The following is a 72,089-nucleotide window of genomic DNA, read 5'->3' on the forward strand; positions in this document are numbered from 1 at the left end:
ACATCGAAAACATCATAGAAGATGCATATGCACTCCGTTTTCGATGAACGCGAGCTTGTCATGAAGATGACCATAAGCTCTAAAATTCACAAAGAGAAACAACAAACAAGAACCAAGAAATATGATGCAAGGATGCAAATGGTTTGAGCTCTCAACGAATGATACGATCAAGCTAGTCACTTGAGACCCCCCCTTGCCAGTACGGCTATCTATCCTAAAATAGAAAAACCTATCAACATCAAACCTATACCTTGCACCTAGTCCTCTTGAGCTAGATGGCGATGATCTTGGCTTCCTCAAGATGGACCACCTTTGTTGATTGTGTTGTTTTGATGAAGACTAGTTTATTGCTCCCCCGTACTCACTATGGGTTAGCCACTCTTCAGCACATCTTCACAAGTCAATTGCCACCACAATGGACGGCAAGCTTCAAGCACGATATCTTCGTGATGCTCCACTTGAACTTGCACACCACAATCTTGATGACGATCACCATCCTTCATAGGTTGAATGAGATCTTCCTCTTGACGCCAACCCATGGAAACACACCTAACCCCAAATAGAACTCTCACGAAGACCATGGGTTAGTACACAAAAGCGTTATGGACAATGCTGTTGGAATTATGCCCTAGAGGCAATAATAAATATAGTTATTATTATAATTCCTGTATCAAGATAATCGTTTATTATCCATGCTATAATTGTATTGAATGAAGACTCATTTACATGTGTGGATACATAGACAAAACACCGTCCCTAGCAAGCCTCTAGTTGGCTAGCCAGTTGAACAAAGATAGTCAGTGTCTTCTGATTATGAACAAAGTGTTGTTGCTTGATAACTGGATCACGTCATTAGGAGAATCACGTGATGGACTAGACCCAAACTAATAGACGTAGCATGTTGATCGTGTCATTTTGGTGCTACTGTTTTCTGTGTGTCAAGTATTTATTCCTATGACCATGAGATCATATAACTCACTGACACCGGAGGAATGCTTTGTGTGTATCAAACGTCGCAACGTAACTGGGTGACTATAAAGATGCTCTACAGGTATCTCCGAAGGTGTTAGTTGAGTTAGTATGGATCAAGACTGGGATTTGTCACTCCGTGTGACGGAGAGGTATCTCGGGGCCCACTCGGTAATACAACATCACACACAAGCCTTGCAAGCAATGTAACTTAGTGTAAATTGCGGGATCTTGTATTACGGAACGAGTAGAGAGACTTGCCGGTAAACGAGATTGAAATAGGTATACGGATACTGACGATCGAATCTCAGGCAAGTAACATACCGAAGGACAAAGGGAATGACATACGGGATTATATGAATCCTTGGCACTGAGGTTCAAACGATAAGATCTTCGTAGAATATGTAGGATCCAATATGGGCATCCAAGTCCCGCTATTGGATATTGACCGAGGAGTCTCTCAGGTCATGTCTACATAGTTCTCGAACCCGCAGGGTCTGCACACTTAAGGTTCGACGTTGTTTTATGCGTATTTGAGTTATATGGTTGGTTACCGAATGTTGTTCGGAGTCCCGGATGAGATCACGGACGTCACAAGGGTTTCCGGAATGGTCCGGAAACGAAGATTGATATATAGGATGACCTCATTTGATTACCGGAAGGTTTTCGGAGTTACCGGGAATGTACCGGGAATGACGAATGGGTTCCGGAAGTTCACCGGGGGGGCAACCCACCCCGGGGAAGCCCATAGGCCATGAGGGTGGCGCACCAGCCCTTAGTGGGCTGGTGGGGCAGCCCAAAAGGGCCCTATGCGCCTAGGAAAGAAAATCAAAGAGAAAAAAAAAAGAGGAGGTGGGAAGGGAAGGAAGGACTCCCACCCACCAAACCAAGTCCAACTCGGTTTCGGGGGGGAGCCTTCCCCCTTGGACTCGGCCGACCCCCTTGGGGCTCCTTGAGCCCCAAGGCAAGGTCCCCTCCCTCCCACCTATATATACGGAGGTTTTAGGGCTGATTTGAGACGACTTTTCCACGGCAGCCCGACCACATACCTCCACGGTTTTTCCTCTAGATCGCGTTTCTGCGGAGCTCGGGCGGAGCCCTGCTGAGACAAGGTCATCACCAACCTCCGGAGCACCGTCACGCTGTCGGAGAACTCTTCTACCTCTCCGTCTCTCTTGCTGGATCAAGAAGGCCGAGATCATCGTCGAGCTGTACGTGTGCTGAACGCGGAGGTGCCGTCCGTTCGGTACTGGATCGTGGGACTGATCGCGGGATTGTTCGCGGGGCGGATCGAGGGACGTGAGGACGTTCCACTACATCAACCGCGTTCACTAACGCTTCTGCTGTACGATCTACAAGGGTACGTAGATCACTCATCCCCTCTCGTAGATGGACATCACCATGATAGGTCTTCGTGCGCGTAGGAAAAATTTTGTTTCCCATGCGACGTTCCACAACAAATGCTTACCATGCCATGGGATCACTTGATCCCTCTCGGTACATCTTGTACGCTTTTGTGCTGGTCGACCTGATTTACTCTTTGTCTTAGTCTTGATCAACCTTGTGTCTTTATGACCAATCTTTGGATAATACTTTGAATACCACCTTGGTCACCATATAAACTCCTTAAAACCAACAGATGGACTTCAAGAAGTGCCGATGGACAAATCCTTCGAATATAACTCAATGCAACCATTAGTCCATAGGGATTGTCATCAATTAACAAAACCACATACGGAGAAATATGCTCTAACAAAGTTAATAGTGGGTGAAGTGAAGACCCATTTTGCACCAAAACCGCCAAACGAGAAAATACCTGACGAAACAATAGACCACGTTCTAGATAATCTAGAGCACCGTCAACCTCCAAGGCTATATGAAAATTATGAACACTCTATTAGCAAGTCATTTCATGCAAAGAAACATCAGCAGTCGAGCCTTATAGGTAGTAATAAAAGCGGAAAAATTGTTCCCCGGCTCGAAGAACAGGCAATGCAATCGATCCCCCCGCTCAAGGTGAGTACCGGTAAGGCGACAACCGACGCTCTTGCTAAAGAATCAGGTCTCAGTGTTGATCACCTCCTAGGCATCGAGAAAATCCCCATGACTAAAAAAATTGCATGGAAATATGTCCCCGGGAAACCTCTGGTCCGGCCTGAGGAGGCCCCGCTTCTGCTAACACAAATGCACAAATTGCATGAGTGGTACCTGAGAGAAGTAAAGGCGGGGTGATAATGGCTCATGGTGAAAGTCCAGCAAGAGCATTACTTCCATGCGAAGGAGCTATGGATTGAGTTTTTAGAACTTTTTCAGTTATTCAATCAAGATGCACTCGATTGTACTATTGTGAGCTGTTATTGTCTATAAGTAATTTCTTTCTGTAATTTAAGTCTCTAGCTCAGCTCGTTCATTGCGTGTAATTATCCTCACTATTTTTTTTTGCTATTATGCAAAATGAAGATTTTTGAATGCAAAAGAGGTGGAGTCTATGACATTGGGTTCATTGACCCAAATACCGTTAATGAAATTAGGCTAAGAAACCACGCCAAAGACTCAGAGCTTAACTTGCTAAGGTTTTTGAAGGAACTAAATACCAAAACAAAATTACTATTTCCTTACAACTTCAAGTGAGTGTTACTATGTTGTACTACAAATTCTATTTTTGCTTACTCAATATTAAATGTAGTTGATGAGTTATGCATGTCCGCTTATATAAACGTGTGTGGAGTTTTCACTGGATCCTGGCAATCATTAGAGTTGACGATGGAAGTGCTAAAATACTGGACTCACTAGGTAAAGACCATAATGAATACAAGAGCCTAGTTTTGATACTTGACAGGTAATTTGAATAACTATCACTCTTTAGTTCATTTTCTGATATCAAGTAAATAATAACTCATTTATTCATTTTCTTTGCCACGCAGGGTTTGGACAAAGTTCATCAAAGAGGAAGTTGGTGCATGGCAACCAAAGCTGAAATGAAATGGCAACGATCCAAGCTGTTAATTAAGTAGTGCTAGCTACGTCCGTACATGTCTTTAATTCTAGTTTCAATACCATTATCATGTTTGATTATAATTTGATTGGATTTTATTCTCGTAAAGTGCATGAAGCAGGAACATTGACTAATTTATGTGCATACTAATTTTGTGAGAACATTCATTTTATGATCGAACAGCGTAAACAATATTCAACTTTTTTTACCATAATCAAATATATACACCCACGTAATATATTCATATTGGTCTCTTTGCTTAAAGGTGACGGAGAAGCGGGATAGGCTCCTACTAAAGGACCGCATACGAGGATTTCAAAAAGAAATTGCAGGATTTTTGGTTGAGCAGATCATATCTCTCGACGAAGAATACCATAACAAATTATATATATATATATATATATATATATATGTATATATATATATGTGTGTGTGTATATATATATATAGGGTCGCAATATTCGTCACCCTGGGTGAGGAATAGTTATTCTCCACCCCCTCTATTTTCACATTAATACACCATAATTTTACGTTTCTTAAATTTTAATCTTATCTCGTACGTAAAAAGAGACCGTAAAAAATACATATTCACCGTAAATAATATTTTCTGTCACGTAAAATTACAAACATAAAAACATAGTGTAAATTATACATAAAATGCGATTTTTCTGGTCTTATGATCTATATTTTGTTTTCTTATGTCAAATTTTTCGTAGTTAATCAATATAAATGTATATATTTGCATTTAAAATTTAATTTATTTATGAAATGGTCGTAAAATTACCTCGAATGAGGAATAATTTATTCTGCATCCTGGTTTATATATATATAGTCTATTCATCACCTAGGATGCAGAATAAGTTATTCTTCACCCGAGGTAATCTTACAAACGTTTCATAAATAAATTACATTTGAAATGCAAATAGTTACATTTATAAGGAGTCACTACGTAAAGTTTGACTCAAGAAAAAAAAAAGGTTATAAGACCGGAAAATCGTATTTTATGTATAATTTACACTATATTTTTATTTTTGTAATCTTACATGACTAATATATTTTTTATGGTGACTATATATATTTTTTACGGTCTCTTTTACGTATGAAATAAGACAAAATTTGTGGAACGTAAAATTATGATTCATTGATATAAAAATAGAGGGGTGAAAAATAAGTATTCCTCACCCAAGGTGACGAATAGTCAATCCCTATGTTTGGGGCACCTTGATTGTTTTAGGTATGTATCGCTGCACAATAAATGTTTGATTTTTTTCCTAACTATTCTTCATGCAAGACTTTCCATGCTTATATTTTATTTCTATTTTTAACAATTAGGCATGCAAGACTTGCCATATAATAAATTGTATTAATGTTTGATTATTTTTTTTGAATTATTGCGGGTATCAAATATGTGTATTTTTGTTTCCTAACTATATAATACAAGTATCTAATACTTACTAATGAAATTATGTACATACGCATGATTCTTTCCTACGTATATAAGCCCACACATGATTTTTTTTTGTACGTACATATATGCACCCATGATTCTTTTTAGTTTTATTAGGAATGTACATTGCATATCAATACCCACACACGATTCTTTCCGTACATACAAGGACCTAAGATAGCACGTCCGCATATAATTTTTTAATGCATGCATGCTTTGGAAATATATACAAAATTAATATACTTTGGATGGTTCATACCCAAAAAGTGATACACTCTTTTTAATACACCTATATTCTTTTGAGACATACCCACAAATGATACTGAAGGTATACCTAGAAATACATGTATACACACAATATTCTGTATTTATTGTCTCGGGTTATATACTCATAAATTTTATGCTGAGATATTTAAATACGATGAGTATGCACATATAAAAATAGTATTGTGTACTCTAGGTATATATAGACACAAGAAACAAAAATCTACACGTACTAAATAAGTGAATCCATGCATATTTAATCTAATGGGCATGTACTAAATATTCTGGGTATATAGATACACAAAAAATGTAATGCATACATCATAAATATTTTAGGTATATGTAGTCAAAGATGTAATGAGTGTGTATTAAATAAATGAATCTGCACATACATAATGTAATCGATTGATACGTTCTAAATATTTTGGGTATATACGTAGACTAAAATATAGTGCATACATAGTAAATATTCTAGGTATATACATATAAAAATCTAATGGGTACATACAGAAAAATAATAATTCATACATACCTAATTCGTACATGTATGAAATAAATGTCCATATACATAATTTGTAGTATTTTTCTCTTTTAAAATATGTTTCCATGCATGACGTGCTAGACCATGCTTAATAACATCCATTTATGATATGTCTCATAAATTGTTTTAAATTTAATTCTTTTGGAATTGAAAATTAGTAATGGATTGATTCATTATATTTTATACCTATCACAATAACACACATCTAAATGTAATCAAATGGTGGAAACGCAAGGAGCCTTGGCACCTAGGTGGCCCAATATATATATAAAGTTTATTCGTCACCCAGGCGCAAAAATAAGTTATTCTTCATTTAGGTAATCTTACGATCATTTCATAAATAAATTATACTTCCGATACCAATAGTTACATTAATATTGATTTATTACGTATATTTTGATGTAAAAAATAAAAGTACAAGTCATAAGACCAGAAAAATCGCATTTCATGTATATTTTACCCTATATTTTTATATTTATAATTTTATGTGACATAAAATATTTTTTATGATGACTATATATTTTCTTACGGTCTCTTTTTACGTATGAAATAGGAAAAAAATTGAAATATAAAATTATGGTGCATTAATGTGAAAACAGAGTGGGTGAATATATATATATATATATATATATATATATATATATGGGTCGTGCTATTCGTCATTCTGGGTGAGGAATAGTTATTCTTCACCCTTCTTTATTTTAACATCAATACATCGTAATTTTACGTTCCGTAAATTTTGTCTTATTTTATACGTAAAAATATACTGTAAAAAATATAATCAACGTAAAAATATTTTATGTCACATAAAATTATAAACATAAAGAATAGTGCAAAAAATATAAAATTTTAATTTTTTCTGGTCTTGTGACCTATATTTTTGTTTTTATTTTGCGAAATTTACATAGTGATTCAATATAAATGTAACTATTTATATTATATATATATATACTCTATTCATCCACCAGGATGCATAATAGTTTATTTTTCATCCGAGATAAACTTATGATCAATTTACAAATAAATTACATTTATATATATATGTGTGTGCGCGCGCGCGTGTGCGCGCGTGCGCCGTGCGTACGTGCATGCATGTGTGTGTGTTTGTGTGTGCGTGCGTGCGTGCATGCGTGCGTGTGTGAGAGAGGGAGAAATTCTATGATATATATATGATTCGTCGTACAAGAAATTCTATTATATATGCATAATGTGTATAGGATGTAGTAGCATAAAATATGTCCGAAATGAAAAAAAATTAAATGAAAAACACTAAAATAAAAAGAATAAAATAAACCATAAACTCAAAAAGCCTAAACCCCGAAAGCCCTAGTCATGGTTGGTCCCTAGCCCCCGGCACGCGCTAGCTGCCACGTGGTGGGATTTAATAGCGGTTCGTGGCCAATCGGGATTAGGGGGTCTTTAGACTGTAATTATTAGTCCCGATTAATGAACCGGGACTAAAGACCCTTTTCAATCGGGACTACGGTCCTGTTTTCTACTGGTGTATAAAACTTGTACAAACACAACGTAAATACATAGTAAAAGAATTGTGTAAACATAGCAGTAGCGTTGGTGGTATCAACGCTACTGTTAAGTAGGCATAGCAGTAGCGCTTGTCGAACCTACGCTACTGGTAAGTTGGCATAGCAGTAGCGCGGGCAAACCGACGCTACTGCTCGAAGTTAGTTGTAACGTCGTACTAGTAGTGATGATGCCCGCATTACTGCTAGCCCAATAATCAGCGCTATTAATAGACTTTCTCCTAGTAGTGTTAAACCAAAATTTGTCCAATCATATGGCATGCTTTGTTAATAAGCAACAGTCTCCTCCTAAATGTTAAATGGTTCTGCCATCCTATGCTTTTATGTTTACAAGATAAGCGTAGTCACATATAAAATGGAATTAAAATGTGCCATTATCCCCGGCCAGCAAAATGAAAACTGAAGCAAGAGTAATTGCCTAATGGTTACTATACTGGAGTTCCATTTTTTCAAAAAGCTTTGTGCTTACTCAACTAAACATTTGGTTCCATTTTACGTTTAGTATCTAACAAAATCAACATCAAAAATTTAGACGGTATTTTCATGGGCGCGGCGTGCGCCACGTTTTTTGGGCGCTAGTATATCTATGCGACGAGCAGGAGCCTGAATTTTGAACTAGTATCGTGTCAGGTTGGAGCATTGGCCTGAGTATTTTTATTCATGAGGGATAGTACTGAGGAGTACTCTTACGTGAAAGTGCGCATGCTAATGCATGTAATTAACAGAATATTTAATTACCATGTGCATATATAACATAGTTATTTCCCAATGCATCACTGTCTAAAGTAACCAAGCTCATACTTCTATATATTTTTTTGACGGTAAACTTGTAAGCTTGATCATCATATATAGCCAGCTAGGGGTTGTACAATATTTCATCATGCAATAATCATACATATAAAAATTCAGAAAAGACTTAATATATTTTCAAGAATAATCTGAACATAAACCCACGATTCATCGCATCCCAACAAACACATCGTAGAGGTGATTACATATGATAGATCATCGTTGGAATCATGGTGATCTTTGCACTGAAGAACATAAAGAGAGGTAGTCATCTAGGTACTAACTATGCACGTGTAGGTCTATGGTAAACTACTGACACATCATCACACGAACAACAAGGTTGATGTAGAGACTCTTCGTGATTGATCCTTCCTCCGGCAGGACACCAGAACAGGACTTCAGATGGGATCATGCAGAACAGAGACTTGCAGCGGTGGAAAGAGTATTTTAGGTGGCTCTCTCGTGTTTTTCCAAAATATTAGGATTTATTAGAGTGGAGATAGGTCAAGAGGCATCGGGAGGTGGCCCCAAGTCATCATGGCACGATCACCCCCACCCCCCCCCCCTACACACACCCTGTTGGCTTGGCGCCACCCCGTGTGGCCTCTAGTCTCTCTTCGAATCTTTCGGGTCTTATTTTGCCCAGAAAAAACATCAAAAAGTTTCGTTGCATTTTGATGAGGACATGACTACCTTTGATATTATCACAATCATTGCATATGTGTATTTATTTGAAGTGATTTCTGATAAAACTCATGCAATAATTTATTTATGTTATCCGGAACAAAAATACTTCACCTGTTTTTATTTTGTTTTCTAAATGCAGAATGGTCGAACACTTGTATGAATCACGTATGATGACAAGAGAAGAGGAAATGGTTGGATACTATTCAAAAGGTCCTCTCATGTCAAAGAAAATAATTAGTTATTGTTCAAAAAGTTCTCTCACGTCACTTTTAACCCAAGAGAAGATAGAGTCCAAGTCTTTCACGTTCTGGACTCAGATTCGGACTGCACAGACATACCTGTACCAAAACGCCTTCAGCTTTTTCATCCGGACTCCGAATTACGTGATTCTTTTTGGGCTGCAAAGTAGATTTTACTGGCTTTCAGGCCCAATTGGAATCACCTTCACATTCGTCCGGAGCGTGGAGATATAGACCAAACAAAATGACATTGCATCAAAATCCGAGTCAAACAACAAGTTCAAAGGTGTTGCACCACCTCCACTTGGGCCCATAGGCCTTGTACCACATCCAGTCTGAGCCTTTGCAATTTTCTTTTTAGTGCTTGCATAGTTTAATTATCGGTTGCATCGTCGTGTCAAGTTGCTGGTCTTAGCATCTAGTCTTTTTGAGTTTTGAGTTCTGTTCACAAGTTGTCACGCCGCCGCCTTACCATCTTCACCGTTGCTGCCATATACCACCACCACGCCACCATCATCCCTTCCGTTATCGTCCACCATCATCCATCAATATTCACCACGTGCTTCAATTGGTCATTATCATTATCATTATCATACTTGAGGTCATTCGCATTCGTGCTTGATCCAATCTGCATCTTAATTGGTTGTTCGAGAGAAGAGGAAAAAAAGTGAGAGAAAAAAAAGAGAAAAAAAGTGAAAGAAAAACAGAGAAAAAAAGGAAAAAGTGAGAGAGAAAAAAACAAGAGAAAAAAAATACAAATTTCGGATCTATCTAGAGTCAATCCCGTATGTGAATTCGCATTGAAAACTCTTTTGTGCACTTTTCAGTAAAACAGGTGTATCTTCCTCATATGATGTCCGTTTTGGCTCCGCGAGTACTCAAATTCAAGCTATCGACCAGCCACAACTGAATAGTTGATCAAGCTTGTTCATTATTGTCACCTCCAAATCGTCTTTTAAATAGGACTTTTTGTCCTCCGAACGTCAGGAACACGGTTTGTCAATATTTTTCAGGTCCGTTCCCGAATTTTTTGAGTCCTCATACGATCTCGGAATTGAGTGATTCTTTTTGCATTCGAAAGCTTGAGTCAGTAGCATTCTTGAGAAAAATATCAGAAATTTCATATTATATTTTTAAGAGGGAAGTTCTAGAGATAGTTTACGTTTATCCTGCTTGGGGTCATTTATCATCACTATCTTTACTGTCATTGTGATCTTCACTTATATCTTCCTATCCATAGCTACTTCATATCATCCATTGTTGTTATTTGTGCTTTGGCGTGACTCCATTAGTGTTCTAGGCTCGCGTCTCTAGTACGGTCTAGCCTAGGACCAGCACAGTGCTGATGAGCGTTTATTCAGCATTGCATATATGAATTGATTATTGGTAATCTTTTGATACCATACATTAAGCCTTCCTAGCTCCACATATTTCTACACCGTGTATACATACGTTTACCTGGTAATCGTTTTACTCAATCTTCGGAGATATTGACACCGTCGGTTGCCGGTCACCGCGTGCTGCATGGTAAGAATTTGTAAGACATTGATATTTGCTTTACTGTGAGCGTTTTACCACCACATCCTCGTAGTTCATAGGAACAATATTCTTGGATTCTTATTTCTTGTTTCTACTAGTCATGACAGGATCTAGAGTTATCAGTTCATGGGCTTCTTCGATCGTGGGAGACGTGCCACCACAACAACTGTTACGAGAGGTGCAGAGAGATACAAATGCACATCATGAGGTTAATGTTTCTATACCACCATTTAATGATCGTTTTAGACCTGCTTTATATATTGAATGTGAATTTGAAATAAATGATATATTTGCTTCCCATAGTTTTGTCGGTTACACCCTGATTATAGACCTACTTGGTATGATTTGAAACTTGTCATGAGACACGCATTCGTTCCTACTTATTATACTTGTGACATGATTAAAAAACTACAACATTTAAAAAAAGGTAGTGACACCGTAACAAAATATTATGATGATTTACAAACAACCTTGTTGCATTCCTCATTAGAAGAAAATGAAGAAGATTTTATGGATAGATTTTGGGGAGGGTTAAACCATGATATTAAGGAGATACTATTTCATGAAAAGTGTTATCCTATGGATCGTTTGTTTCGTCTTGCTTGGAAAGCTGAACAGGAAATAAAACTACGTATTGCCCACAAGGAGAACGAGCGCAAGGTGCTTATTCCAAGAGTTGATATGGTGGTTCCTTCAACTACTGGGCGTACGATGACAACCACATCAATTGTTGTGAGGGATACATCACCTTCACCATGTGACATGTTACCATCGAAAGTGCCTACATCATCTGAGTTGATCATAAAAGGTAATGAAAAAGGTACCTATCTTCCACCTTCACATGAGTATGATGAATGCCTTGTCAATTGCAATGGACCCTGTGATGAGCCACCTATTACTTTGATCACACCATCTATTTTAGAGAACTACGTTGATGATTTGACTTTGTCGTGTGCTCAAACAACTACAATATCAACAATTTTGAGTGCACCTATTGAATTAACTATTGTTGAGAAAGAACCATGTGAAAAAGGGAATAAATCAAATTTGGATCAAATATGTTTGGAAATAATTGTGCTAATGTTTAATCATTTTGATATGACCTCCAATCTTGGTGATGATTCTATGTCAAATGACATGTTGCATGTTTGCTTAGTTCAGCCTGTTGTAGCATGTACATTTGAAACAATTCAATTTTCTTCACCAATGTTGGGATGGTATAGTGATGAGCATTGTCAACCTTTTGATATAAATAAGAGCTTCAATTATATGTGCAAACTGAGTTGCAATATTTTCATGCTTTCTACTTCTTGTGATAATATTTTGACTTTATATTTCATAACATATGAAAGTTACTCATGTATACATGTGTCATATGTGTAAAAATCAAGGGAAGTAAAAATGGATGATATATACATATACAACATATACACCTTGTCTGTTTTGTTAGCCAAATTTCACATTAAGCAGCGCCGAGGACGACTTTATTTTCAAAAAGGGGAGGATGATGAGGACATACTACCTTTGATATTATCACAATCATTGCATATGCGCATTTATTTGAGGTGATTTCTGATAAAACTCATGCAATAATTTATTTATGTTATCCGGAACAAAAATTCTTTACATGTTTTTATTTTATTCCTAAATACAGAATGACCGAACACTTGTATGAACCACATGTAATGACAAGAGAAGAGGAAATGGTTGGATACTATTAAAGAGGTCCTCTCATGTCAAAGGAAATAATTAGTTGTTGTTCAAGAAGTTCTCTCACGTCACTTTTAGCTCAAGAGAAGATAGAGTACAAGTCTTTCACGTTCTGGACTTAGATTCGGACTTCACAGGCATACCTGTACGAAAACGCCTTCAACTTTTTCATCTAGACTCCGAATTGTGTGATTCTTTTTGGGATGCAAAGTAGATTTTACTGGATTTCAGGCCCAATTGGAATCACCTTCAAATTCATCCGGAGCGTGGAGATATAGACCAAACAAAATGACGTTGCACCAGAATCCGAGTCAAACAACAAGTACAAAGGTGTTGCACCACCTCCACTTGACCCCATAGGCCTTGTACGACCTAGGGTTAGTTTTAGGCTGCATTGGGATGTCCTCCCACCTCCTTGATTGCCATCCCTTGTTTCTATATAATTAGATAAACCTAGTAGCTTTTTGGTTGGGATTTGTTTAGTTAAAAGTTAGTCATTGCAACTTCGTGTACTCCGTTTGTGTCCAACGACCAGACTAAGACCGCTTTCGGATCCCCACCCTTATCAATAGTTCATCTATATTCGCAATATTCAAATTGCAATATCATATTATTGCTTGTTCTTCGATTGCTTGCAGGATAGACCTTCCTGGTCAGGTTGATTGTGCTCCGGCGTGGTCAATAACCTCTCGGAGATTGGTTTAGCGATTGCTAAGGCGCAACGTCGTGCACGTTTGTAGTCGGATCGTCAAAGTCGTTTCCACCAAATCGATAGTTATCATCTCATCGAAAGATTGGGACCCTCGCATCTATCAAGTGTTATATCACATTTGGACTTCATTTGGTATTGTTTCCCTGAAAAGACGAACACACGCAAAAAATAGCAACTCACATTGGGCACTCGATTAATAGGTCAGTTTCCAAAAAATGGTATAAACAACATATAAAGTATCCAAAATTTATAATATAATAGCATGAAATAATTAAAAATTATAGATACGCTGGAGAGGTATCAATGGGGTCCAGCCCCATCGTTTGTTGGTAGACACACTTATTATGTTAGTTTCATCGATGATTATAGTAAAAAAAATGGATTTATCTTCTTAGAAAACATTCTGATGTTTTCCAAGTTTTTCTCAATTTTCAAGAATTTGTTGAACGCAAATTTGATCGCAAACTTATTGTCATCCAATCTGAGTAGGGTGGTGAATACGAGAAGCTAAATTCTCTTTTAAAAACTTGGCATTCGTCACCATGTTTCTTGCCCCATGCACATCAACAAAATGGCTCCGCTGAATGTAAACATAGGCATATCGTGGACGTAGTTCTTGTTTTGCTTGCCGGTGCTACGAACCAGCCGAGTGTGCGGAAAGACACGGGCCTCACGCGCTTGTCGCCACCTCTGGACCAGCCAATGCCAAACCGCACGTCTTCACCGGTCGGGCAATCTGCCAGTCGTAGGAGCGCGCGGGATCCCATCCTGATTCGGCAGCTGATCAACTCGGATCCCCTGTGGATCCGACAACTTCGGGATTGTTTCAATCATCTGTCCTGCGGCAATTCCCTCGGTCTTTTGCGGCTGGATCTCCTGCGTCCAATTCTGCTACACAAGAAATTACTCCACCTCGCATGAGACTTGGAACAGGGGTAATTGAACGAGTTACTTACAAAGTTAAATTTGGTCTAACTTGTACAACAGGAGAACCTAGTACCTTTCAAGAAGCATGCAAGGATTCAAGGTGGGAAAAGTCTATGGAAGAAGAGTTCCAAGCACTTCACAGAAACAAAACTTGGCATCTACTATTCGTCTTTAGAGAAACAAAACTTGGCATCTACTATGAGAAAATTTTGATTGAATGTAAATGGGTGTTCAGAATAAAGAAAAAATCAAATGGTAGAATAGATCGTTATAAAGCCAGACTTGTTGCAAAGGGGTTCAAGGAGAGGTATGTCATAGATTACGAGGACACTTTCAGTCGTGTTGTTAAAGTTGCTACTATTTGCCTTGTTTTGTCTATTGTTGTGTCTAGAGAATGCAGTCTCAGACAGCTAGACTACATAACGTGTTCCTTCATGGTGTTCGGAAAGATGAAGTATACATGAAACAACCTCGTGGTTTTGAAGATAAAAATAAACCCTCATATGTATGCAGGCTTGACAGAACTCTTTATGGACCAAAACAAGCTCCTAGGGCATGGTACTCTTGGTTGAGTTCAAAGTTACAAGCAATTGGCTTTGTTCCTTCGAAATTTGATACATCCTTGTTTATTTATAATAAGTCAAATACATACATATTTATGTTTATATATGTTGATGATATCATTGTTGCTAGCTCATCAAATGAAGCAGTCACAGCTCTACTGAAAGATTTGAATTCAGAGTTTGCTCTCAAGGACCTAGGAGACCCGCACTTCTTTCTTGGCATTGAGGTCAAGAGAAACAGGAAAGGTGTGCTTCATCTTTCCCAAGAAAAACACGACACTTATCTTCTAAGTGAAATTGGAATGCAGGGTTGCAAACCATCACCAACACCATTATCCAACGCATAAAACCTATCTCTTGCAGAAGATGAACCTTTAAGTCAAGAGGGTGGCACTAGGTACAGAAGCTTGGCAGGTGCAGTTCAATATCTGACTCATCGGGCCTGATATTTCCTTTGTTTTAAATAAAGTCTGTCAATTCCTTCATGCACCTACTACTATACATTGGACTGCTCCAAAACATATACTCGGATATGTCAAGAACACCCGAAGTGTTGGATTGACATTCAACAAGTCACCCTCCACACTTGTTAGTGCTTTTTCTCACTCTGATTAGGCAGGATGCATAGATGAAAGACGCTCAACGGATGTTTTTTCAATATTCTTTGGACCCAACAAATCTCGTGGTGTGCAAGAAAACATGCCACGGTCTCTAGAAATTTTCTGGGTTAAATCCATGACGAAAGAACTTGGAATATGTCACACACAAAGTCCTTGCCTTTGGTGTGACAATCTTAGTGCTACTTAGTTGTCTGTTAATCCTATTTTTCATGCAAGGACTAAACACATTGAGATTGATTATCATTCTATGAGAGAAAGGGTTGCCAGTAAAGAGTTGGACATTCGGTTTGTGCATTCCAAAGATCAAGCTGCTGATGGATTTACAAAGGCATTGCTCACAAGACCTTTTGAGGAATTCAAGCATAATCTTAACTCAGTCAAGTTCTGATTAAGGGAAGGTGTCAAACATATTAGGTAGGATCCAGTGGATGAATTGTAATGGCCTTGTGCGCCAAGTATATACTACAGGTTGTTAGGTTGTGTTAGCTTATCTCTATCTCTCTCAACCTCCCTATAATATCTCTACATAGCAACTAGAACTGGAGAGGGGTTGTTTTTAACCATCCACCATCTTTAGAATAGATTCCATTCACTTGGCTATTTTTTCTATACATAGTGGCATGACTAATTTCATAGGGAAGGTGGAAAGCTTGCAATAAAGTTATAGCTAAAGTGACTTGTTTTTCATAATTTGATGTCTTGACAAAGATTGACATGTTTTTTTTAGAAAAGAAGACTCATCTCCGGCCTCTACATCAGAAAGATGCATACGGCCACTTTTATTAAAAGTACGATAAAAAATTCTGCAATCCAATACAAGCTTACGAAGAAGCCGAATAGTAAATAAGTAAATAGCCACAACCGGCATAAAATAGGACTAGAAACTTATCCATCTATTCTACTGTTGGACCGCCATGTGGCAGTGTTTATTTCATTACAGGATTGGACCAATACAGACCTTCTTATGTTGATGCTCTCTGTTTGTATGCTGGTTAGTTTGTCAGCTACAAGCCATATAGCAATAGCGTGGTGGTCCTCATAGGTTTGAAGTACTGATATATCAACAGTGCGTACTATTTCCATGTGTATGTTTATTACAGCAGTTCTAATTAAGCCCCTCATAAAGCTACGGGTAGAATTTGGGCTGTGAGGTTCAGCACTGCTACTTTGTCAGTAATACACAACAAAACAATGTCCAACGCCAATAATCTGTTTCTCCGCAATTCTGATCCCCAACAATCACCACCGGCGCATAAGTCCGCTCCACCAAGCGCCAACAGGAATGTCAGCGCTGCATAAATATAGGTGCCGCCTCCTTATCACAACATGGCAAATGCAGAACGAAATATTACATGAGCAAATGAGAAGATTCTTTTCCATTTCCAATCTGTCTGAACATCCAAACTTAAAACAGTTGAGCATGACTCACCTCGATCACGTGTTTCAATTCGAGAGAGAAAAACAAAATCATCTGCTTGTCCTCAACGGAACAAACTCTTCACTTGTGCCACTTGATGCTGCACCCGACACTACAGGAACAGAAACCAAATGTTGGGAAACAACAAAGTAAATTGAAGACATATGAAAACATGCTCAGATTCTACTTGACCTAAACATACCTTGGTTTTTGGTCGAACGGCAATTCTTGGCCACTAAGTGCACAGTCGATTGCGCGGCTTAAATCTCTACAAGTTGCAAACAAGTAAGAATACAGGGTAACCTGGAGCATTTGCACATTGGTTTCACTATATGTACCTTCCTGTAACTGGCACATTGTTACTCGGTCTTGAATCATCAAACTGCCCGTGGTAAAAAAGTTCAAATGGCCTTCGCCCATCCTGGCACAAAGTTTCAAGAGATAAGATACCAGGCACGACGTGATACAAAAAAGCCGAGACACTGGATAAACAAACATCATGAATCCATAAATCATGAGCACATGAGTCAATGCTGTTACTTTTTTGAACAAGTAAAACTCTGGTGTGCAGACTGCTCTAAAATCCTTGGCAACTTCTTGAGACTGCAAGGTGCAATAGTAGCAAACAAAAGTAAGCATAGAGCTTGACAGATCACAGAGACTGCATCAGGAAGCACATAGCGGGCAGACCTCATCATACAAATAAGGAAAAGGGTATTTAAACAATTTTGCCTCCTTGGCCATGAACTCGGGGCCATCCTGCAGAATCACAAGATTAATTTGTGTTCAAATGGGGAAAACCTGACAAGTCGCATCAACCATAATGGAATAATATATATTGGCACAGAAGCATCACAATACGTAAGTCCAAGGAGCAAAGAACAAAACAAGGCATCTTCCTAAATGAACGATTACTACAGGAATCCTTACTAAAATTTACAGCAACTTGAACCGAGATGGTACATAATACTATGAGTTGGAAATATTTCTAACACATCATTCTGTAAGGGAAGCTCACGACAGCTTGGCACCAAACCTATAAGCTTAGGGCCCAGCAGCAAAAGCTACATGACTAAAACCAAATAACCAAGATCTGAGAACGTCTATTTTATAGCTTGAATGACAAAACTTCTTTTAATCGCTCAAACTTTTGTAACTTATTAACGAGTAAGTTAGAGACTAACATAGATATCCATGGTAAAAGTACTATTCATCAGAGACTAGTGAGGCATTTTAGGTAATATCCAAAGAGTAGACAACTTGCAAATTGATCAACACTTGCATCATGTAATGAAATTCAGTCCTTTAAAAAAATGGGTAAGACAGAAAGCACAGAAGAAGAAGAAAAAATATCGCAGAGCTCAACGTAGTTATCCGTTTCTTCTAAAATAGAAGCATGTCTGTTCAGTACATTCTTCCAGTTAACTACAATTCATTTTATTAGCTCAATATATAAGGTTCGATCATAAATTAAAGTAAAATATGATTTTTCTGAGAAAACTCTTCTAAATTCTCAGGAAGAAACATCCTGTTCAAGGAGTACATCCAAAAGGAACTAAAAGGTATTCATGCTTATTTGTTGTAAGCTGTAAAGCATAACCTGGGGATGTGTCAGAACTGAATTTGAGGATATGGCGACAGAAGCAAGTCCTTTCTGCATTGCAATGTATCCATGTCAATTTAAGGCTACACACACAGATCGAAGATAAAATTTCATCTGGTCTTCCAATGTTCTTACCTCCATGTAGAATGAAGTAAGCTTTGCAATATCTTTTTTCAGATGTATTACAAATGGACAGTGATTGCATATGAACATAACCTGAAAGAAAGACAAAGTCGGGAATTATTCTCTTGGTAAATTAAGGTGATGAACGAGACAGTTATTTGACACAAAATAAGAACAGCCTTGTGCACACCTTCAAGGATTACAATTATGTTTGTACAAGTGAGTAGATATATGACACTTCATATTTCTCCTCAAAGAAGGGACATGCTTCTGTAAGAGTAGTTTTTTTTAGACTGAAAAAAAAAACTGCTCTTAAAGTCAGCTGACCACCTAAGCATTTAGGGCGGTCTAGTGAACTACCCATCTTGAAAGACAATTTTCAGAAATCATACAATTTCCATGATTTATTTTTCTTGTTGTAGATAGCGATTATAAAGGTTAGAAATTAATACCGGGAGTCTAGAATATTCATGGCGAAATTTCCAGAAAAACAACACTTAGGAAACATGTGACTGCATGGTTGTGTGCATCACAATGATGCAGAGGCCAAGGATTCAACCTCCTTTTCAAAGAAAGAAAAGAAAAGGAAACATGTGACTACAGCAGAGTGGTGGAATCGAGAGAAACAGAAAGGTAGCTCTTCACAGGCATTGTAAGGAACAATTTGTGTGCAAGCCTAATAAATCAACTTGCTTCAAGACCTACAAATTCAACTTGTGTCCAAGCATCAGATCAGCAATATGCCAGCATTATCACATTTATGTCATCTCATACCATATGCCAACTCAACCATACACCAGCAACTTGAGTAAATGTACCAATATGAGATGGTGACTCAATAAACATACAGGAAAAAAGTTGGATGTACCGTTGTCACTAAACATGTATTGAACCCTACCAGTCAATGATCAGAAAGCTTCCCGAAAAAATTTAATGCTCCGGATGCGCATGTATTCACTGCCCTAGCCTAACTGAGGGTAACAACGAATGCTGAGCAGAAAGCATGCGTGCTAACTATTTTCAGTCATTAAAGCGAACAATGCATCTATCTATAGCACAGATTAACCAAAAAGAAATTTAACTGACCAGCAAAGCAGGGCTGCCCTCGAAGTCATCTAGCGTCCAGATTTTCCTCGTCAGGGGCTCCGGGAGCTGCAACAAGAAACCACAAGGAACAGCACAGCAGCAACATCAGTCCTTAATCTTGAGTAATTAAAACACGGGCTAGAAATTCAAAAGCAAGAGCGACCTCAAATTGGGGAGCGCGGAAGCCCACGGAGACGCCGGTCGACTCCAGCCTGGCTGCGCGCACCAGGAGGCGCGTACTGCGGCGGCCTCCCCTGCTCGCCGCCGGCGAGACAAGGGATCTATAGGCGCGGCTGTGGTGGGCGAGGGCCGGCCATGGGCGGGACGTGGACGACGGGGAGGAGGAAAGCAGGGAGGCGCGCGCTCCGGCGGCGCACGCGGCGACCAGGGACATGGCGCGCTCTGCTCTTCCCTTCCCTCCTCTGCTGCTGCTGCTGCAACTGCAATGCACCTGTGTGGCTGCCACTGTCCGAAATCCTGGCTATTCTGTTCGGCGTATCTCCCGATTCCGTTGATGGGCTGACAGCTTTTTTTTTTCTGGGAATTGATGGGCTGACAGCTTAAGCAACTAACCCAGTTGGCTGAAGAAATGGCCCAAAGAGAGCGATGATCCATTAGTCCGGCCCAAGCTGGCTGAGTTGGGGAAAGCAAGTATGTCTTGTAGTTCACCTCCAAAAAAAAATGTGGTGTAGCCTAAAAAAACATATGTTTTGTAGTGCAATTTCCCAAAAAAAAACGTCTTGCATAAACCACCCTAGAATACAGAACTGGATTAAAATCATGCCCTCAGGGTTCTTATCCCTTCATTTGTCATCGTGCAGTACTCGGACAGGACGGTCGACGCAATTGTAGAGATGGTTGGTTTGCCGAAAGACTTTGAGCAGCAGGACGATGGGGCGACAAAGGCGAGAGAAACAATGGCTATTTGAGAAGAGGATAACAGGGACGAGCAGAGCTACGACAAAAGGGATGGGAAGGGATGCCCGGGGCTCAGAGTTGGAGACAAGTGAGGGACAGTCGTTCGAGGCTGGGATCACTGCTGGTGGTCTAGGTTCCCAGACGACCTCCTCGTCGTTGTGTACTACTTGGCAGAAGAAATATCCATCCATCTACCTCTAAACCTCCAGTGCTGCCACCCCCGCTAACCAAGGCCAATGAAACAAGTCACCATACACCAGGCACACAATCTTCCTCGCATCCAATATACACTTTCATCGAAACTTGAAGACCTTCAATCACAGCAGCCATGACTTTCCCCACCTCTGTCAATGCCTTGAGAATCTTAACTTAGACATGTCCCATGACACCAATAAGAGAGCCAAGCTTCGCGTCGCGTCCTCTTAAGGCCGTGTTGGCTGATAATAAGAGCGCGTGCGGCCGGAGCTTTTCCGATGTAGATATCCAAGGACGATATCCGTCAATCTATATAGATCTCCGACAGAAAAAGACCGGAACTCGCCAGCTGCCAGATCCAAGAGGTCAACGTCTGGTCAAAAGAGAATTGACGGAAGAAGAATGTTAGGGCTAAAATCGGGAAGAATCAGATTGGGGCAAGCCACCGCCATGAAGGGGTGTCTTTTTTCTTTTTTCTTTTTCTATTCTTTTTAATTCTTTTGGCTGTGTGTATCCTTGTTGTCTTCGAACATCTTGTTGGTACAGAGGATGGGTGTAATTGATATCTTCGCGATATTAACATATTCCCCTTATCCAAAAAAATCCACCTCTAAACCGCCTAAACAGGGTTGGTCCTGAGATTTTGAGGGTTCTGGACGAGACTAAAAGTCGGGACACTTAATATATACATCATAACAATAATACACTTAATATATACATCATAACAATAACACTAAATATACGTACATGTGAAAGATTATCAACCTTGTAAATGCATCCAATACTAGTATGCATATCAAATATTTAAATTTATTACCTTAAATAATAATTCTAACATCCCTTGACGAAAAGTCACTTACGATGGGGCCGATGTCAATATCATCCAATAATTTCTTCTCGATGACATAATGTTGCCAAACCATATAAACTCTCTTGGGTCATTGATGACCTCAAATAGTTCTTCAATGATTTGAACTTAAAAAATCTTCTTCCGGCCAATACGATAGTCACAGGCACAATACGTGTTCGTGCCAAGGTTGTAAGGAGGATAGAGAGAAACGAACACGTATTTCCACCCACCTATGGCCTTCCTCGCAACTCAAAACATAAGAATATTGGAACCAATCTTGCACCTCCACCACCACTATGCATGACAGGACGTGCATACGTGTTTTGGCCAGAGAGAGAGGGAGGGGGGAGGGGGGGGGTAAGGGTATTTTCTACCATAATGTAAGAGACATGTGTCGGGTAGCTATGCTTTCACTAGGGTATTTTTCACAATAAGAAGGGGTATTCCGTTAAGAAAAATGTAAGATTTGTAAAGTTTTTTTCAGTTTTGCTAGGCGGATTGGTACAAAGGTTTAAAAGACCCACCCCCAACGAATTAATGCTCGCTCTTACATACTTCTTGATTTAGAGCCTCTTAGTGCATTGGGGTTATTGGGGGAGGGGCGCTACGGCCCCTGCCCATAAGGGTGTGTGTCGCTGAACATGCCAATTTTCTTGATTTTGAGAAGGTATTATCTGATTACTTTCTTCATTTTTATATACGAGGCTACAAACTAGATATCAAAGTGAAAGTTAATGCATGCTTTCAAGGCTAGCCTTTCTTTTCGTTTACTGTGATACACTTCATGCATGTAAAAAAACTGAGTGAAGAAAATAGTAACTGATTGTTATTATGACTGCATGCATAAAGAATTAAATAGGTTGCTAATACGAGGAAGTATCATTAATGTTTGCATCGATTATTGTTAATGGCCTTATATAGATGTAAAATGTAGCATTGTATAAGTAAATGGAGGGAGTATTATATTTTACCATTCATTTTTGTGTTTTTCAACATCTCACTACTCCCTCCGTCACGGTTTAGAAGGCACAGTTAGATTTGTGTGCGTTTTCAAAATAGACAAAGATTAAGGCACGTTGCATTTACTCCTAGCAACTAATTAGTACTCCGTTGTACTACTTCTATATGCATGCGTAGTGTGAATGCTATTTTTTTAACTCATTTCACAGCCAATCAATAACCACCTAGGTCCTAGAGAATTTGCATGCACGCCTTCTAAACCGTGACGGAGGGAGTACCTTTTATTTTGATTCTTCCTACTTTTTTGTTCTCATTTTTGTTCTCTTCTTTTTTTTTTTTTCTTAATTTTGTGTTCTCTTTTTTTCACATGCCAACTCATGAATATTAATTATAAGTTGTGAACATCTAAAATGACTATATCTTTTAGATTTATGAATATAAGTACTCCCTCTATCCATATACATATAAGGCCTAATGCATTTTTAGAGGCTAATTTTGACCATATGTTAGAGCAATAATATGTGACATGTAAGTTGCATAAAGTATATCGTCAAATTTGTATGTGAACGGACCTTCCAATGAGATAATTTTTTATTATGCATCTCATACACAATTAATCTTATGAATAGTCAAACATAGTCTCGAAAAATGTATCTGGCCCTCTTTATATGGATTGGGGGGGGTATATTAAGATACTAAAGTCCCTAGATTTGTAGCCTCCAAATGTGTAGGGCCTCGTATCTTGATCTTTAGATACAAGTGCGGGATTGCGTTAAACTTGGCAAAGCCGGCTCGTCTGAGAAGCACATGGTAACTATTGTGGAACGGAACGATGTCGAATATCAGGTTCTCACCATGGAAGTTTTCGGGGTAGCCGAAGACTACCTCAAGGGTAATAGTCCATGAGCATTATGCCTATATGTCTCGTATCACACCCTTGAATGTGGTGTTGCTAGGTTTGATCCGTCCCCATCTTTCTGATCATATTGGCGTAGATGAGGTTCAAGCTACTACCATCATCCATAACGACACTAGTGAGGTGGAAACCATCCACTATTGGATCGGCGACCAGAGCTACCGACCCTCCATCAAGGATACTCGTCAAGTGGTCTTGTTTGTCGAAGGTGATCGGGCGAGCCAACCATGGATTATATTTCGGTGCCACTAGCTCTAAGGTGTAGACATCCCGGAGTGCTCTATTTCTCTCCTTTTGTGGGATCTGAGTGACATATATCATATTCACATCTTTCACTTCTTGAGGGAATTGCTTTTGGCCTCCATTAGAGGGCCTAGGTGGTTCATCCTCGTCTTCGCTATGAGGTTGTCCCTTGCTTGGGCTTTCAGCCGAGGCCTTTCCGGCTTCCTTGATAACCCAACAGTTCTGATTAGATAGTTGACGGGTGTTGGAATTATGCCCTAGAGGCAATAATAAATGTATAGTTATTATTATAATTCCTGTATCAAGATAATAGTTTATTATCCATGCTATAATTGTATTGAATGAAGACTCATTTGCATGTGTGGATACATAGACAAAACACCGTCCCTAGCATGCCTCTAGTTGGCTAGCCAGTTGATCAATGATAGTCAGTGTCTTCTGATTATGAACAAGGTGTTGTTGCTTGATAACTGGATCACGTCATTGGGAGAATCACGTGATGGACTAGACCCAAACTAATAGACGTAGCATGTTGATCGTGTCATTTTGTTGCTACTGTTTTCTGCGTGTCAAGTATTTATTCCTATGACCATGAGATCATATAACTCACTGACACCGGAGGAATGCTTTGTGTGTATCAAACGTCGCAACGTAACTGGGTGACTATAAAGATGCTCTACAGGTATCTCCGAAGGTGTTAGTTGAGTTAGTATGGATCAAGACTGGGATTTGTCACTCCGTGTGACGGAGAGGTATCTCGGGGCCCACTCGGTAATACAACATCACACACAAGCCTTGCAAGCAATGTAACTTAGTGTAAGTTGCGGGATCTTGTATTACGGAACGAGTAAAGAGACTTGCCGGTAAACGAGATTGAAATAGGTATGCGGATACTGACGATCGAATCTCGGGCAAGTAACATACCGAAGGACAAAGGGAATGACATACGGGATTATACTAATCCTTGGCACTGAGGTTCAAACGATAAGATCTTCGTAGAATATGTAGGATCCAATATGGGCATCCAGGTCCCGCTGTTGGATATTGACCGAGGAGTCTCTCGGGTCATGTCTACATAGTTCTCGAACCCGCAGGGTCTGCACACTTAAGGTTCGACGTTGTTTTATGCGTATTTGAGTTATATGGTTGGTTACCGAATGTTGTTCGGAGTCCCGGATGAGATCACGGACGTCACGAGGGTTTCCGGAATAGTCCGGAAACGAAGATTGATATATAGGATGGCCTCATTTGATTACCGGAAGGTTTTCGGAGTTACCGGGAATGTACCGGGAATGACGAATGGGTTCCGGGAGTTCACCGGAGGGGGCAACCCACTCCGGGGAAGCCCATAGGCATTTGGGGGGGGGTCACACCAGCCCTTAGTGGGCTGGTGGGACAGCCCACCAATCCCCTATGCGCCAAGGGAGAAAAAATCAAAGGAAAGGAAAAAAAAAGGAAGAAGTGGGAAGGGGGAAGGACTCCCTCCCACCAAACCAAGTAGGACTCGGTTTGGGGGGGGGAGAGTCCTCCCCCCTGGCTCGGCCGACCCCTTGGGGATCCCTTGGACCCCAAGGCAAGGTCCCCCTCCCTCCTCCTATATATATGGGGCTTTTAGGGCAGATTTGAGACGACTTTCTCACGGCTGCCCGACCACATACCTCCATAGTTTTTCCTCTAGATCGTGTTTCTGCGGAGCTCGGGCGGAGCCCTGCTGAGACAAGATCATCACCAACCTCCGGAGCGCCGTCACGCTGCCGGAGAACTCTTCTACCTCTCCGTCTCTCTTGCTGGATCAAGAAGGCCGAGATCATCGTCGAGCTGTACGTGTGCTGAACGCGGAGGTGCCGTCCGTTCGGTACTAGATCGTGGGACTGATCGCGGGATTGTTCGCAGGGCGGATCGAGGGACGTGAGGACGTTCCACTACATCAACCGCGTTCTCTAACGCTTCTGCTGTACGATCTACAAGGGTATGTAGATCACTCATCCCCTCTCGTAGATGGACATCACCATGATAGGTCTTCGTGCGCGTAGGAAAATTTTTGTTTCCCATGCGACGTTCCCCAACAGTGGCATCATGAGCTAGGTTCATGCGTAGATGTCTTCTCGAGTAGAACACAAAAGATTTTGTGGGCGGTGATGTGCGTTTTGCTGCCCTCCTTAGTCTTTTCTTGGATTGAAGCGGCTTGGACCGACATTACTCGTACGCTTACGAGAGACTGGTTTCATCGTTACGAGTAACCCCCTTTGCTCAAAGATGACTGGCAAGTGACGGTTTCTCCAACTTTAGTTGAATCGGACTTGACCGAGGAGGTCCTTGGATGAGGTTAAATAGCAACTCATATATCTCCGTTGTGGTGTTTGCGTAAGTAAGATGCGATCCTACTAGATACCCTTGGTCACCACGTAAAACATGCAACAACAAAATTAGAGGACGTCTAACTTGTTTTTGCAGGGTATGATTGTGATGTGATATGGCCAACGATGTGATGTGATATATTGGATGTATGAGATGATCATGTTGTAATAGAAATATCGACTTGCATGTCGATGGTACGGCAACCGGCAGGAGCCATAGGGTTGTCTTTATACTAACATATGTGCTTGCAGATGCGTTTACTATTTTGCTAGGATGTAGCTTTAGTAGTGATAGCATGAGTAGCACGACAACCCCGATGGCAACACGTTGATGGATGATCATGGTGTGGCGCCGGTGACAAGAAGATCGTGCCGGTGCTTTGGTGATGGAGATCAAGAAGCACGTGATGATGGCCATATCATGTCACTTATGAATTGCATGTGATGTTAATCCTTTTATGCACCTTATTTTGCTTAGAACGACGGTAGCATTATGAGGTGATCTCTCACTAAAATTTCAAGACGAAATTGTGTTCTCCCCGACTGTGCACCGTTGCTACAGTTCGTCGTTTCAAGACACCACGTGATGATCGGGTGTGATAGACTCAACGTTCACATACAACGGGTGCAAAACAGTTGCGCACGCGGAACACTCGGGTTAAGCTTGACGAGCCTAGCATGTGCAGACATGGCCTCGAAACACATGAGACCGAAAGGTCGATCATGAATCATATAGCTGATATGATTAGCATAGAGGATGCTTACCACTGAAACTACTCTCGACTCACGTGATGATCGGACTTGGGATAGTGTAAGTGGATCATGAACCACTCAAATGACTAGAGAGATGTACTTTTTGAGTGGGAGTTTGGCATATAATTTGATTAAGTTGAACTCTAATTATCTTGAACATAGTCTAAGCCCACTTTGAATGTATTTGTGTTGTAGATCATGGCTCACGCAAGTGTTATCCTGAATTTTAATACGTTCCTAGAGAAAGCCAAGTTGAAAGATGATGGAAGCAACTTTGTAGACTGGGCTCGTAATCTTAGGCTTATCTTACAAGCTGGAAAGAAGGATTATGTCCTTAATGCTGCGCTAGGAGATGAACCACCCGCTACGGCTGATCAGGATGTTAAGAACGCTTGGTTAGCACGTAAGGAGGACTACTCAATAGTTCAATGTGCAGTCTTGTATGGCTTAGAACCGGGACTTCAACGTCGCTTTGAGCGTCATGGAGCATTTGAGATGTTCCAGGAGTTGAAGTTTATCTTTCAGAAGAACGCACGGATCGAGAGGTATGAGACCTCCGATAAATTCTATGCTTGCAAGATGGAGGAAAACTCGTATGTCAGTGAACATGTGCTCAAAATGTCTGGGTACTCAAACCGTCTAGCTGAACTGGGGATTGAACTCCCGCAAGAAGCTATCACTGACAGAATCCTTCAATCACTGCCGCCAAGCTATAAAGGCTTTGTGTTGAACTACAACATGCAAGGGATGAACAAGTCTCCCGGCGAGTTGTTTGCGATGCTGAAAGTTGCAGAGTCTGAACTCCGTAAAGAGCATCAAGTGTTGATGGTGAGCAAGACCACTAGTTTCAAGAGAAACGGCAAAGGCAAGAAGGGCAATTCGAAGAAGAGCGGCAAGCCTGTTGCCAATCCGCCGAAGAAACCCAAGGCTGGACCTAAGCCTGAAACAGAGTGCTTCTATTGCAAGGGTATGGGTCACTGGAAGCGCAATTGCCCCAAGTATCTGGCAGATAAGAAGGCGGGCAAAGAAAAATCAGGTATATTTGATATACATGTTATTGATGTGTACTTAACCGGCTCTCGTAGTAGTGCCTGGGTATTCGATACCGGTTCTGTTGCTCACATTTGCAACTCGAAGCAGGAACTGCGGAATAGACGAAGGCTGGCGAAAGACGAAGTGACGATGCGCGTAGGAAACGGTTCCAAGGTTGATGCAATCGCCGTCGGCACAGTGTCACTTCAACTACCATCGGGATTAGTGATGAACTTAAATCATTGTTATTTAGTGCCTGCGTTGAGCATGAACATTATATCTGGATCTTGTTTATTGCGAGACGGTTACTCTTTTAAGTCTGAGAATAATGGTTGTTCTATTTCTATGAGTAACATCTTTTATGGTCATGCACCGAATGTGAGAGGATTGTTCATATTGAATCTTGATAGAGATACGCATATACATAACATTGAGACCAAAAGAGTTAGAGTAAACAATGATAGCGCCATATTTTGTGGCACTGCCGCTTGGGTCATGTTGGTGTAAAGCGCATGAAGAAACTCCATGCTGATGGACTTTTGGAGTCACTTGACTTTGATTCACTTGACACGTGCGAACCATGCCTCATGGGCAAGATGACTAAGACTCCGTTCTCCGGAACGATGGAGCGTGCAAGTGACTTGTTGGAAATCATACATACCGATGTGTGTGGTCCAATGAGCATGGAGGCACGCGGCGGATATCGTTATTTTCTCACCTTCACTGACGATCTAAGTAGATATGGTTATGTCTACTTGATGAAGCACAAGTCTGAAACATTTGAAAAGTTCAAGCAATTTCAGAGTGAAGTGGAAAATCATCGTAACAAGAAGATCAAGTTCCTACGGTCTGATCGTGGGGGTGAATATCTGAGTTTCGAGTTTGGTACTCACTTAAGACAATGTGGAATTGTTTCGCAGTTAACACCGCCTGGAACACCACATCGTAATGGTGTGTCCGAACGTCGTAATCGTACTTTATTAGAAATGGTGCGATCTATGATGTCTCTTACTGATTTGCCGTTATCGTTTTGGGGTTATGCATTAGAAACAGCTGCATTCACTTTAAATAGGGCACCATCGAAATCCGTTGAGACGACACCATACGAACTGTGGTATGGCAAAAGGCCAAAGTTGTCGTTTCTTAAAGTTTGGGGATGTGATGCTTATGTCAAAAAGCTTCAGCCTGAAAAGCTGGAACCCAAAGCGGAAAAGTGCGTCTTCATAGGTTACCCAAAAGAGACAGTTGGGTACACCTTCTATCTCAAATCCGAGGGCAAAGTGTTTGTTGCTAAGAACGGAACTTTTCTCGAGAAGGAGTTTCTCTCGAGAGAATTGAGTGGGAGGAAGATAGAACTTGACGAGGTTGTCGAACCTCTCATTCCTCTGGATGGTGGCGCAGGGCAAGGGGAAACCTCTGTCATTGCGACGCCGGTTGAGGAGGAAGTTAATGATGATGATCATGAAACTCCAGTTCAAGTTTCTGTTGAACCACGCAGGTCGACGAGATCACGCGCTGCTCCAGAGTGGTACGGTAATCCCGTCTTATCAATCATGTTGTTAGACAACAATGAACCTGCAAATTATGAAGAAGCAATGGTGGGCCCAGATTCCAACAAATGGCTAGAAGCCATGAAATCCGAGATAGGATCCATGTATGAGAACAAAGTGTGGACTTTGGAGATGCTGCCTGAGGGCCGCAAGGCTATTCAGAACAAATGGATCTTTAAGAAGAAGACGGACGCTGACGGTAATGTGACCGTTTATAAAGCTCGACTTGTGGAAAAGGGTTTTTCACAAGTTCCAGGAATTGACTACGATGAGACTTTCTCTCCCGTAGCGATGCTTAAGTCCGTCAGAATCATGTTAGCAATAGCTGCATTTTTCGATTATGAAATTTGGCAGATGGATGTCAAAACAGCGTTCCTTAACGGTTTCCTTAAGGAAGAGTTGTATATGATGCAACCCGAAGGTTTTGTCGATCCTGAAAATGCTGACAAGGTGTGCAAGCTCCAGCGATCCATTTATGGACTGGTGCAAGCATCTCGGAGTTGGAACAAACGCTTTGATGAGGTGATCAAAGCATTTGGGTTTATACAAGTGGTTGGAGAATCTTGTATTTACAAGAAAGTGAGTGGGAGCTCTGTGGCGTTTCTAATATTATATGTGGATGACATATTACTGATTGGAAACAACGTAGAGCTTTTGGAGAGCATAAAAGGTTACTTGAATAAAAGTTTCTCTATGAAGGACCTAGGAGAAGCTGCTTACATACTAGGCATTAAGATCTATAGGGATAGATCAAAACGCCTGATAGGACTTTCACAAAGCACATACCTTGATAAAGTTTTGAAGAGGTTCAAAATGGAACAGTCCAAGGAAGGGTTCTTGCCAGTGTTACAAGGTACGAGATTGAGTAAGACTCAGTGCCCAGCAACTGATGAAGATAGAGAGCATATGCGCTCCGTCCCCTATGCTTCAGCCATAGGCTCTATCATGTATGCGATGCTGTGCACTAGACCGGATGTTAGCCTGGCCATAAGTATGGCAGGTAGGTTCCAGAGTAATCCAGGAGTGGATCACTGGACGGCGGTCAAGAATATCCTGAAGTACCTGAAAAGGACTAAGGAGATGTTTCTCGTGTATGGAGGTGACGAAGAGCTCGCCGTAAAAGGTTACGTCGATGCAAGCTTTGACACAGATCCGGACGACTCTAAGTCGCAGACCGGATACGTATTTATTCTTAATGGGGGTGCAGTAAGCTGGTGCAGTTCCAAGCAAAGCGTCGTAGCAGATTCTACATGTGAAGCGGAGTACATGGCTGCCTCGGATGCGGCTAAGGAGGGTGTCTGGATGAAGCAGTTCATGACGGATCTTGGAGTGGTGCCAAGTGCACTGGATCCAATAACCTTGTTCTGTGACAACACTGGTGCCATTGCCTTAGCAAAGGAACCAAGGTTTCACAAGAAGACCAGACACATCAAACGACGCTTCAACCTCATCCGCGACTACGTCGAGGAGGAGGACGTAAATATATGCAAAGTGCACACGGATCTGAATGTAGCAGACCCGCTGACTAAACCTGTTCCACGGCCAAAACATGATCGACACCAGAACTGTATGGGTGTTAGATCTATCACAATGTAATTCACATGGTGATGTGAGGGCTAGATTATTGACTCTAGTGCAAGTGGGAGACTGTTGGAATTATGCCCTAGAGGCAATAATAAATGTATAGTTATTATTATAATTCCTGTATCAAGATAATAGTTTATTATCCATGCTATAATTGTATTGAATGAAGACTCATTTGCATGTGTGGATACATAGACAAAACACCGTCCCTAGCATGCCTCTAGTTGGCTAGCCAGTTGATCTATGATAGTCAGTGTCTTCTGATTATGAACAAGGTGTTGTTGCTTGATAACTGGATCACGTCATTGGGAGAATCACGTGATGGACTAGACCCAAACTAATAGACGTAGCATGTTGATCGTGTCATTTTGTTGCTACTGTTTTCTGCGTGTCAAGTATTTATTCCTATGACCATGAGATCATATAACTCACTGACACCGGAGGAATGCTTTGTGTGTATCAAACGTCGCAACGTAACTGGGTGACTATAAAGATGCTCTACAGGTATCTCCGAAGGTGTTAGTTGAGTTAGTATGGATCAAGACTGGGATTTGTCACTCCGTGTGACGGAGAGGTATCTCGGGGCCCACTCGGTAATACAACATCACACACAAGCCTTGCAAGCAATGTAACTTAGTGTAAGTTGCGGGATCTTGTATTACGGAACGAGTAAAGAGACTTGCCGGTAAACGAGATTGAAATAGGTATGCGGATACTGACGATCGAATCTCGGGCAAGTAACATACCGAAGGACAAAGGGAATGACATACGGGATTATACGAATCCTTGGCACTGAGGTTCAAACGATAAGATCTTCGTAGAATATGTAGGATCCAATATGGGCATCCAGGTCCCGCTGTTGGATATTGACCGAGGAGTCTCTCGGGTCATGTCTACATAGTTCTCGAACCCGCAGGGTCTGCACACTTAAGGTTCGACGTTGTTTTATGCGTATTTGAGTTATATGGTTGGTTACCGAATGTTGTTCGGAGTCCCGGATGAGATCACGGACGTCACGAGGGTTTCCGGAATAGTCCGGAAACGAAGATTGATATATAGGATGGCCTCATTTGATTACCGGAAGGTTTTCGGAGTTACCGGGAATGTACCGGGAATGACGAATGGGTTCCGGGAGTTCACCGGAGGGGGCAACCCACTCCGGGGAAGCCCATAGGCATTTGGGGGGGTCACACCAGCCCTTAGTGGGCTGGTGGGACAGCCCACCAATCCCCTATGCGCCAAGGGAGAAAAAATCAAAGGAAAGGAAAAAAAAAGGAAGAAGTGGGAAGGGGGAAGGACTCCCTCCCACCAAACCAAGTAGGACTCGGTTTGGGGGGGGGGGAGAGTCCTCCCCCCTGGCTCGGCCGACCCCTTGGGGATCCCTTGGACCCCAAGGCAAGGTCCCCCTCCCTCCTCCTATATATATGGGGCTTTTAGGGCAGATTTGAGACGACTTTCTCACGGCTGCCCGACCACATACCTCCATAGTTTTTCCTCTAGATCGTGTTTCTGCGGAGCTCGGGCGGAGCCCTGCTGAGACAAGATCATCACCAACCTCCGGAGCGCCGTCACGCTGCCGGAGAACTCTTCTACCTCTCCGTCTCTCTTGCTGGATCAAGAAGGCCGAGATCATCGTCGAGTTGTACGTGTGCTGAACGCGGAGGTGCCGTCCGTTCGGTACTAGATCGTGGGACTGATCGCGGGATTGTTCGCAGGGCGGATCGAGGGACGTGAGGACGTTCCACTACATCAACCGCGTTCTCTAACGCTTCTGCTGTACGATCTACAAGGGTATGTAGATCACTCATCCCCTCTCGTAGATGGACATCACCATGATAGGTCTTCGTGCGCGTAGGAAAATTTTTGTTTTCCATGCGACGTTTCCCAACAACGGGTTTATCCGCAGTGCCATGAATTTGGCAGGGCCTATCAATGATTATGTCCACGGGAGACGGGCCATTCCTTCTTCCCTTTGAAGGTATTCTTCTTCTGGTTGTTGCGTTTGTTGCTGAATCCATCATTGATTTATGTTTCTTCAACATTATTGTTGTTGCTATTTTTATGTCAGTGTTTGTTATTTTTGTTGCGCCGAGGCTTTCCATTCTCACCACGGACTTCAGAGGTGTCGGGGTAACCGTCATTAGTATTACTGCAAGCCAACCATCTGTCTTCTCCGGCACAAAACCGAGTCATGAGAAAGATAAATGCTGCAACCATGATGGATAAATGCTACAAGCATTATACAAATTTGCTACATCCATCGTTCTGTTTTGTTGTAACTATATTTTTTTTTTGCTATCGCCGACAACTTTTTTTGCTTCACATGAGGCGAGATGTTGGTGATGGGTTGCTGCAAACCACGATGTCAACAGCGAGCGCGGCGAGCAGGCTGACGATGGGGACGATGATGACGAGCGTGGGGAGCCCGGGGGGCTACCCGCATACGGCGGCGCATGCGAGATGTATGGGAGGCGGGGATCGGGATGTTGGCTGAGCTGCGTGAGGTACGACCGACGCGAGTCTCTGGGCCGGCGCGCCGGCGTCCGCCGTAAAAATATACATCGACGAAGCATTTAAACCCAAGCCAGTGTAGATAAAATCAAAATGAAACAACTGAACATAATAACCTGTTAGAGAGAAGGAAAAAAGCAGTTAATCTTACGAGTGGCGAAATGACGAGTGACGAGGTTATCGGATCGGACAGGGTCAGCTCCAAACGACAGCAACTGTTCGGCCCGCCGGTCCGCTGCTTGTTCGCTACGAGAGCACGCACAGAGCGCATGGCCATCCATGCCTCGGCTGAGTGTGCCTCTGCCTGCCGCTACCGGTGTGTCTAGTGTGGCCAAACCGCGTCGGTAAAAGCGGCACCCCGTTCTGCCTGGCCGGCCATGGCACTGGCCATGTGGTTGAGCACTGTGCGTCGCAGCTGGCCTGCGCGTGCTGCACCACTGCTCCAAATTTGCCGATGTGGCCATCGTCTCCGGTGAGGTCGAGAGAAATTCTCGGTGGCCATAGGCCTATTGCCGCGCATCTTGAAATGCTTCCGCTGCTATTAATGTACTCCAGTGACATCGGTTTTGCTGTTCGTTTGCAGTGACATCGGTTTTGCAGCTCCATGTCTAGTACTCCCACATTTTAGTTATTTCACTAGGAGACTACATAGGAAGTAAAATGAGTGAATCTATACTTTAAAATATGTCTATGTACATCCGTATGTAGTTTATAGTACAATCTTTAAAAGGTCTTATATTTAGGAACGGAGGGATTACTATACTCACTCCTTTCTGGTTCATATGGCTCATCTTCAAAATTTCAGATTTTCATTATACTAGGCTCATTTTGAGTCTAGTTGAGTTAAATGCTTTAAGTCTCACATCATATTTAATTCGTAGAGATAAGGGAAAGCAAATTAGTGACCGTGCATGCATCTTTTTTAGTACATGCATCATGCAAGTCCAATAAAAAAAAAGATGCTACATTTATTGCCTTGAAAATTGAATATGTGAGAAACATTTCATTAGCTAGTTAGAACTAGGGTCATCCATTCACAATTCATCTTAGTTGATGAGATTTTAGATTTAAACCCTATAAACCATCACAATTCACCTTAGTTGATGAGATTTTAGATTTAAACCCTATAAACCAGAAAGGAGGGAGTATCAGTGATCATGGATGGTTGCATCTTGAAAGCCGTCGTCCATTCATGAATGCAGAGAGCGCAGTACCAAATTTTGCCAAAGATCTCTCCAGTCTAAAACAAGATTAACCTTGTTGGACAGGACCAGAGCTCGAGTACCAAATTAATTAAACCATGTGTGCTGGTCGGGCCCTCCTGCAATCACAAGCCCTTCATTTCCTCGCACCGTACATGCATATATATATATATATATCCACGAGACTGTCGACGTTGCTATAAAACGTGACGCTCCTCCATTCCAATCTCCTTCGCCCGCTCGCACCGACACGCACCACGGCCCCTGTCCGTCACGCTCGGCCCCGCTCACTCCCACTCCCACTCCCACTCCCACGGTAGTGATCCCACCACCGCGGAATGCCACCTCCGACACCAAGAACCAAGCGACGGGAAGCGGCCAGGCTCCTCCTCCTCGCCACCTTCCTCCCCCTCCTCCTCCTCACATTCCTCTTCGCCCAGACCGCATTCGCCGCCGACGCCGACCACGACGGCGGCCACCACCACGAGCGCACGCTCCTCGACGCCAATGCGGACGCCGAGCACGCGGCGGCCGTGGACCGGCATTGCGCGGGCATGCTGCACCGGGAGGTCTGCGCGTCGGCGCTGGCCGGCGTCGAGGGGCTGGCGCAGAAGCCGCTCGGGGACGTGATCTCGTTGGTGGTGGGGCGCGCGGCGTCGGCGGTGCGGTCCGCCGCGTCCAACTGCACGTCCTACCTGGCGCGCCCGCACCGGCTGCGCCTCCGCGACCGCCTCGCGCTGTCCGACTGCCAGGAGCTGTTCGGGCACACGCTGAGCCAGCTCGGCACGGCGGCGGCCGAGCTCTCTGCCGGGAACCGCACGGCGGAGGACTCCGTCGCGGGCCTGCAGACGGTGCTGTCGGCGGCCATGACGAACCAGTACACCTGCCTGGAGGGGTTCGCGGGGCCGTCGGCGTCGGAGGACGGCCGCGTGCGGCCCTACATCCAGGGCCGCATCTACCACGTCGCCCACCTCGTGTCCAACTCGCTCGCCATGGTCCGCCGCCTCCCGCAGCGCCGCCGCGGGCGCGCCCTCCGCTCGAGAACCACAAGAAGAACCACGGGCGAGGAGGTGTTCGAGGGGTACGGGCCGGTGCGGCGCGGGTTCCCGGCGTGGGTGGCGGCGGCGGACCGGAGGCGGCTGCTCCAGGAGAGCGTGCCGGACCTGGTGGTGGCCAAGGACGGGAGCGGCAACTTCACGACGGTGACGGAGGCGGTGGCGGCGGCGCCCAACAACAGCGCGACGCGGTACGTGATCCACATCAAGGCCGGGGGCTACTTCGAGAACGTGGAGGTGGGCAGCGACAAGACCAACATCATGTTCGTCGGCGACGGCATGTGGAAGACCGTCATCAAGGCCAGCCGCAACGTCGTCGACAACTACACCACCTTCCGCTCCGCCACGCTAGGTACGCCACGCGAGCCCGCCCACGTCCGTGCAGACATAGTCAATCAAATCACTTCAGTGTTCGCCACATAATAAACACGAACAGTGGCCTGGCTACACGGTCGGTCGCGCAGTGTTCGCCACGAGCCGATGTCGGCATGCCGACGCCGGCATCGGCATGGTGAGGATGCATATGCACGCGCACGGCGCGGCTTGGTGGTTTGCGTGGGATGCGGCTCGTGACGGAGCGTCCGTCCGCGGTACACTGATCACGAGTGTCATCGGTCAGGTAGCAACGGGGAACAGGGCCTGCTTCTATTACTTCTTCTACTAGCACATAGCGTAGCGTACTAGGTGCATGCAGGGACTGGACCACGCCGGACAAATAGTTACGGACAAATGCGGGAGATAATTGGATTTGGTGCCGCTCGCTATACTGCTAGCTCGTGCCCACAAATCGGCCGGTCGAATAGCTGACGGTTCAATTCAAAGGATGTTTTTGCCCATGCAAACAAATAATTTGTGCATCTGCGATGCAGCCATGATCCCAACCATGATGCGGCACACGGTCGTTGATTCTTGGCTTATAATGGTGAGGTTTGGGTTGGGTGGGTGGGTGAGATAGCCATGGACGAGCACGGCAAAGCTAGGCTGACAAGCGAGCTAGCACTGCCGGCCGGTCTGTAGCTTGCAATGCAATGCACCAGGAGGATGGGGTTGATGGTAGCAGGAACCGATCGTGTGATCTGACCGCATTCAACAGCCACCACTGCCAATTGTGGCACGATGGCGCACCTTCTTTGGGCGCCTGGATCTCCTTTTCCGTTTCTCATCCTTTCTCGTTTGCGCTGAGTGGATGTCAACGAACTGGTGTCTGGTGCCTATGTAGCTCCGATCGATCGGTCGAGCTGGTCCCCTTGGATCGCAGTGGGGGTGGAGTATGGACGGATGGATGGATGGCCCAGCCTCGATCTTCTGCAGGCACCGACACATAGATTCGTCCCGGTACTGTAGGTTGCCAAACAGTTCGCACTCGTCCAGTGGAGGGAGACACCGAGCACATGCATGCGCGCCTTTCACAGCAGAAAAAGGCAAGTCGTTTTGGGGATACTCATGCTCACGATGAGCAAGGACACAAGAGCAAGCCGACGTTGGTCGTGACGATCATTTGAGTTCTAGACCGATATGTGTGGCTTATCCGGCCGGCCGGACGCGGCCTCGTCCACCACGCCGGTGCTTTCCGGCCTTGTCCGGCTGCCCCATGCGGTAGTACAAGCACACGCATTTTAGGAGAGAGCATGCATGGGCGACTTAAGATAGATAGAGGGCCCTCCATTGGTGCTGCTAGAGCCTTTGATTAACTCCGTCGCCGAATGTGGCGCGCGGTGTGGTTGGTTGACACGGCGCTGTCGTCGTCCACGGTGTCGATGCGTGCGCCACCACTCACCACACCGGCGGACCGGTACCCTCACGTGCGTCTGTTCCTCGCATTCATTCATCCATGACCCATCCATGGCCTGGCCACCCGCGTCCGCGTACGGCCCGGCTGCACCACGACACAGAGCCGCAGACCACACACGACACGACTTGCACCACGCCAGTGCGTCAACCGGCCGGCAACAAGTACACGGACGCGTTCACGTGCAGTAACAGCCATAGATAGAATCTGGTACTGCTCCTCGCCTGAATGTAGCTGACCGACATCGGATCTGTTGATTTAATTGTGCAGCGGTGATCGGGACGGGGTTCCTGGCGAGGGACCTGACGGTGGAGAACGCGGCGGGGCCGGCGAAGCACCAGGCGGTGGCGCTGCGGGTGAACGCGGACCTGTCGGCGTTCTACCGCTGCAGCTTCGCGGGGTACCAGGACACGCTCTACGCGCACTCGCTCCGCCAGTTCTACCGCGACTGCGACGTCTACGGCACCGTCGACTTCGTCTTCGGCGACGCCGCCGCCCTGCTCCAGAACTGCAGCCTCTACGCGCGCCGCCCGGGGCCCGGGCAGAAGAACGTCTTCACGGCGCAGGGCCGCGAGGACCCCAACCAGAACACCGGCATCGCCGTGCAGGGATGCAAGGTCGCCGCCGCCGCCGACCTCGTCCCCGTGCTCGCCAACTTCTCCTCCTACCTCGGACGGCCCTGGAAGGCCTACTCCCGGACGGTGTTCATGCAGTCCAAGATGGAGGCCCTGGTGCACCCCCGGGGTTGGCTCGAGTGGAACGGCACCTTCGCGCTCGACACGCTCTACTACGCCGAGTACATGAACCGGGGCCCCGGCGCCGACACGTCGGCGAGGGTGGCGTGGCCGGGGTACCGGGTGATCACCGCCGCCGCCGACGCCGGCAACTTCACCGCGCAGGCGTTCATCCAGGGCGACCTCTGGCTCAACTCCACCTCCTTCCCCTACACGCTCGGCCTCGGGTAGGAATAGGATGACCGAAATGTATGGGTACGGGGGTCCATTCATTTTGGCTCATAGGTAAAAAAAGTTGAATAAGAGATTACATTAGGCTCTCATTTCCACAGTACACTGAAGAAAAACTGTTGGCGCCGACGTTCAAATCTGAAATACGCATTGGTACTACTGAGACTATTGTCCAGATCTGTAATAGTCATCACTGGTACTCATGTAACTGTTGCTGGTAGGGTTGGACTCTTTACAACAAGAGGACGAACATTAAAGATGTGTCATGGTTCTGATGGACAAATGACAATGGAATCGACAAGGCAAACAGGGAGTGTACATGGAGGAATCTAACGCCACTTATTCACCATTCTATCTACCCGTGACTGTGATGATATCCTTAACTGACCTTCTCCAAAGGTTTGCCGTCCCCCTTATTGAATCTGGACCTCGTCCTGATCTTACAGCCTTGCCCTTTGCAGCTCCAGCTTCGCGATCGTGCCGAGATGGACTTCATCAGGGCCGTCGGCGAGCCGCAGTGTCCTAGCGGTTGCCCATAGATGGGATAGGACCGTGTCGGATGAGACCCCGGCAGCGCCGTGGACTTGTATTGCCATGTCAAGCACTTTCAGGGCCATATTTGGAGCCGCCACCTACACGGAGGCCAGATTCACTGAATTTTTGTTGCTACAGTTCGTTAGAAATGAAGGTGCCGAAAGTGCTGGAACTTTACCTTGGCCATTGCGAGAATCCCGCGGGCCTTCTTGTTCCCATGCCGGTCGAGCTGATCGGCTGCTTCAAGCACCAGAAGCCTAGTTTGCTCCAGTTCTATCCGGCACTGGAGTACGTAATCATGTTAGACAGTTAGAGCTAGACATACACCATCGCTAAAATGCTTCAAAGAAACAAATGGATGAACAGTTCAATCTGAGAAGCTGAGTGGGAATGTTATTTGTATGGTCTCTGGATCACCTATATGTAAAGGTGCCCACCTACAAAATGATACTACCTAATGTGGTTTTTCATTCTGAAAAAAAAAACATTATTTTTATCTGTTCAAGGTCTTGTAAATAAACCATGTAAACAGTTAAACGAATCGTGCAAGCAGTCGAAGAGGTTATACTTTTGCCAGGTCTGACTGAAAGGAACCATGCTGCGCAATCTTCTTTCCAAAAGCGGTCCTACTTAAGGCCCTCTCAACCATCATATTCATGCCACGTTCAGCTGCTCCTATTAGTCTCATGCAATGATGCAATCTTCCAGGACCTAGTCTTCCCTGCAGAGCAACATAAATATGACACAGAAAGTACGGGTTGGAAATGATCGACAGTAGAATCAGAACAGTTCTGCTTACTTGAGCAATCTCGAAACCACGCCCTTCTCCGAGGAGGATATTTGTGACCGGAACACGGACGTTATCAAAAATAATCTCTGCATGTCCATGCGGTGCATCATCGAACCCAAAGACTAACAATGGTCTCTTTATCTGCACTCCGGGAGTGTTGATATCCACTAAGATCATTGACTGCTGCTTATGCTTAGGTGCAGAGAAATCGGTTTTTCCCTGCATGAAACAAACACCGCTTAAAATTGCAAGAAACATATACACCACCTACAACACCGCTTTCATGGATAGATGTTATGGTTACCATTAATATCAGGATTTTGCACCTCGGGTCCATAGCCCCACTGGTCCACCATTTCCTGCCATTTATCACATAGAAATCTCTCTGCCTGTCGAGAGGAAAATAATAAAGTAAGTAGCAACGCAGAAAGCTCAAAGTAAAGAACATGATGACATCTGTATAAACTATCAAACGAGGGGCAGGAAATGCATGCCATGAGGATATAATTGGTTTCCAGTTAATACACAAGAATTTGGAGGTCTGCAACATACAATAATTATTTTTTGCAGTCAAACTGAAATACTTTTAAGATGAGAAAAATAGACAAAAGGAAATGCTGGTATCTGTAGGAACTAGGACCATGTCATTTGCAACTATATGATCGTATTTCAAAGGTAATAGCTTTGCAACTGGGGGGGGGGATAACATGGTTGTTGCCCACTAATATTTTATACAGTACATATTATTACCTGGATATTGAACATTCTATGTTTGTTGCATCTGAAGATGCAACTTGTGGTTCTGTCATTGCAAATCCCGAACGAATTTTCCCTTCCAGTAAAGGAACAAGCCACTGCTTCTGTTGCTCCTTAGTTCCATATCTCAACAGGACCTACAATGTGATTTTCATATTATAAATAAATTGTTGGATACAAAATTACTAGCACCAATAATAACAAAGCATTCACAGTTGAGATATATTTTAAGATACTTATAAAAATTATTGGCATGCTAAAGATTGCACGCTTCCCAGGACAAACATAATTATGCAGATAGATATTCTCAAAACAAGTCATTTCTCAAAATATGCTTGGCTAGTGGAGTAAGATACAGTGACAGGCTGACAGCCTTTGAGAATCATGCCTACAAACAAGCATGCTGAAAAGCGTTACCTCCATATTACCCGTATCGGGTGCACCACAGTTAAATATTTGTGGAGCCCAAACTGAACGGCCCATAATCTCACATAAATATCCATACTCAAGATTTGTGAGACCAGCACCTAGCAAAAGATCATTTGAACTTCCAGCAGAAACATAAGATCGGTCCTCAAGGAGTAGCTTTCTTGCTCTAGCTGCACTGTCAAGCTGCAGATTAACAATTTTAATCAGCATAGATGTCAGCATAATATAGATGTACTCTTCATTACTATAAGCAATGAAGTTCTTAATTTTCTGGATCAGGTAAATACGAAAGGCGTGAAAAGAAAATAGTGAGTACCGGAATAAATAAGTTCCACAATCCCTCCTCTTTTGCTAATGCTTTCAAATTTTCTTCTTCAGGATGGATTGTCCACCGTGAGGTTGATTGTGCATGTTTGTATAACTCATCTTCCTTGGGGTATATATGATCTTTCATGAACTTCATTATTTTATGCTGTAGCTTCATAACCTTTTCGCTAGGAACAAATTTGCCTTGACCACTTGTCAAAGTTGAATCTTCCTGCTCTACATGGAAACCTTGTTGGGGAGCCTTCGAGACATGCATACCTTTAAATGTGAATGCTTAGTTAACAACATTTGAGTGCATTAGACTTTACAAGAATAATGATTGCTCCTAAAAAGGGAATAAAGGATCATAACCACGTTTCCATGTCTATATGAAGCAGTTTATTTGGGAAAAGGAACAAGGTTTAAGAAAACAAAAAGATCTTGCCCACAAAGCGCACTCAAATAGGTGGCAGGAAGTTGTTAAGATGAAGCTGTGAAATATAATTACCTGTAGCAGGGTGTGCTCTCAGGACATTTTCTCTATTAATGTAATCCCAGGCACAGTCAACCATAACATTGCCAGCCTTGCCGGCAAATCTAGCACGCTCACCGCCTGAAGCATTACCCTATGTGCCAGCTAAAATAAATTAGAATATATAAACAGACACAGATTTCATGAGTTCAAGACAAAGTACCATAGTCCATCTGTGGTATACTCCTGCATAGATAGATGCCCCTCGAAACAGTGAAAAGGCAATGTAGAACTTCCAATTTGCTGCAGGCCAAGGTCGTGCCTGAGGGGAATTTAATAGAAGAAAGTGAATGATAAAAACCAGTGAAAAAGACTTGCTTTTTATCCAGCAAGCATGAAAAAAGAAGCAAACACGATGCTTACAGACATAGAGCAGTACACAGCTAGGTACTCTTCCAGTTGAGGAATGCCATCTGGAATGCCAGAATGTTCAAATCCTCCATATGAACTATTTTCACTGAGTGCTCCATCAATAATATATGGCTGCAAAGATAAATAATAAACAACATAAAACATACAAAATCACATGACCTAAATGCTACGCAAACAGGTACAAGAGTTTCTATTGTTGGTGAACACATGGTACCGATACAATAATGATGACCAAATAGGACACAAACTTTTCTTCAGAATTACCCAGAAAAAACTTCTCAGACTTAACACATAAAGTTTCAGTTATGACCTTTGACCTATGTTGATGGACGTGACTATCACACAACTCAATTAAAACAAAACATGTCCAGAACTCCAGGAAAATAAGCTTGCTGAAAACAAAATATGATATTGTGAAATATTCATATCAAAGTGACCCCAAGATATCAAGAGTATATCCATCCTACATTTATTGTAGAACATCAGTCAAAGGCATAGTAGGGTACTTCTCTTTCAAGACAACTTCAGCTAAATCATGGTGAGCAAAGTGATATAGTGCCCAATGCATAGAGTCACCTAAGCTATCCAATCACATCAGAAGAGGTAGAACTGTTTTCAGAGAACATGCAAATAGCACAAGAAAATGTGTCGTAAATAGGTGAATAATTCCTAACAATATTATGTATAAGAAGGTATTTCACATTTTCGCTAACAGAGTGTATTACATATTTCATACCATACAGCTGTAAGCAACATCACACATCTGATTCCCCAAAGTAGATAATTCCCAATCAAGTACACCTATCACTCGATCCTGTAGGGAAACAGAAACAATATTTTCAGATCAATAAAACAGAAGCAATAATCATATGAAATATTTAAGTAGTGTAAAGTTGTTAGGAGATTGCATAGATACCTCAGTTGGGTGAAAAACAAGGTTATCAATACGATAATCACCATGAACAAGGCCAGTTCCCAATCCTGTTGATGAATCTTCTTCTGGTATATTTTCTTTCAGCCAACCAATTAGATCAAGCATCTTCTGATAACGCGCAGGCTTCCCTTCACCGGTTGAATGAAGATATTGTTTTCCCCATCTTTCTACCTACCCAATAAACAGTAAGCATCTTTAGAAACAAATGGAATATCACATTCACTGGTATCATTATTCATAACATGACAACAAGAATTCCATTTTTTATTTGTTAATTTAATCAATCAAGTCCACATAAGAAAGTGTTTGTGAAAAAGGGACAGCACATTTGTTTGTAGAGTTCTTAACCTGCTTAAGTGCTAAAGTGCAAAAAAAGAGACAAGGTAGTCAAACTGATTAAGAACTCTATAAGCAAATTGTGAGTGTTTCCGAGTATCATTGCTTTGCTTTGCTGTTGATAGTAACTAATCACAGACCCTCTGGAGGCATATCAAAGGCTTGTTGGTGTTTCATTCATTTATCCTCGCAAAACCAGATATTAGATGCACATAGAATGTGTTAAGTTGATATATGCATGATCCTAGAGCTTCCTACCAGATGATGAGGTGCTTGAAGAGTAGCCCTGTGAAAGCCAAAAGAGCCAACTACTGTGTGGCTGTACCAAGAAGGTTGAATTTGATAGGTTATTTGCCAATGACAAGCTGGACTGCAACATGCTGAATTTGAGCATGTCAAGTCCGGGGATCAGTGGCTTATGGTTTCACTAAGCGGGTAGATCCTAGTGAGGATAAATGTGTAACTATCTCCATGTTCATCTGTTTTTCCTCCCCAGGACAAGACAAAATAAACTTTCCACGCAAGCCAATGCATAAGGGCATCGAGAAACGTTTGAAAGTGCATTAATTAGCTCTTTTTATGAAGGACAAACTAGAGACGAAATGGCTAAAGTTACATTAAAAATGTAGAGAAGTATTTTGACAAACGATTGAGAGGTTAAAATGGCATATTTCAAAACAGAAGGGGTAACAAAAGTGTTTGAGCGATGGTCCCATGATGATATGTATTGGAGTCTAGTAATAATCACAGAAATGTAAATAAAGAGTGTCGGGTCCTGAAGGACAATACATGATTATGCCCCTAGTTTTCTGTACAATAAGAGATAGATTGACCTAAAGCAACACCAAAGTAGTTCATATCGCCCCAAGAGGCATAGTTCATCCTTCAAAATTAGGCTACACGAGAGACTTGTACTTTGTGTGTGATTATAAAAGCTTTTACTCATAGCATTGCATCCTAGGCGAGTTCTCTTATGCAACTCAATGATAATAGAAATAAATTTGATTTACTTTTGTCATCAGAAAACAGTCAGGGAAGGGAGGTAAATACTCCATAACACCTACTTGTCTTTTGCAATAATTGTCTCTTCTTCCATACTTATGCAATCCAACTGCAGTCGCATCAATTTTGTGTACAGCAGCCAAAGTTTTTGCAGCAGCCAGGTATATATTCCTCCGTTTATCTGGGGTTATTCCCTGCGTAAGAAATAGGTACAAGAGATCAGAAAACTACCATGAATATAACCATTGCCAATTTCACACATTCATTTCCTTAAAATGGAATCATGGGCAATCTGATCCCAGCTCTCTAAATGTCATACAGGAGCGAGGGGTTTGGAAAGTGTCATTGCCTTTTACAGTTTGTGTTTAATATAAATCTTGTAGGTTCGAACCAATGCTAAGGTTTCTAGTTGTCGATGCGTTTTAAGACTGCCCTCTGTATGTTCCCTCCCATACATTGATACATTGGATACGAGCACAATAACGCTGTATTTGTGCTACAACTACTACTACCATAACCATAAGCTAGGTAAATGCCTGGTGATGGGTAAATACTGTACAAACTCCCCATGGCAACATTACCCACCAACAAGTAAACTAACAGGTTGACAAACTGGTCAATAAATATTACTACGAATCGGTAACAATATGAACACTCAGTAAGAGGCGTACCGTCAACTTGTTATCAAGATATAATGCTCCTTCCAGATACTCCATTATGTAGAAAGGGGTTCCGATCACACTAGCATCAGTGCAAAGGCAAAACACCTTAGGGACAGGAACATCCGTGTAAGCACCCAGAGCCTTGAGAACCTGCTTACATATCAAAAACAGCTCAGACAATAAACTCACATCACTTCAGAGAAGGAAACGGCAACACATAAGATGCATTTCGCATCGACATATCACGTAAACGCAGCATTACATACCACGGTTATTTAAAGCCAAAATATCACAATCGCGTTTTCCTCTAAACAAACATGACAACTGCTCTGATAAACCTCCTAATCATAAAACAGCTAGCTAGAAGGTCCAAATGGGTGCTCATAAGCACCCGAAATGAACTGCTTGGTTAACTCAGACCAAACATTACATGTGCAATTTCATCAATCAAACAAGAGGTAGAGCTGCTATGGCTCCATTCCGAGTTCCGAAGTAGATGGTAATCACACCACCGTAGCGCGACCACATCATCCGGAGCATAAGCAGCGCCTAAGGCTAAGAGCATGTCTATATTCCCATCCCAGATCGAACCCAAGCTTTCGCAGGGGATTAAGTTCAGCTAAGCCGGGGAGCGGGAACCGAGGTGGGCAGCGAGGGCGGGGGAGGAGGATCTGGGGCGGACCTGGAACTCGCGCTCGACGGCGTGGGCGGACTGGAGGATGGCGCCGGCGGGCTTCTTCCGCAGCACGTAGCGCCGGGGCTCCCCGCCGGGAGCGGAGGCCTCGAGGCAGTAGGTGGGGTTGGACTGGCCGTGGCCGAACTGCGTGAGGGCGAGCGCCGGCGCCGGCGCGGGGAAGCCCGGGACGTGCGCGGCCGCGTACCGCAGCAGCGCCGCCTCGTCCAGCGCCTGCGCCTCGTGCACCGGCCGCAGCAGCTCCGAGGTCAGCGTCGCCATCTCGCTCGCTCGCTCGCCAGCCGCCGGTCCGGGATTGGATTGCGGGCGGGGCGGAGGACGGGGAGGGGACAGGGGACGACGACTGTGGAACAGTTCGCTTGCCCCTCTCTCTTTTTGTTTTTGTTTTTCCTTCCTGTTTAGCCGAGGATTGATGATCGATGGTTGATCGTGGCCGTTGCCGGCCCGCACGGGGCTGCGTTGCGTGCGTGCCTCGAGGACATCGGCGTATATGCGTATCTCGTACGGAAATGCGACTTTGGGCGAGCGTGATTGGCTTGTCGCGCTCGATCGGCTGCCGAGCGGGAACGCGACGTGACAGGCCTTGGATTGGGACAAACTTCTGTTTTTGGTTTGGATGAGGATTAACTTTGGGGAGTGCTAAAGATCAGCCGGGTGGTAAGCCGTCCGATCTACAACATCGGACGGTCGGACACGCCTTTTTTTATTGCAACATAGGCTTTTTAACAGAATTATTTCTACGACGCACGTCTTGTTGCGGAATTATTTCTGAAACATGGATCTTGTTGTCGAATTTTTTGTAACGGATGTTTTGTACCAAAGAAATGCAACTGAGATTTCGTTGCATTTTTTTTTCAATTCAGATCTTGTTGCAGAAATAATTTACAAGGGATGTTTTGTTGAAAAATATAGATATGTCGTGGACCATTGCAACATCGCATATGTTTTAAAAACATATTCTATGTTGCATAAACATGTTCGACAAAGCATAATGTGTGTGACCTTATTTTGACGCATGTCGCGTAAAGAAGGTGAAAGACGCGTCCGCTAAGATCCATCGGAGGATGGTAAGTATTTTCCGTTAAATTTTGGGTAGGGGATCGACTTTTTGGCGTCGGCCGGTCAATCGGACGCGCCTAAGCGGCCGTCAGATCGAGATGTGCGGTGTCGTTTCACAAACATCGCCTTCCCTCGCCAAGCCACCTCCTCGCGTCTCCCACCTGCTCGTCGCAAGTTGCTAAACCAAATTCACAGGGGCCTGCACCTATCGAAGTATCAAGCACAGCTCGACGAATACACAAGGGCATTCACAAGTGGCTAGTTCTCTGTTATAATTCCTCTTGTGAAGTGGTTTTGAACTATTCCTCTTGATGGACTAATTATGAATGGGAATTCCCCAGCGTGGCGAATTACATGGTTCTACGGAGAACCAAATTGCGATAAGAAGCATCTCCCATGGTCATATCTTCGGTACATTCACGTAAGCAACTCTGGCCCATGGATTGTTATTGGGGATTCCAATGAAATCGCTTACATGAGTGAAAAGGAAGGAGGCAACATCCGACATGATCACCACACGCGGGATTTCAGAAACTGCATTGAGGACTGTGGGCTTCGGGAAGTGATGGTGATTGGGGACACTTTCACATGGAGTAGAGGGGCAGTCAGAGAGAGATTAGGTAGGGCTCTTTGCAACGAGTTATGGGCGGAACAATTTCCCCATGCGGCCCTGATTTTGGTTTAATCCAATCACCCAATACAATGAAGAGCTTATGTCAAAGTATCACACCACTACCTCCGGAGTTATAGATGTTATTGAGAGGTATGCATCAAATGATCCAGATTTGCGCAAAGCTTTGACACGAGAGATGAAGATTTTCATAGGTGCGGAAGATGATTTTGGAAGAGTGACAACCATTAGTGATCGAGCTACAATGCTTCCTGGTATGTCTAATGCATTTATCTTTTGTTATCTACTCCCTCCGTTCCTAAATATAAGTCTTTTTAGAGATTCCACTAGTAGACTACATACGGATGTATTTAGACATATTTTAGAGTGTAGATTCATTCATTTTGCTTCGTATGTAGACTCCTAGTGAAATCTCTTAAAAGACTTATATTTAGGAACGGAGGAAGTATTTTCCAATTTCAGCCTTAAGTGATTTTGAAATATGCATATGCTTTCCTTTCTCTAGATGAATGGTGGTCAAATTATGGTTGTAGTGCTCCACACCTGCAAAATCTTGCAATTCGTGTCTTGAGACAAACTTGTAGTGCTTCGAGTTGTGAGAGAAATTGGTGTCTATTTGAGCATATTCACTCCAAAAAAAAGAAACAGACTTGAGCATCAAAGGATGAATGATATTGCTTATGTGCAGTACAACTCAAGGCTGGAGCAAAGGTGCTCTCTTTATGTTATCACTACTCCTTGATTTATTCTTTTTATTGGTGTGTTGTATGGTTTATAATTTCATTTCATGTTTATGTGTATGTACCAAATTATAAACTATGACCCAATTAGTTTGGAGGATATTAGCAAGTTTGATGAAAATTGGATTCTTGAAGATGATTCTGTTGTACTAAGTGTGGAAGAGATAGAATTATTCCGCAGAGGATGTTCACCAAATGACAATGACATCGAGATAAATTGCAATATGAATGGTAATGTTTTTATTCCCACACTTGGGCATTTTTCTGGTTTTTACTCATTATTCCTGATTTTGAGCACAAAAACTTGTTCTGTTGTGTAGATGATGATCTTGTGATTGAGGACGATGAGGACAATGACATGGATGGTTTTCATTCTCAAGGAAATGATCATACAAACATGCCAACAGCCGACGAGGGTGCAAATGATGGACATGATGATGACGAGGAGGAGGACAATGGGATGGATTATGATGCTGTTGGGGAACGTCGCATGGGAAACAAAAATTTTCCTACGCGCACGAAGACCTATCATGGTGATGTCCATCTACGAGAGGGGATGAGTGATATACGTACCCTTGTAGATCGTACAGCAGAAGCGTTAGAGAACGCGGTTGATGTAGTGGAACGTCCTCACGTCCCTCGATCCGCCCCGCGAACAATCCCGCGATCAGTCCCACGATCTAGTACCGAACGGACGGCACCTCCGCGTTCAGCACACGTACAGCTCGACGATGATCTCGGCCTTCTTGATCCAACAAGAGAGACGGAGAGGTAGAAGAGTTCTCCGGCAGCGTGACGGCGCTCCGGAGGTTGGTGATGATCTTGTCTCAGCAGGGCTCCGCCCGAGCTCCGCAGAAACACGATCTAGAGGAAAAACTATGGAGGTATGTGGTCGGGCAGCCGTGAGAAAGTCGTCTCAAATCTGCCCTAAAAGCCTCATATATATAGGAGGAGGGAGGGGGACCTTGCCTTGGGGTCCAAGGGACTCCCAAGGGGTCGGCCGAGCCAAGGGGGGGAGGACTCCCCCCCCCCAAACCGAGTTGGACTTGGTTTGGTGGGAGGAGTCCCCTCCCTTCCCACTTCTTCCCTCTTTTTTTTTCTTTTCCTTTGATTTTCTTTTCTTGGCGCATAGGCCTCCTTGGGGCTGTCCCACCAGCCCACTAAGGGCTGGTGTGTCTCCCCAAAGCCTATGGGCTTCCCCGGGGTGGGTTGCCCCCCCCCCCCCCCGGTGAACTCCCGGAACCCATTCGTCATTCCCGGTACATTCCCGGTAACTCCGAAAACCTTCCGATAATCAAATGAGGTCATCCTATATATCAATCTTCGTATCCGGACCATTCCGGAAACCCTCGTGACGTCCGTGATCTCATCCGGGACTCCGAACAACATTCGGTAACCAACAATATAACTCAAATACGCATAAAACAACGTCAAACCTTAAGTGTGCAGACCCTGCGGGTTCGAGAACTATGTAGACATGACCCGAGAGACTCCTCGGTCAATATCCAATAGCGGGACCTGGATGCCCATATTGGATCCTACATATTCTATGAAGATCTTATCGTTTGAACCTCAGTGCCAAGGATTCGTATAATCCCGTATGTCATTCCCTTTGTCCTTCGGTATGTTACTTGCCCGAGATTCGATCGTCAGTATCCGCATACCTATTTCAATCTCGTTTACCGGCAAGTCTCTTTACTCGTTCCGTAACACAAGATCCCGCAACTTACACTAAGTTACATTGCTTGCAAGGCTTGTGTGTGATGTTGTATTACCGAGTGGGCCCCCAGATACCTCCCCGTCACACGGAGTGACAAATCCTAGTCTTGATCCATACTAACTCAACTAACACCTTCGGAGATACCTGTAGAGCATCTTTATAGTCACCCAGTTACGTTGCGACGTTTGATACACACAAAGCATTCCTCCGGTGTCAGTGAGTTATATGATCTCATGGTCATAGGAATAAATACTTGACACGCAGAAAAACAGTAGCAACAAAATGACACGATCAACATGCTACGTCTATTAGTTTGGGTCTAGTCCATCACGTGATTCTCCCAATGACGTGATCCAGTTATCAAGCAACAACACCTTGTTCATAATCAGAAGACACTGACTATCATCGATCAACTGGCTAGCCAACTAGAGGCATGCTAGGGACGGTGTTTTGTCTATGTATCCACACATGTAAATGAGTCTTCATTCAATACAATTATAGCATGGATAATAAACTATTATCTTGATACAGGAATTATAATAATAACTATACATTTATTATTGCCTCTAGGGCATAATTCCAACAGTCTCCCACTTGCACTAGAGTCAATAATCCAGCCCTCACATCACCATGTGATTTACATTGTAATAAATCTAACACCCATACAGTTCTGGTGTCGATCATGCTTTGGCCGTGGAAGAGGTTTAGTCAGCGGGTCTGCTACATTCAGATCCGTGTGCACTTTGCATATATTTACGTCCTCCTCCTCGACGTAGTCGCGGATGAGGTTGAAGCGTCGTTTGATGTGTCTGGTCTTCTTGTGAAACCTTGGTTCCTTTGCTAAGGCAATGGCACCAGTGTTGTCACAGAACAAGGTTATTGGATCCAGTGCACTTGGCACCACTCCAAGATCCGTCATGAACTGCTTCATCCAGACACCCTCCTTAGCCGCCTCCGAGGCAGCCATGTACTCTGCTTCACATGTAGAATCTGCTACGACGCTTTGCTTGGAACTGCACCAGCTTACTGCACCCCCATTAAGAATAAATACGTATCCGGTTTGCGATTTAGAGTCGTCCGGATCTGTGTCAAAGCTTGCATCAACGTAACCCTTTACGGCGAGCTCTTCGTCACCTCCATACACGAGAAACATCTCCTTAGTCCTTTTCAGGTACTTCAGGATATTCTTGACCGCTGTCCAGTGATCCACTCCTGGATTACTCTAGAACCTGCCTGCCATACTTATGGCCAGGCTAACATCCGGTCTAGTGCACAGCATTGCATACATGATAGAGCCTATGGCTGAAGCATAGGGGACGGAGCGCATATGCTCTCTATCTTCATCAGTTGCTGGGCACTGAGTCTTACTCAATCTTGTACCTTGTAACACTGGCAAGAACCCTTTCTTGGACTGTTCCATTTTGAACCTCTTCAAAACCTTATCAAGGTATGTGCTTTGTGAAAGTCCTATCAGGCGTTTTGATCTATCCCTATAGATCTTAATGCCTAGAATGTAAGCAGCTTCTCCTAGGTCCTTCATAGAGAAACTTTTATTCAAGTAACCTTTTATGCTCTCCAAAAGCTCCACGTTGTTTCCAATCAGTAATATGTCATCCACATATAATATTAGAAACGCCACAGAGCTCCCACTCACTTTCTTGTAAATACAAGATTCTCCAACCACTTGTATAAACCCAAATGCTTTGATCACCTCATCAAAGCGTTTGTTCCAACTCCGAGATGCTTGCACCAGTCCATAAATGGATCGCTAGAGCTTGCACACCTTGTCAGCATTTTTAGGATCGACAAAACCTTCGGGTTGCATCATATACAACTCTTCCTTAAGGAAACCGTTAAGGAACGCCGTTTTGACATCCATCTGCCAGATTTCATAATCGAAAAATGCAGCTATTGCTAACATGATTCTGACGGACTTAAGCATCGCTACGGGAGAGAAAGTCTCATCGTAGTCAATTCCTGGAACTTGTGAAAAACCCTTTGCCACAAGTCGAGCTTTATAAACGGTCACATTACCGTCAGCGTCCGTCTTCTTCTTAAAGATCCATTTGTTCTGAATAGCCTTGCGGCCCTCAGATAGTATCTCCAAAGTCCACACTTTGTTCTCATACATGGATCCTATCTCGGATTTCATGGCTTCTAGCCATTTGTTGGAATCTGGGCCCACCATTGCTTCTTCATAATTTGCAGGTTCATTGTTGTCTAACAACATGATTGATAAGACGGGATTACCGTACCACTCTGGAGCAGTGCGTGATCTCGTCAACCTGCGTGGTTCCACAGAAACTTGAACTGGAGTCTCATGATCATCATCATTAACTTCCTCCTCAACCGGCGTTGCAACGACAGAGGTTTCCCTTGCCCTGCGCCACCATCCAGAGGGATGAGAGGTTCGACAACCTCGTCAAGTTCTATCTTCCTCCCACTCAATTCTCTCGAGAGAAACTCCTTCTCGAGAAAAGTTCCGTTCTTAGCAACAAACACCTTGCCTTCGGATTTGAGATAGAAGGTGTACCCAACTGTCTCTTTTGGGTAACCTATGAAGACGCATTTTTCTGCTTTGGGTTCCAGCTTTTCAGGCTGAAGCTTTTTGACATAAGCATCACATCCCCAAACCTTAAGAAACGACAACTTTGGTCTTTTGCCATACCACAGTTCGTATGGTGTCGTCTCAACGGATTTTGATGGTGCCCTATTTAAAGTGAATGCAGTTGTTTCTAATGCATAACCCCAAAATGATAACGGCAAATCAGTAAGAGACATCATAGATCGCACCATCTCTAACAAAGTACGATTACGACGTTCGGACACACCATTACGCTGTGGTGTTCCAGGCGGTGTTAACTGCGAAACAATTCCACATTGTTTTAAGTGAGTACCAAACTCGAAACTCAGATATTCACCCCCACGATCAGACCGTAGGAACTTGATCTTCTTGTTACGATGATTTTCCACTTCACTCTGAAATTGTTTGAACTTTTCAAATGTTTCAGACTTATGCTTCATCAAGTAGACATAACCATATCTACTTAAATCGTCGGTGAAGGTGAGAAAATAACGATATCCGCCGCGTGCCTCCACGCTCATTGAACCACACACATCGGTATGTATGATTTCCAACAAGTCACTTGTACGCTCCATTGTTCCGGAGAACGGAGTCTTAGTCATCTTGCCCATGAGGCATGGTTCGCATGTGTCAAGTGAATCAAAGTCAAGTGACTCCAAAAGTCCATCAGCATGGAGTTTCTTCATGCGCTTTACACCAATATGACCCAAGCGGCAGTGCCACAAAAATATGTCGCTATGATTGTTTACTCTAACTCTTTTGGTCTCAGTGTTATGTATATGCGTATCGCTATCGAGATTCAATATGAACAATCCTCTCACATTCGGTGCATGACCATAAAAGATGTTACTCATAGAAATAGAACAACCATTATTCTCAGACTTAAATGAGTAACCGTCTCGCAATAAACAAGATCCAGATATAATGTTCATGCTCAACGCAGGCACTAAATAACAATGATTTAAGTTCATCACTAATCCCGATGGTAGTTGAAGTGACACGGTGCCGACGGCGATTGCATCAACCTTGGAACCGTTTCCTACGCGCATCGTCACTTCGTCTTTCGCCAGCCTTCGTCTATTCCGCAGTTCCTGCTTCGAGTTGCAAATGTGAGCAACAGAACCGGTATCGAATACCCAGGCACTACTACGAGAGCCGGTTAAGTACACATCAATAACATGTATATCAAATATACCTGTTTTTTCTTTGCCCGCCTTCTTATCTGTCAGATACTTGGGGCAATTGCGCTTCCGGTGACCCATACCCTTGCAATAGAAGCACTCTGTTTCAGGCTTAGGTCCAGCCTTGGGTTTCTTCGGCGGATTGGCAACAGGCTTGCCGCTCTTCTTCGAATTGCCCTTCTTGCCTTTGCTGTTTCTCTTGAAACTAGTGGTCTTGCTCACCATCAACACTTGATGCTCTTTACGGAGTTCAGACTCTGCGACTTTCAGCATCGCAAACAACTCGCCGGGAGACTTGTTCATCCCTTGCATGTTGTAGTTCAACACAAAGCCTTTATAGCTTGGCGGGAGTGATTGAAGGATTCTGTCAGTGATAGCTTCTTGCGGGAGTTCAATCCCCAGTTCAGCTAGACGGTTTGAGTACTCAGACATTTTGAGCACATGTTCACTGACACACGAGTTTTCCTCCATCTTGCAAGCATAGAATTTATCAGAGGTCTCATACCTCTCGATCCGGGCGTTCTTCTGAAAGATAAACTTCAACTCCTGGAACATCTCAAATGCTCCATGACGCTCAAAGCGACGTTGAAGTCCCGGTTCTAAGCCATACAAGACTGCGCATTGAACTATTGAGTAGTCCTCCTTACGCGCTAACCAAGCGTTCTTAACATCCTGATCAGCCGTAGCGGGTGGTTCATCTCCTAGCGCAGCATTAAGGACATAATCCTTCTTTCCAGCTTGTAAGATTAGCTTAAGATTACGAGCCCAGTCTACAAAGTTGCTTCCATCATCTTTCAACTTAGCTTTCTCTAGGAACGTATTAAAATTCAGGATGACACTTGCGTGAGCCATGATCTACAACACAAATATATTCAAAGTGGACTTAGACTATGTTCAAGATAATTAGAGTTCAACTTAATCAAATTATATGCTAAACTCCCACTCAAAAAGTACATCTCTCTAGTCATTTGAGTGGTTCATGATCCACTTACACTATCCCAAGTCCGATCATCACGTGAGTCGAGAGTAGTTTCAGTGGTAAGCATCCCTATGCTAATCATATCAACTATATGATTCATGATCGACCTTTCGGTCTCATGTGTTCCGAGGCCATGTCTGCACATGCAAGGCTCGTCAAGCTTAACCCGAGTGTTCCGCGTGCGCAACTGTTTTGCACCCGTTGTATGTGAACGTTGAGTCTATCACACCCGATCATCACGTGGTGTCTCGAAACGACGAACTGTAGCAACGGTGCACAGTCGGGGAGAACACAATTTCGTCTTGAAATTTTAGTGAGAGATCACCTCATAATGCTACCGTAGTTCTAAGCAAAATAAGGTGCATAAAAGGATTAACATCACATGCAATTCATAAGTGACATGATATGGCCATCATCACGTGCTTCTTGATCTCCATCACCAAAGCACCGGCACGATCTTCTTGTCACCGGCGCCACACCATGATCATCTATCAACGTGTTGCCATCGGGGTTGTCGTGCTACTTATGCTATTACTACTAAAGCTACATCCTAGCAGAATAGTAAACGCATCTGCAAGCACAAATATGTTAGTATAAAGACAACCCTATGGCTCCTGCCGGTTGTCGTACCATCGACGTGCAAGTCGATATTTCTATTACAACATGATCATCTCATACATCCAATATATCACATCACATCATTGGCCATATCACATCACAATCATACCCTGCAAAAACAAGTTAGACGTTCTCTAATTTTGTTGTTGCATGTTTTACGTGGTGACCAAGGGTATCTAGTAGGATCGCATCTTACTTACGCAAACACCACAATGGAGATCTATGAGTTGCTATTTAACCTCATCCAAGGACCTCCTCGGTCAAATCCGATTCAACTAAAGTTGGAGAAACCGTCACTTGCCAGTCATCTTTGAGCAAAGGGGGTTACTCGTAACGATGAAACCAGTCTCTCGTAAGCGTACGAGTAATGTCGGTCCAAGCCGCTTCAATCCAACAATACCGCGGAATCAAGAAAAGACTAAGGAGGGCAGCAAAATGCACATCACCGCCCACAAAACCTTTTGTGTTCTACTTGAGAAGACATCTACGCATGAACCTAGCTCATGATGCCACTGTTGGGGAACGTCGCATGGGAAACAAAAATTTTCCTACGCGCACGAAGACCTATCATGGTGATGTCCATCTACGAGAGGGGATGAGTGATCTACGTACCCTTGTAGATCGTACAGCAGAAGCGTTAGAGAACGCGGTTGATGTAGTGGAACGTCCTCACGTCCCTTGATCCGCCCCGCGAACAATCCCGCGATCAGTCCCACGATCTAGTACCGAACGGACGGCACCTCCGCGTTCAGCACACGTACAGCTCGACGATGATCTCGGCCTTCTTGATCCAGCAAGAGAGACGGAGAGGTAGAAGAGTTCTCCGGCAGCGTGACGGCGCTCCGGAGGTTGGTGATGATCTTGTCTCAGCAGGGCTCCGCCCGAGCTCCGCAGAAACACGATCTAGAGGAAAAACTATGGAGGTATGTGGTCGGGCAGCCGTGAGAAAGTCGTCTCAAATCTGCCCTAAAAGCCCCATATATATAGGAGGAGGGAGGGGGACCTTGCCTTGGGGTCCAAGGGACTCCCAAGGGGTCGGCCGAGCCAAGGGGGGGAGGACTCCCCCCCCCAAACCGAGTTGGACTTGGTTTGGTGGGAAGAGTCCCCCTCCCTTCCCACTTCTTCCCTCTTTTTTTTTATTTTCCTTTGATTTTCTTTTCTTGGCGCATAGGCCTCCTTGGGGCTGTCCCACCAGCCCACTAAGGGCTGGTGTGTCTCCCCAAAGCCTATGGGCTTCCCCGGGGTGGGTTGCCCCCCCGGTGAACTCCCGGAACCCATTCGTCGTTCCCGGTACATTCCCGGTAACTCCGAAAACCTTCCGGTAATCAAATGAGGTCATCCTATATATCAATCTTCGTTTCCGGACCATTCCGGAAACCCTCGTGACGTCCGTGATCTCATCCGGGACTCCGAACAACATTCGGTAACCAACCATATAACTCAAATACGCATAAAACAACGTCAAACCTTAAGTGTGCAGACCCTGCGGGTTCGAGAACTATGTAGACATGACCCGAGAGACTCCTCGGTCAATATCCAATAGCGGGACCTGGATGCCCATATTCGATCCTACATATTCTACGAAGATCTTATCGTTTGAACCTCAGTGCCAAGGATTCGTATAATCCCGTATGTCATTCCCTTTGTCCTTCGGTATGTTACTTGCCCGAGATTCGATCGTCAGTATCCGCATACCTATTTCAATCTCGTTTACCGGCAAGTCTCTTTACTCGTTCCGTAACACAAGATCCCGCAACTTACACTAAGTCACATTGCTTGCAAGGCTTGTGTGTGATGTTGTATTACCGAGTGGGCCCCCAGATACCTCCCCGTCACACGGAGTGACAAATCCTAGTCTTGATCCATACTAACTCAACTAACACCTTCGGAGATACCTGTAGAGCATCTTTATAGTCACCCAGTTACGTTGCGACGTTTGATACACACAAAGCATTCCTCCGGTGTCAGTGAGTTATATGATCTCATGGTCATAGGAATAAATACTTGACACGCAGAAAAACAGTAGCAACAAAATGACACGATCAACATGCTACGTCTATTAGTTTGGGTCTAGTCCATCACGTGATTCTCCCAATGACGTGATCCAGTTATCAAGCAACAACACCTTGTTCATAATCAGAAGACACTGACTATCATCGATCAACTGGCTAGCCAACTAGAGGCATGCTAGGGACGGTGTTTTGTCTATGTATCCACACATGTAAATGAGTCTTCATTCAATACAATTATAGCATGGATAATAAACTATTATCTTGATACAGGAATTATAATAATAACTATACATTTATTATTGCCTCTAGGGCATAATTCCAACAGATGCGCCACGTGGACCGAGTACGAGTGATTGGAACTTCGAATATCTTGAACTACTACTCTGCCTTCATTCTTGTTGGTTATTCTATTTGTTTGTGAGAAATACTATGTTTGAGAGTTTGAGACTTTGGTTATTGCCTCTTGTTGCTACCATTGCTATTGAACTATGGGAGACTATGAATTATTATGAGATTATGAGACTATGAATTATGTTGCCGGCTTGCTGCTGTGTTGGTTGTTGCTATTTGTGATGTTGCTTGCTGCTCCTAGTAGATCTGTAGATGTGAATGTGATATTGTGCATTTGTGATATTGTGAAAGTATTATGTATATGAAATTGTGAATCAGATTTTAACATGTACTGGGTACTAAATTAGTGCTTACTCTGTCGTGTGATTTAATTTTTCTATTAATTGGTGTATCTAATAGTAATAAAAAAATTATTTTATTTCTTAAAAGACGACAATCGAACCGGTGAACCAGCAGTCCGATCGGTAAAAACCTGAACCGACAGCCTATCCGGTTCGATTTTCGGTTCGTTTTTTTAAACTATGCTCTGATCATAAGCCTATTCTGCTGGACACTTAGTATTTTAAACCATTCATGAGGCAACAAACTACTCATAAACAAATGTTTGAAGCCCGCTGGTTAGATGAAGGGACAGTCAATGAGATCATCAACTCAGCATGGGAGCGTGCCAAGACTGCGGGTCTAGGCCCTTCATTGGCAAGTCAGACCAAGGCAGTGTTGCATGATATGCATGTCTGGGATCGTCAGACCCTCAAGAGTCCTAAGAAGAGGGTTAATAAGCTGAAGAAAGATCTCGAGAAATTGAGAAGGGGACCAAATACTTCAGAGAGTAGGCAGAAAATGAAAGATATCCAGGTCCTGCTTGAAAATTTGCTTGACCAAGAAGAGCTCTTATGGCTCCAACGGGGTCGGGCCAACTGGCTGCTGCATGGAGACAGAAACACTGCCTATTTTAATAGAGAAGCCTCTGCTCGGAAGAAGCGAAACTACATTAAGAAGCTGCTCGATGATACCGGTGTGTGGAAGGGAAGTGAAGATGACATTAGTTCAATCATCTCCACTTATTTTTCAAACCTGTTTATAGCACAAGTCCACCTACCAGATGAGAATGTGTTGTCTAGGGTGCCTAGACGTGTGACAGAGGACATGAATGATGCCCTTATTGCCCCATATACTCTAGAAGAGGTTAAGAAAGTGTTGTTCTCAATTGGTGATTTTAAAGCACCTGGACCTGACGGTTTACATGCAGTTTTATACAAGAGATTTTGGCCAATGTCGGGGGGAGATTTGGTTAGGAAAGTGCTTGAGGCTGTTAACTCACAAGTAATTCCACCAGCATGGAAAGATGCAGCTTAATTTGGTCAGGTAACAGCAGAAGAAACAAGGCAAGGAGGGATGGTGTGCGGTAAAATTGGATATGCACAAATCATATGATCGTGTTGAATGAGTTTTTTGCTGGAATTATGCCCTCGAGGCAATAATAAATATAGTTATTATTATAATTCCTGTATCAAGATAACGTTTATTATCCATGCTATAATTGTATTGAATGAAGACTTATATACATGTGTGGATACATAGACAAAACACTGTCCCTAGCAAGCCTCTAGTTGGCTAGTCAGTTGATCGACGATAGTTAGTGTCTTCTGATTATGAACAAGGTGTTGTTGCTTGATAACTGGATCACGTCATTAGGAGAATCACGTGATGGACTAGACCCAAACTAATAGACGTAGCATGTTGATCGTGTCATTTTATTGCTACTGTTTTCTGCGTGTCAAGTATTTGTTCCTATGACCATGAGATCGTATAACTCACTAACACCGGAGGAATACTTTGTGTGTATCAAACGTCGCAACGTAACTGGGTGACTATAAAGATGCTCTAGAGGTATCTCCGAAGGTGTTCGTTGAGTTAGTATGGATCGAGACTGGGATTTGTCACTCCGTGTGACGGAGAGGTATCTCGGGGCCCACTCGGTAATACAACATCACACACAAGCCTTGCAAGCAATGTGACTTAGTGTAAGTTGCGGGATCTTGTATTACGGAACGAGTAAAGAGACTTGCCGGTAAACGAGATTGAAATAGGTATGCGGATACTCACGATCGAATCTCGGGCAAGTAACATATCGAAGCACAAAGGGAATGACATACGGGATTATATGAATCCTTGGCACTGAGGTTCAAACGATAAGATCTTCGTAGAATATGTAGGATCCAATATGGGCATCCAGGTGCCGCTATTGGATATTGACCGAGGAGTCTCTCGGGTCATGTCTACATAGTTCTCGAACCCGCAGGGTCTGCACACTTAAGGTTTGACGTTGTTTTATGCGTATTTGAGTTATATGGTTGGTTACCGAATGTTGTTCGAAGTCCCGGATGAGATCATGGACATCACGAGGGTTTCCGGAATGGTCCGGAAACGAAGATTGATATATAGGATGACCTCATTTGATTACCGGCAGGTTTTCGGAATTACCGGGAATGTACCGGGAATGACGAATGGGTTCCGGGAGTTCACCGGGGGGGGCAACCCACCCCGGGGAAGCCCATAGGCATTGAGGGTGGCGCACCAGCCCTTAGTGGGCTGGTGGGACAGCCCAAAAGAGCCCTATGCGCATTGGAAGAAAAATCAAAGAGAAAAAAAAAGGAGGAGGTGGGAAAGGGAAGAAGGACTCCACCTTCCAAACCAAGTAGGACTCGGTTTGGGTGGGGGGGGGGAGACCTTCCCCCTTGGCTCGGCCGAAGCCCTTAGGGGTCCTTGGACTCCAAGGCAAGGCTCCCCCTCTCCCTCCTATATATAGTGGGTTTTTAGGGCTGATTTGAGACAACTTTGCCACGGCAGCCCAACCACATATCTCCACGGTTTTACCTCTAGATCGCGTTTTTGCGGAGCTCGGGCGGAGCCCTGCTGAGACGAGATCATCACCAACCTCCGGAGCGCCGTCACGCTGCCGGAGAACTCTTCTACCTCTCCGTCTCTCTTGCTGGATCAAGAAGGCCGAGATCATCGTCGAGCTGTACGTGTGCTGAACGCGGAGGTGTCGTCCGTTCGGCACTAGATCGTGGGACTGATCGTGGGATAGTTCGCGGGGCGGATCGAGGGACGTGAGGACGTTCCACTACATCAACCGCGTTCACTAACGCTTCTGCTGTACGGTCTACAAGGGTACGTAGATCACACATCCCCTCTCGTAGATGGACATCACCATGATAGGTCTTCGTGCGCGTAGGTAATTTTTTGTTTCCCATGCGACGTTCCCCAACATTTTTCTGGAGGCTATTATTCTCAAGTTGGGTTTTATGACTGAATGAACTAAAATTATTATGAGATGTGTTTCATTAGTGGAATACAAAGTGATGTATAATTCAGTTGAAATAGATACTATCAAACCTTCGCGAGGTCTTCGACAGGGGGGGTCCCTTATCTCCGTATTTATTCCGGCTAGTTAGTGAAGGACCGACATCGCTCCTTCACCATGCAGAACGATCACGTGAACTAGAAGGGCTCAAGGTTTGCCGCAATGCCCCATCTGTTTCATATCTCTTGTTTGCAGATGACTCTTTAATTTTGATGAAAGCAAATGCAACGAACGCGTCCAATTTGAAAGCTGTTTCGGATGCTTATTGCGGTGCTTCTGGCCAGCTGTGAGTGTGGAGAAGTCCAGTATCTTTTTCAGTCCGAGTACGGAGGTAAACATGAAGGCTCAAGTCTGTACCATCCTAAATATCATGACGGAGGCTCTGAATGACAAGTACTTGGGACTTCCCTCTACACTTGGTCTAGACAAATCAGACAGCTTCCAATATTTAATCGACCGACTGATATTGCGATTGTCAGGATGGAAGGAAAGAAATTTGTCATCTGAAGCCAAAGAAGTGCTTATCAAAGTGGTTGCACAAGCCATACCAACTTACGCGATGTCAGTCTTCAAAATTCCTAAGAAAATCTGCAAAAGAATTACAGACGCGGTCTCGAGTTACTGGTGGGGGGATGATGCATCGCATAAGAGAATGCACTGGTTTTCCTGGTGGAAGATGTGCATATCGAAAAGTAGAAGGGGTTCAGAGTCATCCATTGCTTCAACTTGGCTTTACTGGCAAAACAAGCTTGGCGCCTTATTGATGACCCCGAATCCCTTTGTGCTAAGATTCTCAAAGCAAAATATTATCCCGATGATGATCTCATGAATGCAAGACTGAAAAAGACAGCTTCATTTACATGGCAAAGCATAATGGCAGGAGTCGATGCTCTGAAACTTGATCACATCTGGAGGGTTGGTGATGGTCGTAAAATTAATATATGGGAGGATCAATGGATCCCACTTTCACCAAACCGAAAGGTTATTTATAGTAGAGGGGATCATCTTCTCTCTCGGGTTGCAGACCTAATTGATCCAGTGTCAGGAGACTGGGACTTATCACTGGTGAATCAGACTTTTTGCTCTATTGATGCTCAAACAATCCTTGCGATTCCACTCCCGGTTTATGAAATGTCAGATTTCTTGGCATGGAGTCTTACAAAATCAGGAGTTTTCACGGTTACGTCTGCTTACCACACTGTTTGGGACTCAAAATTCGGTCATAATACAGAGGGTCTGCCATGCTCTTCCTCACCAACATCTATATGGGACTCGGTTTGGAATCTTCGCTACCCAGCGAAGATCAAAAATTTTGTATGGAGAATTCTTCATAGTGCCATCCCATGCTGATCAATCTTAGCTGACAGGCATCTCAAGATCAAGCCAACCTGTCCAAGTTGCAACAATGGGCAGGAGAACATCCGCCATCTCCTATTTGAATGTTCTGTCGCAGTTCAAGTATGGGAACTCCTTGGAATGAGGGATGTGATAAAGGTTGGGCTACATTTGAATATGTGTGGCGAGACAGTGGTTGATTTCCTACTAAACTTACCAGATAATCACATCCATGTGTTGGGCTTGCCGAACCTGAGAGAAACGGTGTCTATATGCTCCTGGTACTTATGGTGGGAAAGGAGGAAAATCACTCATGGAGGAGTCCCTCAAACGGCAGCGCAAATCAACATGATTGTCCGAGCTATGGCGGCAAATTTCATTGCTGCAAATTCCAGGAAGCCTAAAATTCGGATAGAAGGCTGGAATAAACCGAGGAGGGACTATGTTAAGTTAAATGTGGAGGCTAGCTTTGATCATGATTCTCTTCAGGGATCAGTAGGAGCTGTAATGAGAGACCACAATGGAAAGTTTATTGCTGCTGCTCATGAGAAGCTGGAGATTTGCTATGACGCCTTCACAACACAAGCTATAACTGTTAGCTTTGGGTTAAACCATGCCAGAACAGCTGGATGCAACAAAATCGAAGTAAACTCTCATAATGTTGAGGTGATTTCAGGAGTGAAACAAGGATATTCATCCTCGGTGTGGCCAGTGCAATCTTCGATGATTGTTATTTTTTGTCTTTAGACTTCAATCATATTCTTTTCGAACACCGTTTTGGGGAGAATAATAAGGTAGCTCATGAGTTAGCAAGATTAGCTCGGCTCTCTCCTCCGGAAGTCTGGTTGGATGCAGCTCCAGCGGGTGTAGTCCCTTTACTACAATTGTAGCCATTTAATAAAAGGAGACTAGTATTAAAAAAAGCCCAGCTCGGCTGTTTGATTGCCTCGCGATTTGTAAGTACTAGTTGAATTTCGCATGAGAGCATGATAAATACTTCCTCTCTTCTTACATACTAGCAAAAGGGCCCGTGCATTGCAACGGAAGAAAAATAATTATAATTTTAAAGGATGCTGATCATATTATGTCCTTAAAATTTTAGGACATTTCTTGAAATGCATGAACATTTTTTGAATTAGCAAACATTTTTTCAATTGCACTCAAAAAATAATACACAAACTTTTTTCTCAAAATCCTGGACTTTTATTGTTTTCACCAACATTGTTCTCAAAATTATGAACATTTTTCTGAATATGGAAATACTTTTACAAATATCCCGAGCATTTTTTGAATTCACAAACATTTTATGTTTTCTTCAAAATTCTCAGTTTTATAAGTTGCAAAAGTTTTTCAAAAGTCGATATTATTTAAATTTTAAAAAATGGAACAGAAAATGAAAATAAAAAATGAGACTAAAAACAGAGGCACGAACTGTTTTTAAGATTTTTACACGGACTTTTTTTTAAATTATTGACTTTTTTCATTTTACAGACATTTTCTAAAAATTTAAACATTTTTTTGTATATGCAAACATTTTCAAAACTCCTGAGTAGTTTTTAAATTCTCAAAAAAATATGTTTTTTTAATATTTTATTTCAAAATTCTCAGTTTCTTAAATTTAAGAAAAGTTATTTGAAGTTCTAAATTATTTAAATTAGAAAAAAAGGAACTGAAAAGTAAAATAAAAAAACTAAACTAAAAGAACAGGCGGCCACGCATGGGCCGGCCCAAATAGGTGTGCTGCATCTTTTTTCAATGTCCAGAGCGTGATATAGGAGGTGCCTACATGGGCCGGCCCAGTCCGAATATTTTCCTGTTTGAAACATTTTCTATGACTTATAAGTGGCAATTGTGGGTAATTTTCATCAATTTTATGGGCAATGTTAATGACGGACGACAGAAGCACTAATTGCTTTATTAGTAGGTAAAGATTATAAAACTTTTTAAAGACTTTATTTTGAATTACATACGGAGGTGTATAGACATATTTTAGAATATGGGTTCACCCATTCTGCTTCGTACTTATAATGGATTTTTGCATGAGAGCGTGATAAATACGAATGTATAAAATAAAATTTCTAAAATGTCTTATATTTAAAAACGGAGGAAGTATTAAGCTTTAGCCGTTGAAACTTATGACTTTTTATCTATAATTTATGATTTTCTTGCTTGTTTTTACCAAATTTTATAGATAAATATTGAAGGCATTTTTTGTGGTTTGTAGGCATAAAAATCATGACTTCATAACTTAACCAAAAGAAATCAAAATTCATCAAAGCATATTTAAAATGGATGTTACGTGGAAGCCCTCGTCCGAGGAAGGGCGGATATCAGAACGAAACTTTTCCTCTTATGTAAACTTGAAAATTACTAGCACTAATAGAAATTTTATAGTTTTTTGACCTAAAGAAAAAGATTCATTCAAAAACTATAAATAGTCTAACAATTGTTCAAATTTAAAAACATAAATTGTCCCGTTTAGAAAACAAAAACAATAAAAAAGAGAAAAATTAAAGGTCCCTTTCCGTACGGAATTTGGGCCGGCAAAAATAGACCTCTAGTTCCGGTTGATGCCATCAACCGGGACTAAAGGCATGCGCTTCCCATTGTTTCGCCTTGCGAAAATAGACCTTTAGTCCCGGTTGGTGTTCCCAATCGGGACTAAAGGTCTATTCCTATATATACTCAACCTAACGATTATGTTTCTCCTTCCTTCGACCTCTCGCCGCGCCGCCGCCGTCTCGCCTCTCCCCGACGCCTTAGCTCGTCGCCGCCCCCGCCGCCGGCCGGCTGCGCATCCTCACGCTGATCCCCGACGCCGCCCGCGCCCGCTCCTCCCCAAGCCCGTCCAGACACGCCGCCTGGGACGCCGCGGCTCGCGCCCGCTCCTTCGGCCCCGATCGAGCTCCTCGCCGTGCCGCCGCCGTCGTCGCCACCTCCGACTCGCCTCGCCTCGCCGTCGCCCCGTCACCCTGCTGTGAGCTCTCCCTCTCCCTTGCTCCCGTTTAGTTTTACTTATCAGAAAATCTAAGTACACTACATGATGGAACAGAGGTGTATGTTTGAATTGTGATTTTTTGTACTGCTGCATGCCTATATATACATGTTGTTTGATTTGTATACGCTTCTCATTTATCTAGATCCTAGTTATGTGTAAGATTTTATGCCGTAAATTATACTTGAGAATTCGAGATCCTTTTAGATGCTGAAATAATATCTTCAGTAGTGCGTGCAATTTTCAATTGTATTCCATGATTTCATCCATCGGCGTCAGAGGTGTTTTCCATGTTCCCCATGCCAGGTTGCACATAAGAACCATCAAAATAGATGATCTGCATATGAATATTTGGCACGTATTAAGTCAAAAATAAATAACAAGCACTGATTGAATATGTTGTAGACTCCCTTCTTTACTTCTTAATATGTTTTCATGTATTTTCTTAGCTGAATGTTCGATTTCACGACATATATTTATTATATGTTATCCATTTAGCCATGCATGAATCAGGGCTAAAATTTATGATTATCTTGTTAGCAGCATTTAGATATTATATATGTATAGGGGTGTAGTAAGAAACTCATGCATCTCTACTATTAAGGAGGGGGGTGTCTGCCGTTGTCGTTGTCATGATGGTGTTGGAAATATGCCCTAGAGGCAATAATAAATTAGTTATTATTATGTTTCTTTGTTCATGATAATCGTTTATTATCCATGCTATAATTGTATTGATTGGAAACACACTGCATCTGTGGATACATAGACAAAACACTGTCCCTAGTAAGCCTCTAGTTGACTAACTCGTTGATCAAAGATGGTCAAGGTTTCTTGACCATAGGCAAGTGTTGTCACTTGATAACGGGATCACATCATTAGGAGAATCATGTGATGCACTAGACCCAAACTAATAGACGTAGCATGTTGATCGTGTCATTTTGTTGCTACTGTTTTCTGCGTGTCAAGTATTTGTTTCTATGACCATGAGATCATATAACTCACTGACACCGGAGGAATGCTTTGTGTGTATCAAACGTCGCAACGTAACTGGGTGACTATAAAGATGCTCTAAAGGTATCTCCGAAGGTGTTCGTTGAGTTAGTATGGAGCGAGACTGGGATTTGTCACTCCGTGTGACGGAGAGGTCTCTCGGGGCCCACTCGGTAATACAACATCACACACAAGCCTTGCAAGCAATGTGACTTAGTGTAAGTCACGGGATCTTGTAAGAGACTTGCTGGTAAACGAGATTGAAATAGGTATGCGGATACCGACGATCGAATCTCAGGCAAGTAACATACCGAAGGACAAAGGGAATAACATACGGGATTATATGAATCCTTGGCACTGAGGTTCAAACGATAAGATCTTCGTAGAATATGTAGGATCCAATATGGGCATCCAGGTCCCGCTATTGGATATTGACCGAGGAGTCACTCGGGTCATGTCTGCATAGTTCTCGAACCCGCAGGGTCTGCACACTTAAGGTTCGACGTTGTTTTATGCGTATTTGAGTTATATGGTTGGTTACCGAATGTTGTTCGGAGTCCCGGATGAGATCACGGACGTCACGAGGGTTTCCGGAATGGTCCGGAAACGAAGATTGATATATAGGATGACCTCATTTGATTACCGGAAGGTTTTCGGAGTTACCGGGAATGTACCGGGAATGACGAATGGGTTCCGGGAGTTCACCGGGGGGGGGGGGGGGGGCAACCCACCCCGGGGAAGCCCATAGGCCTTGAGGGTGGCACACCAGCCCTTAGTGGGCTGCTGGGACAGCCCAAGAAGGCCCTATGCGCCAAGGAGAAGAAAATCAAGAGAGAAAAAAAAGGAGCAGGTGGGAAGGAAGGGGGACTCCCTCCCACCAAACCTAGTCCAACTCGGTTTGGGGGGGGAGAGTCCTCCCCCTTGGACTCGGCCGACCCCCTTGGGGCTCCTTGAGCCCCAAGGCAAGGTCCCCTCGCTCCCACCTATATATACGGAGGTTTTAGGGCTGATTTGAGACGACTTTCCCACGGCTGCCCGACCACATACCTCCACGGTTTTTCCTCTAGATCGCGTTTCTGCGGAGCTCGGGCGGAGCCCTGCTAAGACAAGGTCATCACCAACCTCCGGAGCGCCGTCACGCTGCCGGATAACTCTTCTAGCTCTCCGTCTCTCTTGCTGGATCAAGAAGGCCGAGATCATCGTCGAGCTGTACGTGTGCTGAACGCGGAGGTGCCGTCCGTTCGGTACTAGATCGTGGGACTGATCGCGGGATTGTTCGCGGGGCGGATCGAGGGACGTGAGGACGTTCCACTACATCAACCGCGTTCTCTAACGCTTCTGCTGTATGGTCTACGAGGGTACGTAGATCACTCATCCCCTCTCGTAGATGGACATCACCATGATAGGTCTTCGTGCGCGTAGGAAATTTTTTGTTTCCCATGCGACGTTCCCCAACAGTGGCATCATGAGCTAGGTTCATGCGTAGATGTCTTCTCGAGTAGATCACAAAAGTTTTTGTGGGCGGTGATGTGCGTTTTGCTGCCCACCCCGGGGAAGCCCATAGGCCTTGAGGGTGGCACACCAGCCCTTAGTGGGCTGGTGGGACAGCCCAAAAGGGCCCTATGCGCCAAGAAGAAAAAATCAAGAGAAAAGAAAAAAAAAGGGAGGAGGTGGGAAGGAAGGGGGACTCCCTCCCACCAAACCAAGTCCAACTCGGTTTGGGGGGGGGGGGAGTCCTCCCCCCTTGGACTCGGCCGACCCCCTTGGGGCTCCTTGAGCCCCAAGGCAAGGTCCCCTCCCTCCCACATATATATACGGAGGTTTTAGGGCTGATTTGAGACGACTTTTCCACGGCAGCCCGACCACATACCTCCACGGTTTTACCTCTAGATCGCGTTTCTGCGGAGCTCGGGCGGATCCCTGCTGAGACAAGGTCATCACCAACCTCCGGAGCGCCGTCACGCTGCCGGAGAACTCTTCTACCTCTCCGTCTCTCTTGCTGGATCAAGAAGGCCGAGATCATCGTCGAGTTGTACGTGTGCTGAACGCGGAGGTGCCGTCCGTTCGGTACTAGATCGTGGGACTGATCGCGGGATTGTTCGCGGGGCGGATCGAGGGACGTGAGGACGTTCCACTACATCAACCGCGTTCACTAACGCTTCTGCTGTACGATCTACAAGGGTACGTAGATCACTCATCCCCTCTCGTAGATGGACATCACCATGATAGGTCTTCGTGCGCGTAGGAAATTTTTTGTTTCCCTTGCGACGTTCCCCAACAGAAGATCTCCGTTAAGCTGGTCGGAGCAAGCGCGAGATCGGTGAAGCATCCGGTGCACGCCGTCCACCTCGCCGTTCTGCCAGTCGGCACACTCGGCGGAGTAACGTGGAGTTGTTCCGCACACCTCTCCTCAACCTGGCTGCGGCTGCCAAGATTGCCGATTCGCTCCAGCCGACTGATTCAGAGGCAGGAAGGGGAATCGAGCAGATCCGAGAACTGTTGCACACGGCGCAGCAGCAGAATTCGGCAGTCTCCCAGTCGCACAACCGGATCTACAATAGTTCCGTCCATGCAAACACGCATCGGTCGGTTCACAGCCCTGGTTCCCATCAGCACCACAGGGGAGGCAGCCGTTCCATGATCCGTGAAGATCGCCGCCGCTCACGCACCCCTCCGCGGGGTGGGCCCTATGGGTCCCGGCATCATGATGATAGGCGTTCAGTCGGCGACACTTACGACCCAAGACCCGACGCAAGAGGGCGAATCGCCCAGCGAAGGGTCGACAGGGGTCGAGCCCACCGCGATGGTCACGATATGGACCGTCCAAGCGGAAGCAGGACCATCGTGTCCGGCCCCGAGTGTTTTAGTCGAGCCATCCGCTCGGCTGACATCCCGCCCAACTTCCGATTGGCCGCGGGAATCGGTAAATTTACGGGGGAATCCAAGCCTGAAACATGGCTAGACGACAACCGAGTGGCAGTCCAGATCGGAGGAGGGGACGACCATGTCGCTATGAAGCACCTCCCTCTGATGCTCGACGGCTCGGCGCGAGCGTGGCTGAACCAGTTGGCCCCCTCGAGCATTTACAGTTGGGCAGATCTGGCCCGAGTGTTCATCAGGACTTTCGAAGGGACGTGCAAACGCCCAGTAGGCCTTGTCGAGCTCCAGCATTGTGTCCAGAAGCCGAATGAGCCCCTGCGCGACTTCATCCAGCGTTGGACAATTCTCTACCACACGGTGGAGAACGTCACCGAACACCAAGCAGTCTGCGCTTTCAAGGCAGGCGTGCGGTACAGAGAGCTGTACCTAAAGTTCGGTCGGACAGGCGACATCTCCATGAGCAAGATGATGGAGATAGCGGCTCGCTATGCAAATGGCGAGGAAGAGGACTGCATCCGGAGCGGCAAGCACAAGACAGTCGGCGATGTCGACGGAGGTAACACTCGGAAGCAGAAACAGAAAGTTCCGCCCACACCGCAAGCAGAAGCTGCAGCCGTGACCAGTGCCAAGTTCAAGGGCAAAGGGAAGGCGCAGTTTACCCCCAAGAAGAAGCCATTCAACAATCCTATCCTGGACCAGCCTTGTCCGGTTCACACGAAGATGGACGAAGAAGGCAACCCCATATACGCGAAGCATACCACTCGACAGTGTCGTCTCCTGATCCAGGGGTTCAGCGAGGGACAACCGAGTGAGAAAGATCCTGAACAAGATGAGGAGGATAAGGAGGATCCGTTCCCCCAAGTCCATGCAACCCTCATGATTTTTGCTGACATCGAAAGCAAGAGTCGACTGAAGCTGGTGAACAGGGAGGTCAACATGGCCGTTCCGACCAACCCCAAGTTCCTTAAATGGTCTCAGACTGCGATCACCTTTGACCAGTCGGATCATCCAGCGCATGTCCCCACCCCAGGAAGACAGGCTCTGGTCGTCGACCCGGTGGTGGAAGGAGTCCGACTGCGCAAAGTCCTCATGGACGGCGGTAGCGGACTGAACATCATGTATGCCGACACTCTCAAGGGAATGGGCATTCCGATGTCCGGACTCAGCGAGAGCAGTATGCAGTTCCACGGAGTCGTCCCTGGACGGAAGGCCAAGTCACTCGGCCAGATCGCGTTGGACGTTGTTTTCGGCTCCGACAAGAACTTTCGCAAGGAGAAACTCACATTTGAGGTGGTGGATTTCCAGAGTGCTTACCACACAATTCTGGGCCGCTCGGCATATGTGAGCTTCATGGCACGTCCATGCTACGTATACTTGAAGTTGAAGATGCGAGGCCCGAAAGGCGTGATCACCATCACGGGCAACCGTCAGCGAGCCGAAGAGTGTCTGCAGCAGGGATCAAGAATCGCCGACCAGCAGATGGCTGTACTCGAGCTCGACGAGTACAAGAAGATAGTCGACCCTGCCGACCTGATGCGCTCAAAGAAACCAGCTTCTGAGTCCGCGTTCCAGTCGGCGGGGGAGACGAAGAAGGTCAGCATCCACCCGACGGACGACTCTGCCGCCCCGACGAACATCTCCACCACCCTCGATCCTAAATAGGAAGCCGAGCTCACCCAATTCCTCCGTGAGAACTGGGACATCTTTGCATGGAAACCCTCTGACGTGCCAGGTGTACCCAGGGAGTTGGCTGAGCACCGACTGCATGTGGATCCCGTCGCTCGGCCCGTCCGAGAGCGCCTACGCCGGTCCGCCGCGCACAAGAGGAAGGCAATCGGAGAAGAGGTGGCTAAGCTATTGGCCGCCAACTTCATTCGCGAGGTTCACCACTCCGAGTGGCTCGCCAATGTCGTCATGGTGCCCAAGAAGGACAAGTCGCTCCGAATGTGCATTGACTTCAAGCATCTTAATAAGGTCTGCCCGAAAGACCATTTTCCGCTCCCTCGCATAGATCAAATTGTCGATTCGACTGCGGGATGCGAGCGTTTGTCATTTCTTGATGCCTATTCGGGCTATCATCAGATCCGTCTGTATGGTCCCGATGAGTTAAAAACAGCCTTCATCACCCCATTCGGGTGCTTCTGCTACATCACTATGCCTTTCGGTCTGAAGAATGCAGGAGCTACCTTTATGCGCATGATCCAAAAATGTCTCCTCGACCAGATCGGTCGCAATGTGGAGGCATATATGGATGATATCGTAGTCAAGTCACGCAAAGGTTCCGACCTGCTGACTGACTTGGCAGAAACATTCACCAACCTTCATAGGTACGATATCAAGCTCAACCCAGCCAAATGTTCATTCGGTGTTCCCAGCGGAAAGTTACTCGGTTTCTTCGTTTCCGAACGAGGGATCGACGTCAACCCCGAAAAGATCGGGACCATCGTCCGAATGGAGAGGCCGGTCAGAATACACGATGTTCAACGGCTCACAGGTTGCCTAGCGGATTTGAGCAGGTTCATCAGTCGACTCGGCGAAAAAGCACTTCCTCTGTACCGACTCATGAAGAAATCAGATACCTTTGAGTGGACAGACGAAGCCCAAGTCGCATTCGACGACCTCAAAGTCCTACTTTCCACCCAGCCGGT

At 44.2% G+C, this 72,089-nt stretch overlaps 3 protein-coding genes across 4 annotated transcripts; 1 reads left to right on the forward strand and 2 right to left on the reverse strand.

Annotated features, from left to right (window-relative positions):
* Positions 1-16,410: 16,410 nt before the first annotated feature.
* On the reverse strand, positions 16,411-20,234 carry LOC123424736. 2 transcript variants are annotated; one of them, XM_045108411.1, is made up of 10 exons: positions 19,936-20,234; positions 19,773-19,838; positions 18,699-18,779; positions 18,561-18,614; positions 17,651-17,719; positions 17,501-17,563; positions 17,299-17,381; positions 17,163-17,228; positions 16,973-17,072; positions 16,411-16,834 (listed from the first exon to the last, which is right to left on the reverse strand). In XM_045108411.1, the coding sequence occupies exons 1-9, from the start codon at positions 20,164-20,166 to the stop codon at positions 17,042-17,044; spliced, it is 744 nt and encodes a 247-aa protein (XP_044964346.1). In that variant the 5' UTR covers positions 20,167-20,234; the 3' UTR covers positions 16,411-16,834; positions 16,973-17,041. The 2 variants fall into 2 exon arrangements, with proteins under 2 accessions (XP_044964346.1, XP_044964345.1); XM_045108410.1 differs by having other exon boundaries at positions 16,411-16,858.
* A 14,600-nt stretch (positions 20,235-34,834) lies between these two features.
* LOC123424738 (pectinesterase-like) lies at positions 34,835-38,909 on the forward strand. The gene is made up of 2 exons (XM_045108413.1): positions 34,835-36,250; positions 37,958-38,909. The coding sequence occupies exons 1-2, from the start codon at positions 35,182-35,184 to the stop codon at positions 38,650-38,652; spliced, it is 1,764 nt and encodes a 587-aa protein (XP_044964348.1). The 5' UTR covers positions 34,835-35,181; the 3' UTR covers positions 38,653-38,909.
* Positions 38,784-46,388, reverse strand: LOC123424737 (probable acyl-CoA dehydrogenase IBR3). The gene is made up of 16 exons (XM_045108412.1): positions 45,988-46,388; positions 45,315-45,455; positions 44,706-44,837; positions 43,288-43,476; positions 43,108-43,185; positions 42,363-42,482; positions 42,163-42,261; positions 41,976-42,093; positions 41,478-41,746; positions 41,150-41,344; positions 40,727-40,869; positions 40,281-40,365; positions 39,986-40,195; positions 39,755-39,907; positions 39,365-39,469; positions 38,784-39,284 (listed from the first exon to the last, which is right to left on the reverse strand). The coding sequence occupies exons 1-16, from the start codon at positions 46,258-46,260 to the stop codon at positions 39,093-39,095; spliced, it is 2,502 nt and encodes an 833-aa protein (XP_044964347.1). The 5' UTR covers positions 46,261-46,388; the 3' UTR covers positions 38,784-39,092.
* Between the last annotated feature and the right edge of the window lie 25,701 nt (positions 46,389-72,089).

The sequence above is a fragment of the Hordeum vulgare genome, chromosome 2H (assembly GCF_904849725.1).
Source record: "Hordeum vulgare subsp. vulgare chromosome 2H, MorexV3_pseudomolecules_assembly, whole genome shotgun sequence".
NCBI classification, from domain to species: Eukaryota; Viridiplantae; Streptophyta; class Magnoliopsida; order Poales; family Poaceae; genus Hordeum; species Hordeum vulgare.

Bases quoted from the DNA above. Each gene is read 5' to 3' on its own strand.
- LOC123424738 (XM_045108413.1), top strand. From the start codon at position 35,182: ATGCCACCTCCGACACCAAGAACCAAGCGACGGGAAGCGGCCAGGCTC. The intron at 36,251-37,957 runs GTACGCCACGCG...TTAATTGTGCAG, and splicing joins CTTCCGCTCCGCCACGCTAG to CGGTGATCGGGACGGGGTTC.
- LOC123424736 (XM_045108411.1), bottom strand. From the start codon at position 20,166: ATGTCCCTGGTCGCCGCGTGCGCCGCCGGAGCGCGCGCCTCCCTGCTT. The intron at 17,382-17,500 runs GTAACAGCATTG...ACTTTGTGCCAG, and splicing joins AGTTTTACTTGTTCAAAAAA to GATGGGCGAAGGCCATTTGA. The intron at 17,229-17,298 runs GTACATATAGTG...TGCAACTTGTAG, and splicing joins AATGTGCCAGTTACAGGAAG to AGATTTAAGCCGCGCAATCG.
- LOC123424737 (XM_045108412.1), bottom strand. From the start codon at position 46,260: ATGGCGACGCTGACCTCGGAGCTGCTGCGGCCGGTGCACGAGGCGCAG. The intron at 40,196-40,280 runs GTAACCATAACA...TGTTTCATGCAG, and splicing joins GCAAAATCCTGATATTAATG to GGAAAAACCGATTTCTCTGC. The intron at 39,908-39,985 runs GTAAGCAGAACT...GTTGCTCTGCAG, and splicing joins GTGGTTTCGAGATTGCTCAA to GGAAGACTAGGTCCTGGAAG.